At 43.3% G+C, this 60,948-nt stretch overlaps 1 protein-coding gene and 1 pseudogene across 1 annotated transcript; one reads left to right on the forward strand and one right to left on the reverse strand.

Annotated features, from left to right (window-relative positions):
* The first annotated feature begins 9,307 nt into the window (after positions 1 to 9,307).
* Positions 9,308 to 34,893, forward strand: LOC128400283 (UDP-glucuronosyltransferase 2A2-like; annotated as a pseudogene).
* A 12,640-nt stretch (positions 34,894 to 47,533) lies between these two features.
* Positions 47,534 to 60,180, reverse strand: LOC128400800 (UDP-glucuronosyltransferase 2A2-like). The gene is made up of 6 exons (XM_053363352.1): positions 59,282 to 60,180; positions 57,068 to 57,216; positions 55,714 to 55,845; positions 55,025 to 55,112; positions 53,494 to 53,713; positions 47,534 to 48,015 (listed from the first exon to the last, which is right to left on the reverse strand). Exons 1-6 carry the CDS (start codon positions 60,015 to 60,017, stop codon positions 47,727 to 47,729), a joined length of 1,614 nt encoding a protein of 537 aa, XP_053219327.1. The 5' UTR covers positions 60,018 to 60,180; the 3' UTR covers positions 47,534 to 47,726.
* Between the last annotated feature and the right edge of the window lie 768 nt (positions 60,181 to 60,948).

Here is a 60,948-nt window from a genome sequence, read left to right on the forward strand (position 1 = left end):
TTGAGGAGAAAGCGTTAAAGTCATGCAGAATGAGCTACACTACTATGAGCAATTTAGGGCTGTAGACTGAATTAAATTGATTGGTTGATGTGGAGTCAAATGCACAATCCTGAGGTTTTCAGTTAGTGGGAAAATATGATCCCCTAGACAGCATCTTAAAAAGTAGAGACATCACCTTGCCAACAAAGGTCCGTATAGTAAAAGCTATGGTTTTCCCAGTAGTGATGTATGGAAGTGAGAGCTGGACCATAAAGAAGGCTGATCGCCGAAGAATTGATGCTTTTGAATTATGGTGCTGGAGGAGACTCTTGAGAGTCCCATGGACTGCAAGAAGATCCAACCTATCCATTCTGAAGGAAATCAGCCCTGAGTGCTCACTGGAAGGACAGATTGTGAAGCTGAGGCTCCAATACTTTGGCCACCTAATGAGAAGAGAAGACTCCCTGGAAAAGACCCTGATGTTGGGAAAGATGGAGGGCACAAGGAGAAGGGGACGACAGAGGACGAGATGGTTGGACGGTGTTCTCGAAGCTACCAGCATGAGTTTGACCAAACTGCAGGAGGCAGTGGAAGACAGGAGTGCCTGGCGTGCTCTGGTCCAGGGGGTCACGAAGAGTCGGACACGACTAAACGACTAAACAACAACAACAACTGGAGTAGGAGTAGAAACTGGCACTTAGAATAGTAGCTCACCTATTTTCCTTCCCTTGAGTGAATTAGACAAGGCAGCACTTGTCCACACTTATCTACAGAAAGAATAATACCTAATAAATTGTTTTTCTTTTCTTCTCTTTGCTTTTCTTCTCTTTTCTATTGGCTGGTAGGTTGCCAAGCAAGGGGAAGGGTATATTTTTTACTTTACTGAGGAGCACAAACACATAACACCACCTAGTGAATAGTCAAAATTATCTTCCACATCTGGAACAGTAGCAAAAATGTAGGCTTGTATGAGATGGTAAAACCAAGACACTTGTAGGGTGTGTGTTCCTTCTGTCCGTCCGTCCTTCCATCTCTTTCTCTGTTAATTATTATTTTCTCTTCCCTTTTTCATGTTCTTTCTTTCCGTTACAAAAAAAATCTTTTCTCCTTTTTTGCAGTTTGGGGGGGGCAGCTCTGTCACTGCTAAAATGCATCTTGTATCTTTATACATGGTTTTTAGTGTGTTGGCAGAAACTCTAGAAACAACTTGTGTATTTGGCGCCCTAATGTTTATTAGAGACATTTTATGCTTACAATCTTTTTATATATACAGCGGTACCTCTGGTTGCGAACGGGATCCGTTCTGGAGGCCCATTTGCAACATGAAAAGCCTGCAACCTGAAGCGCCGTATCTGCGCAGGTGCACAACATGCTTTGGTGTTTGTGCGCATGCGCAAAGTGCAATTTAGCACTACTGTGCATGCGCGAGCAGCAAAACTTGGAAGTAACCCTTTCCAGTACTTCTGGGTCGCGGTGGGAAGCAACCTGAAAAAATGTAACATGAAGCAAATGTAACATGAGCTATGACTGTAACCCTTTAAAAGACTTGTATCATACCTCTATTGTTCTATCCTTCCATTTATTTAGTTAAATTTCCTTGAAAATTCAGTATCAGTCACCTTGATGCCAAGCCAAAAACTCATTGGTGACTGCTTGGCAACTAGAACAGAACAGTTACCGTATTTTTCGCTCTATAAGATGCACCAGACCACAAGATGCACCTAGCTTTTGGAGGAGGAAAACAAGAAGAAAGAAAATTCTGAACCTCAGAAGCCAGAACAGCAAGAGGGGTCGCTGCGCAGTGAAAGCAGTGATCCCTCTTCCTGTTCTGGCTTCTGGGATAGCTGCGCAGCCTGCATTCACTCCATAAGACACACACACATTTCCCCTTACTTTTTAGAAGGAAAAAAGTGAGTCTTATAGAGCAAAAAATACGGCAAATTTTTGTGTGCATGTGTGCTTGTGTGAGAGCGATTTTCTTTACAGGAGCTAGGTGAGGTCTGAGATATTTGGACTCGAACTGGATCTTTTTTTAAAAAAAATAATAATTTTTATTAACCGACCAATCAAATCAAATCAAATCACATCACATAAATCCCGAATTACAAAGCCAAATTTTAAATTTAAATTAAACTCGAACTGGATCTTTGGACTCGAGCAATTTGGATTCTGGTTGTTTATCCTGGTGCCCCTGCATTTCCCCATACAAAGGTGAGATCCAAGTTGCATGTTGCAAATCTGATCAATTCGGCATGCACAACAAAGCTGTTGACTAAAGTGCACTGCCTGGTTCTGGCCCCCAAACCAGGCCATAGCAGGACAAAGTGCTTGCTGCTTGCTCAGCAAAGAAGTGATGGAATATCGTCAAATACATGCAACAATACTGGGAAACTGAAAAGTTAATAATTGAAAGAGGGGTCAGTACCCACCCTTATAGAACCGCACTTAGTGAACTACTGCAGTCCAGCCCATTGCATTTTATACTAAGATAGTCCAGCTCTGTTATCTGGGTCTGAGCCTCAGGACACCTTTGTCCTTTTCCTGCGGCAGCAGGGAGTGAGCATCTCAGCATATCCAGGTAAGTCAGGAGACCCTGAATAGATTTTGTCTGGGAAGGCAAAGTGAAGTGTTGGCCAATATAAGGGGAATCATGTGGCCCAAGGTATATGAAGCAGCCACCGTGATGAAGCCATAGCAGATTCACCTAGCTAGGTAAAGTGTAAAGGGACCCCTGACCATTAGGTCCAGTCGTGGCCGATTCTGGGGTTGCGGCGCTCATCTCGCTTTATTGGCCGAGGGAGCCGGCGTACAGCTTCCGGGTCATGTGGCCAGCATGACTAAGCCGCTTCTGGCGAACCAGAGCAGCGCACGGAAACGCCGTTTACCTTCCCACCAGAGCGGTACCTATTTATCTACTTGCACTTTGACATGCTTCCAAACTGTTAGGTTGTCAGGAGCAGGGACCAAGCAATGGGAGCTCACCCCGTTGCGGGGATTCGAACTGCCAACCTTCTGATCAGCAAGTCCTAGGCTCTGTGGTTTAACCCACAGCGCCACCCGCGCTAATTGCCCCTAATTAAATATAGCGAACCCACCGCACAGCAAGTCAATAAAGTGAATTTCTACCATTTACCACAGGCTATCTTGTGGGGGGTCTTGTGTGAGGGAAACTTCGATTCAGGGGGTCTCCGGCAGGAGTCGATCAAACAAGGAAAATTTTATTTGCAAAAAGAGGTTGGTGAAACAAAGTTGGGTCAGGAAATGCGTTCTTTCTGGTAGAAGTCAACTTATTACTTAAACTAGATGATGATGATGATGATGATGATGATGATGATGATGATGATGATGATGTATTATTTATACCCCCGCCCATCTGGCTGGGTTTCCTCAGCCACTCTGGGCGGCTCTCAACAGACTATAAAAAATACAATATAAAGCTGTTGCAGGATTGAACAGTTGCTAAAAATCTGTTGTTACACTTCCGGTAGATGTTCAGGTTTCTAGAATAGGCGGTAAAATGACTATAATTCAATTTCTGCTACTTCACTCTCATTCCTTTACTTAGTTATGACAGTTAAATACTTTTAACACAGCACAGCTTCCTTCACAGTTAATACTTTGGTTCATGAGTGAGGGGCATTTTTTTGTCAGTTAGCAATCAGACTCCTGAGGTATTCCAACAAACTAGTTGGAATACCTCAGGCGTGGGGTTGTTAACAGACCCAGGGGGTCTCCTCACTCCTTGTTACTGGTTTGGGAGTCTTCTTTATCTAGACAAAAGAAAAAAAAAATTTCCTTCCAGTAGCACCTTAAAGACCAACTAAGTTAGTTCTTGGTATGAGCTTTCGTGTGCATGCACACTTCTTCAGATACACTGAAACAGAAGTTGCCAGATCCTTCTATAGGTGGGGAGGGGTATTACTCAGAAGGGTGGTGGGAATGGGTGATTGGCAGATAGCTGTGATGAGCCTGTTGACGACTCTTAACGACTGCAATAGGTCTTACAGGAAAAAGCAAGGGGTGAGAAGGTGAAAAATGGCTTTGTCATGTATAATGAGATAAGAATCCAATGTCTTTGTTCAGACCAGGTCTCTCCATGGTTTTAAGTTTGGTAATGAGTTGCAATTCAGCAGCTTCTCTTTCCAGTCTATTTCTGAAATTCCTTTGTAGTAAAACAGCTACTTTGAGATCTTGTATAGAATGTCCTGGGAGATTGAAGTGTTCTCCTACTTTATCTCCTTCTTTATCTAGAACAGGCATAGCAAACTCTGGCCCTCCAGATGTTTGGGACTACAATTCCCATCATCCCTATCTAAGAGGACCAGTGATCAGGGATGATGGGAATTGTAGTCCCAAACATCTGCAGGGCCGGAGTTTGCCTGTGCCTGATCTAGGATACCTCTCTCTCCTGACCGGAATGAGTTCCAAGTAAGCTGTATCCTCATAGCTTCTCCCTCTCCTGGCACAGACTCAGCCCTCCAGTTTGTGGGGTGTGAAACACAGAGCAGTCAAATACAACATTCCTAGAGTGGACATGTTTAGACATGAAGAGGGATGTTTGTCCAGCCAGTAGATAAACTTCCTGTTTCCTCCTGGGCTGGGGCAAATTTTCTCTACATGTGACCAGAGGTGGGCGTGACCTCACCTGTGCAGGTAACAAAAGCACAGGACTGGCCACCACATCTCTCTCTGACTCCATTCCGCAAAGAAGCAACAGCTCCTTAGCCTGAGATGCTCTCTTGTCTTCCAGCCAAAGGAGGACAAAGGAACTATCTCCTTATGGGATAGATTCCAGGTGTATATATTTTGTAACTTAAGTCTGCCTTCTGGGATCCATCTGTGAACAGAATGTGTGAGTAAACTATTGTATACTTTTTATACAAGACTGTGTCATGTCTATTCTTTTTAAGAGGGAATAAGGGGAATTACCAGGAAACTTATTTTAGAGGCTTAAGCAGGCTTGGCAAAACGTTAAGAAAGGGGAATGTTACTCTGCTAAATTATAGAACTTGTTAACACAAGTTGGGAAGGATATAATTAAACAATATATCCTCTCCTGCCTCCCTGAACATTCCCACACAGTTATCTCTGGTCTGTATACCTTCCCCAGACCCTCAACCCAGTCTCCCTATCTAAGCTGTGAGGCTCCTTCCTCCAGCTAAAGTTATTCTCCTCAGAGCAGATGTTCAACTCAAATCAGAACTGATTCTCCCTCAGACGAACCCTATCCTAATTCCTATCTACCATCTCAAATCAAGCCCTGTCTCTCAAACTATCTCACTCCAGCTCTTTCCCTTCACTACCCCATCTAACTTTCTCCCTCAGAAACAGCTCCTTTTATTCTCCCGCCCAAAGTGCTGGCTCCACCCCCCTCTGACTAGCTGCCTTGGTAGCCAATCAGAGAGAGGCTGCAGCCCTCTGGTGGAATTCTGAGGGACTGCATCACCAGATTCTGGTCTGACTCTGCTGTCCCTCACAGAAGCCTAAGCTGGCCTGCGCCTGGCCAGTTCCTTTGTGATTACAACACCTTCCATGGGGCCAAAATTTGGGAACTATTAGGGGCTGGGGGCTGGATGTTGAAGCTTTACATTTCTGGTTTCCTCTTACCACTTTATTCTTATTCCTTTCAATGCTCTATTTTACCACAAAATAAACTAATGAAAGAGAACCAGTAATTACAACTGCCCAGCCCTGCAAAGGAACTGGCCCCTAAGGCAGCTAAGGCTGCAGTCCTGGGACACTTGCTTTGGAGTTAGCCACTATCAGAAAGTGCTGTGAAGTTATGATTATATTACATAACATGCCTAAAGCTTTTAAGTTTGCCCTTCTGTTGCATCCAGCTTCCCAATATTCTTTCCTCCCTCCCTGAATGGTCATGGTACACTGTGTACCCACAACCCTGGGACCGTTTCAGACTGAAAACAGAATAATAATAATAATTTATTATTTGTACCTTGCCCATCTGGCTGGGTTTCCCCAGCCACTCTGGGCGGCTTCCACAAAGACAAAAAATACACTAAGATGTCACACATTAAAAACTTCCCTGAACAGGGCTGCCTTAAGATGTCTTCTGAATGTCAGGTAGTTGTTTATCTCTTTGACATCTGATGGGAGGGCGTTCCACAGGGCGGGCACCACTACCAAGAAGGCCCTCTGCCTGGTTCCCTGTAGCTTTGCTTCTTGCAATGAGGGAACCCCCAGAAGGCCCTCGGCGCTGGATCTCAGCGTCCGGGCAGAACGATGGGGGTGGAGACGCTCCTTCAGGTATACTGGGCCGAGGCCATTTAGGGAAGATAGCATGTGCGTGTACTCACTGCAGATGGAAATCTAGCTTGTTAGAGAAGGTGCTTGCACCTAGACCTCTGCCCTGATATGCTAGTATTTTGTTCACAAGGAGAGCATTGGCATTCAATCTCCCACCTGCATCCTACAGTCGCAGAGTCCCAGGAAGATTGCTTCACGTGATGTCTGCATTTTTGAATGCCATGAATGAAATTAGGGGCAGGATTCTCCAAGGTGGGCAAGAATACGGTTAAATTGTACCTGTGAAAGTAACGGAGTAGTCCAATATTTCCCAACCATGCCAGGGCAGCTACACCACTGGAACAGCTGCGATATCCTATACCCCCTTGGCCTGGAGGGTGTAACCCAGAAGATGTATATATCCTATATCCTATAGCTGTATAAAACGATATGCTAATAAGTTGTTGTTTTGGGGTGGAAGGTACATTTGCATTAATTCCAGTTGTGTAAAAATATCATTTAGTTGAAATAGCGATGGAGGAATGTTGTGCCATTTGTTTTTTTCATTCCAGAAATCTCCAACGACAGACTTGACTCAACACATTTGGTTAAAAACTCTTCTGGGAAAGGAAAGTTAATATTGTGAGGTTTCCGCACAAAATGAAATACTGATTAATAATTCAGTTGAGGAGTGACAGAAGAAATCGGTTGTCTCAGAAAAGAACATCATGACCCCCACATCAGCAGGAGTGGCATTAATTCATTTGTTAACACTTCAGCTTGTCTTAGTGGGAAACATTTTCTGTGGGAATGTGCTTATCTGGCCAGAGGATGGCAGCCACTGGCTATATATCAAGGTCGTTATTCAGGAACTGCTGCATAGAGGTCACAACGTCAGCATCCTAACTCCGTCAGCAACCTTTTTAATAAAACCCAGTGATGATATAGCGGCTGCCAGGTTTGAGGTGTACCAAGTGCCCTATGGAAAGAGTGCCATGGACTCCTCTATGCAGGAGCTCGTAATGTTGGGGTTGAACAACAAACCAGCCATCCTGACTTTCCACAGCTTCTACCAAGCAGCAAGGAAATGCATAAGAAACATAAATGAAATTCATAGGCAGAGGTGTGAAGCGGTGCTGGGCAATCCAGAACTCATGGCCCGCCTGAAAAAAAGACAGGAGTGCCTGGCGTGCTCTGGTCCATGGGGTCACAAGGAGTCGGACACGACTAAATGACTAAACAACAACAACAACGAGTAGGAGTAGAAGCTGGCACTTAGAATAGTAGCTCACCTATTTTCCTTCCCTTGAGTGAATTAGACAAGGCAGCACTTGTCCACACTTATCTACAGAAAGCATAATACCTAATAAATTGTTTTTCTTTTCTTCTCTTTGCTTTTCTTCTCTTTTCTATTGGCTGGTAGGTTGCCAAGCAAGGGGAAGGGTATATTTTTTACTTTACTGAGGAGCACAAACACATAACACCACCTAGTGAATAGTCAAAATTATCTTCCACATCTGGAACAGTAGCAAAAATGTAGGCTTGTATGAGATGGTAAAACCAAGACACTTGTAGGGTGTGTGTTCCTTCTGTCCGTCCGTCCTTCCATCTCTTTCTCTGTTAATTATTATTTTCTCTTCCCTTTTTCATGTTCTTTCTTTCCGTTACAAAAAAAATCTTTTCTCCTTTTTTGCAGTTTGGGGGGGGCAGCTCTGTCACTGCTAAAATGCATCTTGTATCTTTATACATGGTTTTTAGTGTGTTGGCAGAAACTCTAGAAACAACTTGTGTATTTGGCGCCCTAATGTTTATTAGAGACATTTTATGCTTACAATCTTTTTATATATACAGCGGTACCTCTGGTTGCGAACGGGATCCGTTCTGGAGGCCCGTTTGCAACATGAAAAGCCTGCAACCTGAAGCGCCGTATCTGCGCAGGTGCACAACATGCTTTGGTGTTTGTGCGCATGCGCAAAGTGCAATTTAGCACTACTGTGCATGCGCGAGCAGCAAAACTTGGAAGTAACCCTTTCCAGTACTTCTGGGTCGCGGTGGGAAGCAACCTGAAAAAATGTAACATGAAGCAAATGTAACATGAGCTATGACTGTAACCCTTTAAAAGACTTGTATCATACCTCTATTGTTCTATCCTTCCATTTATTTAGTTAAATTTCCTTGAAAATTCAGTATCAGTCACCTTGATGCCAAGCCAAAAACTCATTGGTGACTGCTTGGCAACTAGAACAGAACAGTTACCGTATTTTTTCGCTCTATAAGATGCACCAGACCACAAGATGCACCTAGCTTTTGGAGGAGGAAAACAAGAAGAAAGAAAATTCTGAACCTCAGAAGCCAGAACAGCAAGAGGGGTCGCTGCGCAGTGAAAGCAGTGATCCCTCTTCCTGTTCTGGCTTCTGGGATAGCTGCGCAGCCTGCATTCACTCCATAAGACACACACACATTTCCCCTTACTTTTTAGAAGGAAAAAAGTGAGTCTTATAGAGCAAAAAATACGGCAAATTTTTGTGTGCATGTGTGCTTGTGTGAGAGTGATTTTCTTACAGGAGCTAGGTGAGGTCTGAGATCTTTGGACTCGAACTGGATCTTTTTTAAAAAAAAAATAATAATTTTTATTAACCGACCAATCAAATCAAATCAAATCACATCACATAAATCCCGAATTACAAAGCCAAATTTTAAATTTAAATTAAACTCGAACTGGATCTTTGGACTCGAGCAATTTGGATTCTGGTTGTTTATCCTGGTGCCCCTGCATTTCCCCATACAAAGGTGAGATCCAAGTTGCATGTTGCAAATCTGATCAATTCGGCATGCACAACAAAGCTGTTGACTAAAGTGCACTGCCTGGTTCTGGCCCCCAAACCAGGCCATAGCAGGACAAAGTGCTTGCTGCTTGCTCAGCAAAGAAGTGATGGAATATCGTCAAATACATGCAACAATACTGGGAAACTGAAAAGTTAATAATTGAAAGAGGGGTCAGTACCCACCCTTATAGAACCGCACTTAGTGAACTACTGCAGTCCAGCCCATTGCATTTTATACTAAGATATACTAAGATAAGCTCTGTTATCTGGGTCTGAGCCTCAGGACACCTTTGTCCTTTTCCTGCGGCAGCAGGGAGTGAGCATCTCAGCATATCCAGGTAAGTCAGGAGACCCTGAATAGATTTTGTCTGGGAAGGCAAAGTGAAGTGTTGGCCAATATAAGGGGAATCATGTGGCCCAAGGTATATGAAGCAGCCACCGTGATGAAGCCATAGCAGATTCACCTAGCTAGGTAAAGTGTAAAGGGACCCCTGACCATTAGGTCCAGTCGTGGCCGATTCTGGGGTTGCGGCGCTCATCTCGCTTTATTGGCCGAGGGAGCCGGCGTACAGCTTCCGGGTCATGTGGCCAGCATGACTAAGCCGCTTCTGGCGAACCAGAGCAGCGCACGGAAACGCCGTTTACCTTCCCACCAGAGCGGTACCTATTTATCTACTTGCACTTTGACATGCTTCCAAACTGTTAGGTTGTCAGGAGCAGGGACCAAGCAATGGGAGCTCACCCCGTTGCGGGGATTCGAACTGCCAACCTTCTGATCAGCAAGTCCTAGGCTCTGTGGTTTAACCCACAGCGCCACCCGCGCTAATTGCCCCTAATTAAATATAGCGAACCCACCGCACAGCAAGTCAATAAAGTGAATTTCTACCATTTACCACAGGCTATCTTGTGGGGGGTCTTGTGTGAGGGAAACTTCGATTCAGGGGGTCTCCGGCAGGAGTCGATCAAACAAGGAAAATTTTATTTGCAAAAAGAGGTTGGTGAAACAAAGTTGGGTCAGGAAATGCGTTCTTTCTGGTAGAAGTCAACTTATTACTTAAACTAGATGATGATGATGATGATGATGATGATGATGATGATGATGATGATGTATTATTTATACCCCCGCCCATCTGGCTGGGTTTCCTCAGCCACTCTGGGCGGCTCTCAACAGACTATAAAAAATACAATATAAAGCTGTTGCAGGATTGAACAGTTGCTAAAAATCTGTTGTTACACTTCCGGTAGATGTTCAGGTTTCTAGAATAGGCGGTAAAATGACTATAATTCAATTTCTGCTACTTCACTCTCATTCCTTTACTTAGTTATGACAGTTAAATACTTTTAACACAGCACAGCTTCCTTCACAGTTAATACTTTGGTTCATGAGTGAGGGGCATTTTTTTGTCAGTTAGCAATCAGACTCCTGAGGTATTCCAACAAACTAGTTGGAATACCTCAGGCGTGGGGTTGTTAACAGACCCAGGGGGTCTCCTCACTCCTTGTTACTGGTTTGGGAGTCTTCTTTATCTAGACAAAAGAAAAAAAAAATTTCCTTCCAGTAGCACCTTAAAGACCAACTAAGTTAGTTCTTGGTATGAGCTTTCGTGTGCATGCACACTTCTTCAGATACACTGAAACAGAAGTTGCCAGATCCTTCTATAGGTGGGGAGGGGTATTACTCAGAAGGGTGGTGGGAATGGGTGATTGGCAGATAGCTGTGATGAGCCTGTTGACGACTCTTAACGACTGCAATAGGTCTTACAGGAAAAAGCAAGGGGTGAGAAGGTGAAAAATGGCTTTGTCATGTATAATGAGATAAGAATCCAATGTCTTTGTTCAGACCAGGTCTCTCCATGGTTTTAAGTTTGGTAATGAGTTGCAATTCAGCAGCTTCTCTTTCCAGTCTATTTCTGAAATTCCTTTGTAGTAAAACAGCTACTTTGAGATCTTGTATAGAATGTCCTGGGAGATTGAAGTGTTCTCCTACTTTATCTCCTTCTTTATCTAGAACAGGCATAGCAAACTCTGGCCCTCCAGATGTTTGGGACTACAATTCCCATCATCCCTATCTAAGAGGACCAGTGATCAGGGATGATGGGAATTGTAGTCCCAAACATCTGCAGGGCCGGAGTTTGCCTGTGCCTGATCTAGGATACCTCTCTCTCCTGACCGGAATGAGTTCCAAGTAAGCTGTATCCTCATAGCTTCTCCCTCTCCTGGCACAGACTCAGCCCTCCAGTTTGTGGGGTGTGAAACACAGAGCAGTCAAATACAACATTCCTAGAGTGGACATGTTTAGACATGAAGAGGGATGTTTGTCCAGCCAGTAGATAAACTTCCTGTTTCCTCCTGGGCTGGGGCAAATTTTCTCTACATGTGACCAGAGGTGGGCGTGACCTCACCTGTGCAGGTAACAAAAGCACAGGACTGGCCACCACATCTCTCTCTGACTCCATTCCGCAAAGAAGCAACAGCTCCTTAGCCTGAGATGCTCTCTTGTCTTCCAGCCAAAGGAGGACAAAGGAACTATCTCCTTATGGGATAGATTCCAGGTGTATATATTTTGTAACTTAAGTCTGCCTTCTGGGATCCATCTGTGAACAGAATGTGTGAGTAAACTATTGTATACTTTTTATACAAGACTGTGTCATGTCTATTCTTTTTAAGAGGGAATAAGGGGAATTACCAGGAAACTTATTTTAGAGGCTTAAGCAGGCTTGGCAAAACGTTAAGAAAGGGGAATGTTACTCTGCTAAATTATAGAACTTGTTAACACAAGTTGGGAAGGATATAATTAAACAATATATCCTCTCCTGCCTCCCTGAACATTCCCACACAGTTATCTCTGGTCTGTATACCTTCCCCAGACCCTCAACCCAGTCTCCCTATCTAAGCTGTGAGGCTCCTTCCTCCAGCTAAAGTTATTCTCCTCAGAGCAGATGTTCAACTCAAATCAGAACTGATTCTCCCTCAGACGAACCCTATCCTAATTCCTATCTACCATCTCAAATCAAGCCCTGTCTCTCAAACTATCTCACTCCAGCTCTTTCCCTTCACTACCCCATCTAACTTTCTCCCTCAGAAACAGCTCCTTTTATTCTCCCGCCCAAAGTGCTGGCTCCACCCCCCTCTGACTAGCTGCCTTGGTAGCCAATCAGAGAGAGGCTGCAGCCCTCTGGTGGAATTCTGAGGGACTGCATCACCAGATTCTGGTCTGACTCTGCTGTCCCTCACAGAAGCCTAAGCTGGCCTGCGCCTGGCCAGTTCCTTTGTGATTACAACACCTTCCATGGGGCCAAAATTTGGGAACTATTAGGGGCTGGGGGCTGGATGTTGAAGCTTTACATTTCTGGTTTCCTCTTACCACTTTATTCTTATTCCTTTTAATGCTCTATTTTACCACAAAATAAACTAATGAAAGAGAACCAGTAATTACAACTGCCCAGCCCTGCAAAGGAACTGGCCCCTAAGGCAGCTAAGGCTGCAGTCCTGGGACACTTGCTTTGGAGTTAGCCACTATCAGAAAGTGCTGTGAAGTTATGATTATATTACATAACATGCCTAAAGCTTTTAAGTTTGCCCTTCTGTTGCATCCAGCTTCCCAATATTCTTTCCTCCCTCCCTGAATGGTCATGGTACACTGTGTACCCACAACCCTGGGACCGTTTCAGACTGAAAACAGAATAATAATAATAATTTATTATTTGTACCTTGCCCATCTGGCTGGGTTTCCCCAGCCACTCTGGGCGGCTTCCACAAAGACAAAAAATACACTAAGATGTCACACATTAAAAACTTCCCTGAACAGGGCTGCCTTAAGATGTCTTCTGAATGTCAGGTAGTTGTTTATCTCTTTGACATCTGATGGGAGGGCGTTCCACAGGGCGGGCACCACTACCAAGAAGGCCCTCTGCCTGGTTCCCTGTAGCTTTGCTTCTTGCAATGAGGGAACCCCCAGAAGGCCCTCGGCGCTGGATCTCAGCGTCCGGGCAGAACGATGGGGGTGGAGACGCTCCTTCAGGTATACTGGGCCGAGGCCATTTAGGGAAGATAGCATGTGCGTGTACTCACTGCAGATGGAAATCTAGCTTGTTAGAGAAGGTGCTTGCACCTAGACCTCTGCCCTGATATGCTAGTATTTTGTTCACAAGGAGAGCATTGGCATTCAATCTCCCACCTGCATCCTACAGTCGCAGAGTCCCAGGAAGATTGCTTCACGTGATGTCTGCATTTTTGAATGCCATGAATGAAATTAGGGGCAGGATTCTCCAAGGTGGGCAAGAATACGGTTAAATTGTACCTGTGAAAGTAACGGAGTAGTCCAATATTTCCCAACCATGCCAGGGCAGCTACACCACTGGAACAGCTGCGATATCCTATACCCCCTTGGCCTGGAGGGTGTAACCCAGAAGATGTATATATCCTATATCCTATAGCTGTATAAAACGATATGCTAATAAGTTGTTGTTTTGGGGTGGAAGGTACATTTGCATTAATTCCAGTTGTGTAAAAATATCATTTAGTTGAAATAGCGATGGAGGAATGTTGTGCCATTTGTTTTTTTCATTCCAGAAATCTCCAACGACAGACTTGACTCAACACATTTGGTTAAAAACTCTTCTGGGAAAGGAAAGTTAATATTGTGAGGTTTCCGCACAAAATGAAATACTGATTAATAATTCAGTTGAGGAGTGACAGAAGAAATCGGTTGTCTCAGAAAAGAACATCATGACCCCCACATCAGCAGGAGTGGCATTAATTCATTTGTTAACACTTCAGCTTGTCTTAGTGGGAAACATTTTCTGTGGGAATGTGCTTATCTGGCCAGAGGATGGCAGCCACTGGCTATATATCAAGGTCGTTATTCAGGAACTGCTGCATAGAGGTCACAACGTCAGCATCCTAACTCCGTCAGCAACCTTTTTAATAAAACCCAGTGATGATATAGCGGCTGCCAGGTTTGAGGTGTACCAAGTGCCCTATGGAAAGAGTGCCATGGACTCCTCTATGCAGGAGCTCGTAATGTTGGGGTTGAACAACAAACCAGCCATCCTGACTTTCCACAGCTTCTACCAAGCAGCAAGGAAATGCATAAGAAACATAAATGAAATTCATAGGCAGAGGTGTGAAGCGGTGCTGGGCAATCCAGAACTCATGGCCCGCCTGAAAAAAAGACAGGAGTGCCTGGCGTGCTCTGGTCCATGGGGTCACAAGGAGTCGGACACGACTAAATGACTAAACAACAACAACAACGAGTAGGAGTAGAAGCTGGCACTTAGAATAGTAGCTCACCTATTTTCCTTCCCTTGAGTGAATTAGACAAGGCAGCACTTGTCCACACTTATCTACAGAAAGCATAATACCTAATAAATTGTTTTTCTTTTCTTCTCTTTGCTTTTCTTCTCTTTTCTATTGGCTGGTAGGTTGCCAAGCAAGGGGAAGGGTATATTTTTTACTTTACTGAGGAGCACAAACACATAACACCACCTAGTGAATAGTCAAAATTATCTTCCACATCTGGAACAGTAGCAAAAATGTAGGCTTGTATGAGATGGTAAAACCAAGACACTTGTAGGGTGTGTGTTCCTTCTGTCCGTCCGTCCTTCCATCTCTTTCTCTGTTAATTATTATTTTCTCTTCCCTTTTTCATGTTCTTTCTTTCCGTTACAAAAAAAATCTTTTCTCCTTTTTTGCAGTTTGGGGGGGGCAGCTCTGTCACTGCTAAAATGCATCTTGTATCTTTATACATGGTTTTTAGTGTGTTGGCAGAAACTCTAGAAACAACTTGTGTATTTGGCGCCCTAATGTTTATTAGAGACATTTTATGCTTACAATCTTTTTATATATACAGCGGTACCTCTGGTTGCGAACGGGATCCGTTCTGGAGGCCCGTTTGCAACATGAAAAGCCTGCAACCTGAAGCGCCGTATCTGCGCAGGTGCACAACATGCTTTGGTGTTTGTGCGCATGCGCAAAGTGCAATTTAGCACTACTGTGCATGCGCGAGCAGCAAAACTTGGAAGTAACCCTTTCCAGTACTTCTGGGTCGCGGTGGGAAGCAACCTGAAAAAATGTAACATGAAGCAAATGTAACATGAGCTATGACTGTAACCCTTTAAAAGACTTGTATCATACCTCTATTGTTCTATCCTTCCATTTATTTAGTTAAATTTCCTTGAAAATTCAGTATCAGTCACCTTGATGCCAAGCCAAAAACTCATTGGTGACTGCTTGGCAACTAGAACAGAACAGTTACCGTATTTTTTCGCTCTATAAGATGCACCAGACCACAAGATGCACCTAGCTTTTGGAGGAGGAAAACAAGAAGAAAGAAAATTCTGAACCTCAGAAGCCAGAACAGCAAGAGGGGTCGCTGCGCAGTGAAAGCAGTGATCCCTCTTCCTGTTCTGGCTTCTGGGATAGCTGCGCAGCCTGCATTCACTCCATAAGACACACACACATTTCCCCTTACTTTTTAGAAGGAAAAAAGTGAGTCTTATAGAGCAAAAAATACGGCAAATTTTTGTGTGCATGTGTGCTTGTGTGAGAGTGATTTTCTTACAGGAGCTAGGTGAGGTCTGAGATCTTTGGACTCGAACTGGATCTTTTTTTAAAAAAAAATAATAATTTTTATTAACCGACCAATCAAATCAAATCAAATCACATCACATAAATCCCGAATTACAAAGCCGAATTTTAAATTTAAATTAAACTCGAACTGGATCTTTGGACTCGAGCAATTTGGATTCTGGTTGTTTATCCTGGTGCCCCTGCATTTCCCCATACAAAGGTGAGATCCAAGTTGCATGTTGCAAATCTGATCAATTCGGCATGCACAACAAAGCTGTTGACTAAAGTGCACTGCCTGGTTCTGGCCCCCAAACCAGGCCATAGCAGGACAAAGTGCTTGCTGCTTGCTCAGCAAAGAAGTGATGGAATATCGTCAAATACATGCAACAATACTGGGAAACTGAAAAGTTAATAATTGAAAGAGGGGTCAGTACCCACCCTTATAGAACCGCACTTAGTGAACTACTGCAGTCCAGCCCATTGCATTTTATACTAAGATATACTAAGATAAGCTCTGTTATCTGGGTCTGAGCCTCAGGACACCTTTGTCCTTTTCCTGCGGCAGCAGGGAGTGAGCATCTCAGCATATCCAGGTAAGTCAGGAGACCCTGAATAGATTTTGTCTGGGAAGGCAAAGTGAAGTGTTGGCCAATATAAGGGGAATCATGTGGCCCAAGGTATATGAAGCAGCCACCGTGATGAAGCCATAGCAGATTCACCTAGCTAGGTAAAGTGTAAAGGGACCCCTGACCATTAGGTCCAGTCGTGGCCGATTCTGGGGTTGCGGCGCTCATCTCGCTTTATTGGCCGAGGGAGCCGGCGTACAGCTTCCGGGTCATGTGGCCAGCATGACTAAGCCGCTTCTGGCGAACCAGAGCAGCGCACGGAAACGCCGTTTACCTTCCCACCAGAGCGGTACCTATTTATCTACTTGCACTTTGACATGCTTCCAAACTGTTAGGTTGTCAGGAGCAGGGACCAAGCAATGGGAGCTCACCCCGTTGCGGGGATTCGAACTGCCAACCTTCTGATCAGCAAGTCCTAGGCTCTGTGGTTTAACCCACAGCGCCACCCGCGCTAATTGCCCCTAATTAAATATAGCGAACCCACCACACAGCAGGTCAATAAAGTGAATTTCTACCATTCTACCAAAATAGACTTGTTTATAGTCGGCAGGACATGTTATCTATTCGGCTACAGAGTGAGTGCTGCACAAATTGTGAGTGTCTCCGCGTCTGCAAGGAGGATTTTCTGACTTCAAAGAACTGGGGAGTAAAGAGACACAGGAGAGACCGTAAACAGAAGAGAGGCTGCAGAGGAGGAAGGCGATTAAGGCAATTAAGGCTAAAGACACAACATTATAACTTACCGCTTCCCAGCATTTTCTATGCTAACGTGAGATCTTTGGGGAATAAGCTGGAGGAGTGGAAATTGTGGATAGCAACGGAGAAAACTGTGAGTGAATGCTGTCTTCTGCTGCTTACAGAAACTTGGCTGACACCATTTACTCCTGACTCAGCCATAGAACTAACGGGCTATACAGTGTTCCGCCATGATAGAACAGAGGACTCTGGTAAAAGAAGGGGGGGAGGTTTGTGTGCATACGTGAATAACAGCTGGTGCACAAACCACGCTGTGATAGCTAGCCACTGCTCTCCAACTGTGGAATTTATGACGCTTAAATGCAGACCTATATATATCCCCCGAGAATTTACAGCAGTACTGATAACTATAGTATACATTGCACCTGATGCGAACACCAAAGAGGCAATGGGTCTTCTGCATGATGCCATTAGCAGACAACAAGGCAAGTATCCCGAGGCTGCATTTCTTGTATGCGGGGATTTCAACCAGGCAGATCTGAAAGTGGTTCTACCTAAATTCTATCAACACATAAAGTGTGCAACCAGGGGAGAAAAGACTCTGGACAGGCTGTATACAAATGTTAAACAGGCCTATAAGGCCGAACCATTGGCACATCTAGGCCAATCTGATCATGTGTCCCTGCTCCTGACTCCTGAATATATTCCATTGAGGAAACGGACTCCAGCTATAAAGAGGGATATTACAATATGGCCAGCTGAAGCATCCCAACAACTACAAGACTGTTTTCATGACACCGATTGGGAGGTATTCGCCCAACAGGATATAGAGACTCATACTGAGCAAGTGTTGGACTATATCAGGTTCTGCACTGACAATGTAACACAGAGGCGCCGGATAAAGATCTACCCAAACAGGAAGCCCTGGATGACAAGGGAGGTCCAGGGGTTGCTAAAGGCAAGAAATACTGCTTTCAGAAGTGGAAATAAGTCGCTGTACAGCTTAGCTAGAGCGGATCTAAAGAGAGGTATCCGTGTAGCAAAGGAGGCGTATAGACAGCGGCTGGAGAATCATCTACAAAGTAACAACACCAGGCAGGTGTGGCAAGGTGTACAAGAATTAACAGGGTATAAATCCAAGGATTCCCTGGCAGACGAGGGAGGGGCATCCCTCGCAGAGGATTTGAATGCCTTTTTTGCCCGTTTTGAAGTAACATCTGCAGCAACACCTGCTGAGGCTTTACCACCACCACCACCACCCCCTGGGAAGGCTTTGCCATCATCACTACCATCACCATCATCAGTACAAAGGAATGGAGCAGTCTCTGTGGAAAAAGAAGAGATGAGGAAGGTGTTGAAGGGAATCAACCCAAGGAAGGCCACAGGGCCAGATGGGGTAGCTGGAAGGGTATTGAGAGACTGTGCAGATCAACTAGCAGGAGTTTTCACTGGGATTTTAAATCGATCCCTAGCCCAGGCTATTGTTCCATCCTGCCTAAAGTCCTCTATTATCGTTCCAATAGCAAAAAAACCTAACCCGGAAGAACTGAATGACTTTCGTCCAGTAGCACTCACACCTATAATCATGAAGTGCTTTGAAAAGCTAGTACGAAATCATGTCATTGCCTGCCTACCAGAGGGACTGGACACATTCCAATTTGCTTATAAAACGAAAAGATCGACAGAGGACGCTGTGGCGATTGCCCTCCATGCCGTCCTTGCACATTTGGAGCAGCGGGGGGGTTATGCCAGACTGCTTTTTTTAGATTTCAGCTCGGCATTTAATACCATTCTACCACAGCGTCTGATGTCTAAACTGGAAGATCTGGGGCTTCCGTTATCACTTTGTGGGTGGATATTGGACTTTTTGTCAGACCGCTCCCAGGGGGTTCGGTTGGGCCCTTATACCTCTAAAATGCTTAAGACTAACATAGGAACACCACAGGGATGCGTACTCAGTCCGCTCCTTTATATTCTCTACACGTACGATTGTGTCGCTGCTCACCCTAGTAATAGGGTTGTCAAATTTGCAGATGACACAACCGTGATTGGGCTCATCCCTGAAAGGGAGGGTGAAACGCACTATAGAGATGAGGTGGAGCGGCTGACAGAGTGGTGCAGAGCTAACAACTTGCTCATAAATACAAGGAAGACAAAGGAGCTTGTGGTGGACTTCAGGAGACAGAAGAGCAATATCCAGCCACTTTTGATTGATGGGGTCTGTGTGGAGAGGGTAACAACATTCAGATTTTTGGGCATTGAATTACAAGAGGATCTGTCCTGGAGTGTCAACACAAGGGGGCTTGTGAAGAAGGCGCAGCAGAGACTGTACTTTTTGAGAATTCTAAGGAAAAACCATCTCCCGCAGAAACTGCTGCTTGCCTTCTATCACTGTGCCATTGAGAGCGTGCTCACTTATGGCTTATGTGTGTGGTACGGAAGCTGTACTACCCAGGACAGGATGGGGTTGTGCAGAGTTGTTAAGGCAGCAGAGAGCATTGTTGGCTGCCCACTCTCCACCTTAGAGCAGATTTATGCCACAAGGTGCCATAGGAAGGCACTGGACATAGTAAAAGATCCATCGCATCCTGGTCACTGTCTCTTCGAGCTCCTGCCGTCGGGACGGAGATACAGGACGATGAAGACAAGAACGAGCCGTCTTAAGAACAGCTTCTTCTCCAGAGCGATCTCAGCCCTGAATGGGAAGCCTGGACTTTGAAAGTCATCTAATCTTCCTTGCTGTACTATACTGTATTGTTTTAATTAGTGTTTTTATGGAGCAGTCGAGTAATTTCGTTGTCCCTGAGAGGGGGCAATGACAATAAAGATATTATTATTATTATTATTATTTACCACAGGCTATCTTGTGGGGGGTCTTGTGTGAGGGAAACTTCGATTCAGGGGGTCTCCGGCAGGAGTCGATCAAACAAGGAAAATTTTATTTGCAAAAAGAGGTTGGTGAAACAAAGTTGGGTCAGGAAATGTGTTCTTTCTGGTAGAAGTCAACTTATTACTTAAACTAGATGATGATGATGATGATGATGATGATGATGATGATGATGATGTATTATTTATACCCCCGCCCATCTGGCTGGGTTTCCTCAGCCACTCTGGGCGGCTCTCAACAGACTATAAAAAATAGAATATAAAGCTGTTGCAGGATTGAACAGTTGCTAAAAATCTGTTGTTACACTTCCGGTAGATGTTCAGGTTTCTAGAATAGGCGGTAAAATGACTATAATTCAATTTCTGCTACTTCACTCTCATTCCTTTACTTAGTTATGGCAGTTAAATACTTTTAACACAGCACAGCTTCCTTCACAGTTAATACTTTGGTTCATGAGTGAGGGGCATTTTTTGTCAGTTAGCAATCACACTCCTGAGGTATTCCAACAAACTAGTTGGAATACCTCAGGCGTGGGGTTGTTAACAGACCCAGGGGGTCTCCTCACTCCTTGTTACTGGTTTGGGAGTCTTCTTTATCTAGACAAAAGAAAAAAAAATTCCTTCCAGTAGCACCTTAAAGACCAACTAAGTTAGTTCTTGGTATGAGCTTTCGTGTGCATGCACACTTCTTCAGATACACTGAAACAGAAGTTGCCAGATCCTTCTATATAGTGAGAAGGTGGGGAGGGGTATTACTCAGAAGGGTGGTGGGAATGGGTGATTGGCAGATAGCTGTGATGAGCCTGTTGACGACTCTTAACGACTGCAATAGGTCTTACAGGAAAAAGCAAGGGGTGAGAAGGTGAAAAATGGCTTTGTCATGTATAATGAGATAAGAATCCAATGTCTTTGTTCAGACCAGGTCTCTCCATGGTTTTAAGTTTGGTAATGAGTTGCAATTCAGCAGCTTCTCTTTCCAGTCTATTTCTGAAATTCCTTTGTAGTAAAACAGCTACTTTGAGATCTTGTATAGAATGTCCTGGGAGATTGAAGTGTTCTCCTACTTTATCTCCTTCTTTATCTAGAACAGGCATAGCAAACTCTGGCCCTCCAGATGTTTGGGACTACAATTCCCATCATCCCTATCTAAGAGGACCAGTGATCAGGGATGATGGGAATTGTAGTCCCAAACATCTGCAGGGCCGGAGTTTGCCTGTGCCTGATCTAGGATACCTCTCTCTCCTGACCGGAATGAGTTCCAAGTAAGCTGTATCCTCATAGCTTCTCCCTCTCCTGGCACAGACTCAGCCCTCCAGTTTGTGGGGTGTGAAACACAGAGCAGTCAAATACAACATTCCTAGAGTGGACATGTTTAGACATGAAGAGGGATGTTTGTCCAGCCAGTAGATAAACTTCCTGTTTCCTCCTGGGCTGGGGCAAATTTTCTCTACATGTGACCAGAGGTGGGCGTGACCTCACCTGTGCAGGTAACAAAAGCACAGGACTGGCCACCACATCTCTCTCTGACTCCATTCCGCAAAGAAGCAACAGCTCCTTAGCCTGAGATGCTCTCTTGTCTTCCAGCCAAAGGAGGACAAAGGAACTATCTCCTTATGGGATAGATTCCAGGTGTATATATTTTGTAACTTAAGTCTGCCTTCTGGGATCCATCTGTGAACAGAATGTGTGAGTAAACTATTGTATACTTTTTATACAAGACTGTGTCATGTCTATTCTTTTTAAGAGGGAATAAGGGGAATTACCAGGAAACTTATTTTAGAGGCTTAAGCAGGCTTGGCAAAACGTTAAGAAAGGGGAATGTTACTCTGCTAAATTATAGAACTTGTTAACACAAGTTGGGAAGGATATAATTAAACAATATATCCTCTCCTGCCTCCCTGAACATTCCCACACAGTTATCTCTGGTCTGTATACCTTCCCCAGACCCTCAACCCAGTCTCCCTATCTAAGCTGTGAGGCTCCTTCCTCCAGCTAAAGTTATTCTCCTCAGAGCAGATGTTCAACTCAAATCAGAACTGATTCTCCCTCAGACGAACCCTATCCTAATTCCTATCTACCATCTCAAATCAAGCCCTGTCTCTCAAACTATCTCACTCCAGCTCTTTCCCTTCACTACCCCATCTAACTTTCTCCCTCAGAAACAGCTCCTTTTATTCTCCCGCCCAAAGTGCTGGCTCCACCCCCCTCTGACTAGCTGCCTTGGTAGCCAATCAGAGAGAGGCTGCAGCCCTCTGGTGGAATTCTGAGGGACTGCATCACCAGATTCTGGTCTGACTCTGCTGTCCCTCACAGAAGCCTAAGCTGGCCTGTGCCTGGCCAGTTCCTTTGTGATTACAACACCTTCCATGGGGCCAAAATTTGGGAACTATTAGGGGCTGGGGGCTGGATGTTGAAGCTTTACATTTCTGGTTTCCTCTTTCCACTTTATTCTTATTCCTTTTAATGCTCTATTTTACCACAAAATAAACTAATGAAAGAGAACCAGTAATTACAACTGCCCAGCCCTGCAAAGGAACTGGCCCCTAAGGCAGCTAAGGCTGCAGTCCTGGGACACTTGCTTTGGAGTTAGCCACTATCAGAAAGTGCTGTGAAGTTATGATTATATTACATAACATGCCTAAAGCTTTTAAGTTTGCCCTTCTGTTGCATCCAGCTTCCCAATATTCTTTCCTCCCTCCCTGAATGGTCATGGTACACTGTGTACCCACAACCCTGGGACCGTTTCAGACTGAAAACAGAATAATAATAATAATTTATTATTTGTACCTTGCCCATCTGGCTGGGTTTCCCCAGCCACTCTGGGCGGCTTCCACAAAGACAAAAAATACACTAAGATGTCACACATTAAAAACTTCCCTGAACAGGGCTGCCTTAAGATGTCTTCTGAATGTCAGGTAGTTGTTTATCTCTTTGACATCTGATGGGAGGGCGTTCCACAGGGCGGGCACCACTACCGAGAAGGCCCTCTGCCTGGTTCCCTGTAGCTTTGCTTTTCGCAATGAGGGAACCCCCAGAAGGCCCTTGGCGCTGGATCTCAGCGTCCGGGCAGAACGATGGGGGTGGAGACGCTCCTTCAGGTATACTGGGCCGAGGCCATTTAGGGAAGATAGCATGTGCGTGTACTCACTGCAGATGGAAATCTAGCTTGTTAGAGAAGGTGCTTCCACCTAGACCTCTGCCCTGATATGCTAGTATTTTGTTCACAAGGAGAGCATTGGCATTCAATCTCCCACCTGCATCCTACAGTCACAGAGTCCCAGGAAGATTGCTTCACGTGATGTCTGCATTTTTGAATGCCATGAATGAAATTAGGGGCAGGATTCTCCAAGGTGGGCAAGAATACGGTTAAATTGTACCTGTGAAAGTAACGGAGTAGTCCAATATTTCCCAACCATGCCAGGGCAGCTACACCACTGGAACAGCTGCGATATCCTATACCCCCTTGGCCTGGAGGGTGTAACCCAGAAGATGTATATATCCTATATCCTATAGCTGTATAAAACGATATGCTAATAAGTTGTTGTTTTGGGGTGGAAGGTACATTTGCATTAATTCCAGTTGTGTAAAAATATCATTTAGTTGAAATAGCGATGGAGGGATGTTGTGCCATTTGTTTTTTTCATTCCAGAAATCTCCAACGACAGACTTGACTCAACACATTTGGTTAAAAACTCTTCTGGGAAAGGAAAGTTAATATTGTGAGGTTTCCGCACAAAATGAAATACTGATTAATAATTCAGTTGAGGAGTGACAGAAGAAATCGGTTGTCTCAGAAAAGAACATCATGACCCCCACATCAGCAGGAGTGGCATTAATTCATTTGTTAACACTTCAGTTTGTCTTAGTGGGAAACATTTTCTGTGGGAATGTGCTTATCTGGCCAGAGGATGGCAGCCACTAGCTATATATCAAGGTCGTTATTCAGGAACTGCTGCATAGAGGTCACAACGTCAGCATCCTAACTCCGTCAGCAACCTTTTTAATAAAACCCAGTGATGATATAGCGGCTGCCAGGTTTGAGGTGTACCAAGTGCCCTATGGAAAGAGTGCCATGGACTCCTCTATGCAGGAGCTCGTAATGTTGGGGTTGAACAACAAACCAGCCATCCTAACTTTCCACAGCTTCTACGAAGCAGCAAGGAAATGCATAAGAAACATAAATGAAATTCATAGGCAGAGGTGTGAAGCGGTGCTGGGCAATCCAGAACTCATGGCCCGCCTGAAAAAGAGCAACTATGATGTTCTGTTTGCGGACCTGATCTCACCCTGTGGCGACCTCATTGCTCTGAAGTTGAACATCCCATTTCTGTTCACCATAAGGGTCACGCCAGCCTCAACGCTAGAGAGACACTGTGGCAAAATGCCTGCTCCTCCTTCGTATGTTCCAGCTATCATGTCTGGGCTCACAGACAGAATGTCATTTGGAGAAAGGGTGAAGAATATAATATCTTACCTCGTGCAAGATTATATTTACCAGAGCTGGTGGGGAGAGTGGGACTCTTATTACAGTCAGGTTTTAGGTAAGTCTGTTTTTGTTTCTTCTTCCCAAAGGTAGAGTAGATGCTCTAAAGATGGCAAGGATTCCAACTTCAGTCCTTGGCATGGCCAGTTAGAAGGGGCCTCCAACTAGCAGGATTGGAAAGGCCTCATCCTGGGCCTGTGTAGAGCCACGGTCAACTGGGAAAAGACTCTACTAAGCTGGAGAGCCTACTATCTGTAATGGAGGGAGGTGTGGATCTCACCTGCTTTGCTCCTTTATCGCTTCACCCAGTTGCTCTGCCTGCTGTATTCAACTTGAAGTAGAATAATTTCTAAAATGAATTTGGAATTGAAGCATGGGCATTCTTTTGGAATTTTCTGCTCTTTCCCACCAATGTTCAAGCATGGAGAAAGCAAATTTGATATTGTAGCTATTGTTCCACCAGCATTCTTTTGTGCTGCTTTATTTACTGATGTGTCTTTCTGGGGTTTGGGAAGAAACTTTCTTTGGTTTGCAATATTATGTGAACCTTCCTAAATTGCATTTAATAATAATAAATATAATAATTTTTTATTTATACCCAGCCCTTCCCAGTTTGGAGGCTAACAGCAAATTGATTAAAATGTGATTTTAAAACAACATAAAATGCAACATAAAATGCAGCATCAGTATCAATAAATTTTGAAAATTCAGGGGGGGTCATGTTTTTTTGGGGGGGAACCCAGTCAGTAGACATCAAAATGATCACCAGGGCTAACTGACCAAGTTGGTCCTACTGGGGCCAGCAAGGAAACCAGGGAAGAATTTAAATGTGGGGTCCCAGAAAGGGATTCTTCATAGAAGAGGAAAGGAGAAAGGGAATAGAGGATCAGGCTAATTCAAACTGAAGACCAGGTGGAAGAGCTCTGTCTTACAGGCCCTGCGGAAGGAGATCAAGTCCTGCAGGGCCCTGGTCTCGTGGGACAGAGCATTCCACCAGGTTGGAGCCATCACTGAAAAAGCCCTTATTATTTCCTTAAATAATTATTTCCTTAAGTTATTTCCTTAAATAACACACACACGGAGACACAAGCTTGCAGCTTCCTGAATTTTGCGATGCCGTTCAACCAACCAAATAATTTGTACAAAATATGTGTATGTGCATCGCACACTTGCGGATCAGTAACGTAGAAAGAGAAAGAGACGCAAGGAAGATGGAGGAATCGAAAGCTTCTGCAAATGGAACACTCAGGATGAAACGGTGAAATCTGCTATGATTAAATGGGCACAAGATGTTGGACACAACATCATGATGGCTGACTGGGAACAGTTATGGACCACAGGTATGAAGTTTACGGCATGTAATGCCTTAAGAGAGAATTTAATGAAAATGACTTACAGGTGGTACGTGACACCAGTCAAGCTTGCAAAAATTTATAAATTACCTGACAATAAATGTTGGAAATGTAACGAGACTGAAGGTACATTCTTTCACCTTTGGTGGATGTGCCCGAGGATTAAGACATTCTGGGAGATGATTTATAACGAAATGAAAAAGGTATTTAAATATACCTTCCTGAAGAAACCAGAGGCCTTTCTCCTGGGCATGGTCGGCCAATTGGTGCCAAAGAAGGATAGAACTTTCTTTATGTATGCTACAACAGCAGCAAGAATACTCATCGCAAAGTATTGGAAGACACAAGATTTACCCACCCGGGAAGAATGGCAGATGAAGTTGATGGACTACATGGAACTGGCGGGAATGACTGGCAGAATCCGAGACCAGGGAGAAGAGTCGGTGGAAGAAGATTAGAAAAAATTTAAAGACTATTTACAGAAACACTGTAAAATTTATGAATGTTAGAAGGATGTTGGAATGAAGTTATATGGCTTTAGCAGAAATGTTATAAAGAATTAAGTAAAAATAGATTGTTAATGGGCCAAAGGGGAAAAAATAAGGTTAGATTGGGTTAAGATAAATTATAGGATAAAAACTGAGAAAGATGGAAAGGATTTGATGAAACAGCTAACTGAACTGGAATACAAAAAAGGGAGGTGTGAGGAGGTCGTTTAAACAAGTAATGAAAGACAAGATATGGAAATGTTGGATGTGTTTTTAATTGTTTCTGTTTTTGTTTTGTTAAGATAAGTAGTGTTTTTGCTTTTCTTGTATGGTATTGTTTTGCTTTGTTTAACTCTTTTTCTTCTTTTTGTAATCTTTAAACTCTTAATAAATATTACTTTAAAAAACACACGAAAGCTTCTGCAAATGGTGTTTGCCCTCGTGTTGTATACACAACTCAGTAACAAGAGGCGGAACAAGGAAGGTGTTTCTTTTGCTTTGGTTCCAGTGCCTTAGCAACAACTCTTTGGACCTAGAAGGTCCTGAGATCTATACATCCTGTCAGAAGCTTTCACTCCACCATCCCTGGGATCTTAATAGCCCTTTTCAGGCATTTGACTTAATGTGTGTGTGCTGAAGGTGGGGAGGAAGGAGCGTGAATACATGGTCTCCTCCCCCAGTTGCTCCCTGCCCACTTTTGTACTCCAGATATTTTGGGCTACAACTTCCATTAGCTCCATCCAGCAACTGGAAGCATCAGGTTGGGGAAGGCTGGTCTTACTAGTTCTGATTCATATTTAGCTGCCAATGCTGACTTCAGAGCTAAGGGTTCTTTCGAAAAGTATCAAACATGGATTTTCCTCTGAAAGAATATCCATCAAGAAGCCACTGCCCATCTTAGTTCTTAATGAATAAGTGTACATGTATTTTTTCAAGCACAGCTTTGTCCCCAACTATTGTTCAAATCTTTAGGTGTTCATTTGAAATGTAATGTGCAAACTAGCTTTCAATATTTCTAGAAACGAGTTTGCCAAATCCTTTGTATTTGTGAAGTAACTCGGTTTCTCTTCCTCATTCATCAGGGAGACCCACAACTCGTTGTGAAGTGATAGGGAAAGCAGATATCTGGTTGATCCGCACCTACTGGGACTTTGAATTCCCGCTGCCTTTCCTACCAAATTTTGAATTTGTGGGGGGTCTGCACTGTCAGCCAGCCAAGCCTTTGCCAGAGGTAATTCTCTCGCTTGACCTTCACTTGTGCATGATAACCATGCCTGGATCTTGTTCAAAGCACCTCCAGGGAAGGGGAGAGGGTGTGTGGTGGCATGATAAAGAAGTGGCAAGGTCAACTTAGATTAGAGAGGTGCCCACTTGGGCCCCACACTGTGGGTGCCCAACATTGGTGCACACGGCACCATGCCGTAATGATGTCATAATGTTGTGGGATGTAAGAATCAGGTGCAGTCAAACACAACATGGCTAGAGTAGACATGAAGGTTGTCTCAGTCCTCCAGCCGGAACTTCCTGCTTTCCAGGACTGAGACAAAACTTCCTATGTATAACTTGAGATGGGCGTAGCCTCTACTGTAGTAGAAAGAACCAGAACCACAGGCTGGCGACCATCTTGTCTGTCTTGTCTCTATCCATGCCATCTTAACAAGAGCACTACAAAGATGCACCCTTGGCTCCAGGCCCATAAGGAGATAGTCACCACATTTAAACTATGTTCTAACCTTTTAAGTCTGCCTTCTAGGTATCTTTGTGTGAACAGATGGTTACTTGTGAGTAAACATTTTATACTTTACAGAAGACTGTGTAGCATCTTATTTTAGGAGGGATTAAAGGGGAAAATACCAGGAAATATTTACAGTGACTCTAACAAGTCTGAGCAAGCTTTCTGCTGTGCTTGTGTTTAAAAGGGGGGAATGTTAACTCTGCTGATTTTGTTGAACTTGTAAAGACAAGTTGGGGTAGGATATCTTAGACAATATATCCTCCCCCGCATCCCTAAACATTCCCAGAAATGTGACGTGAGGCAATGACATCACGGCATGGAGCACCATCGTGATGACACAGTGCATGCGCTACGGAGGCCACCGGGCGTTGAGCACTGCGGCTGCCTCCATGCACCACCATGTACTGCAGCTACTGACACAGCGCACCACCCATTGCGGCTGCACACCGCCTTACTTCTGGTGCTCAGGCCCCAGCTGAGTCACCACTGCAGCAGCCTTACTATGGGGTGGGTTTGGGGCAACATTCAGAGTGTCAGAAAGGGAGAAGAGCACATCTGACGTGTGGAACACACAGTCTACTCATTGTAGCAGCTGTTCATTCCAACGAAGCTTGTGAAGACACATGGATTGTGTCCCATGTTTATGTAGAGAGGGGTGTGGAGTGCTTTCTGGATGGGCTACAAGCTTAAAGGTAAAGGCACAGTAGAAAAAGTGAGGAATCAGTGTCTCCAAGTGATGTGACCTGTGGTTCTGCTTGTTGTCTGCCCTGCACCCCACCTCTCCAGTCCTAAAGGCCAGTAGTAATAATAATAATAATAATAATAATAATAATAATAATAATAATAATTTATTTATACCCCGCCCATCTGGCTGAGTTTCCCCAGCCACTCTGGGCGGCTCCCAATCAGTGTTAAAAACAGTACAGCGTTACATATTAAAAACTTCCCTGAACAGGGCTGCCTTAAGATGTCTTCTGAATGTCAGGTAATTATTTATCTCTTTGACATCTGATGGGAGGGCGTTCCACACGGCGGACGCCACTACCGAGAAGGCCCTCTGTCTGGTTCCCTGTAGCCTCACTTCTCGCAATGAGGGAACCGCCAGAAGGCCCTCGGCGCTGGATCTCAGTGTCCGGGCTGAACGATGGGGGTGGAGACGCTCCTTCAGGTATACAGGACCGAGGCCGTTCAGGGCTTTAAAGGTTAGCACCAACACTTTGAATCGTGCTCGGAAACGTACTGGGAGCCAATGCAGATCTCTCAGAACCGGTGTTGTGTGGTCCCGGCGGCCACTCCCAGTCACCAGTCTAGCTGCCGCATTCTGGATTAATTGCAGTTTCCGGGTCACCTTCAAAGGTAGCCCCACGTAGAGCGCGTTGCAGTAGTCCAAGCGTGAGATAACTAGAGCATGCACCACTCTGGCGAGACAGTTCGCGGGCAAGTAGGGTCTTAGCCTGCGTACCAGGTGGAGCTAGTTGCCATTTGAAGCTCCTTCTGAGGAGCCTGAAACATACAGTAGTTTGAAAACTGGACTTTAAAGACCACCTTCCCTGTTACAAGCCAGCACACCTTTAAACATTGCTACAGAGCCTAGGACTTGCTGGTCGGAAGGTCGGCGGTTCAAATCCCCACGACGAGGTGAGCTCCCATTGCTTGGTCCCTGCTCCTGCCAACCTAGCAGTTCAAAAGCACGTCAAAGTGCAAGTAGATAAATAGGTACCGCTCCGGCGGGAAGGTAAACAGCGTTTCCGTGCGCTGCTCTGGTTCACCAGAAGTGGCTTAGTCATGCTGGCCACATGACCCGGAAGCTGTACGCCGGCTCCCTTGGCCAATAAAGCGAGATGAGCGCCGCAACCCCAGAGTTGGTCACGACTGGACCTCATGGTCAGGGGTCCCTTTACCTTTACGATACGATACGATATCTTTATTGTCATTGTCCCTTGCGGAACAATGAAATTGAAAACTACATAAAACTACATTAAAACTACAGAAAACTACCAGAAAACTACAGAAAACTACATAAAAGCTACATAAAACTGCTACAAAACTACACAAAACATTCAAAACCCCCTAAAAACTCTAAAACCCCATTTTAAAAAACACTATACTACAGAGACCCCTTATGCTGCGTTTAGAACCAGAATTGCATTAGCGTAGAAACTGTTTTTCAAGTCCTGGCCTTTATAACCCTATACCTTCTTCCAGAAGGCAGAAGCTGAAAGAGATCATTTACTCGTGCATTAGGTTTAAAAGCATGGAGAAATGTTGTTTGTTTGTTTATAAAGATGGCTTTTATCTCTCAACAGGAAATGGAAGAATTTGTCCAGAGTTCAGGGGAGCATGGCATTGTGGTGTTTTCTCTGGGCTCTCTTGTTGCAAGCTTAACAGATGAAAGGAATAACATGCTTGCATCAGCACTCAGCCAACTTCCACAGAAGGTCAGTGTTCATGTCATTTGGTTAAAAATGCAGTTGTATACAGTACTGGATTTGTGAAAATGCTGCCCTCATTTCCTTATCCCTGCCATGATAAGGGAACACTTTCCACATTTGTTTCCCTTAAAATCTACCCGTACTTAAACATCATCACTTATTTTTATTTTTATTTTTTAAAAAATTATTTAATTATTTATTGAGTACAAATTAGAAAAAAATACAAATATACCAAAAAAAAAAAGAAAATACATGTAACCAAGAGAAAGTTAGAAAAGATTTTACCTCTTCTCATATTTACAATTATTTACACCTCTACAAAACAATATTCACAATAAAGAAAAGAAATGAAAGGTAAAATATAAAAGAAAAGAACAAGAAGAAGATAAAGAAAAGGAAGAAATAAGATCAAAAATGAGAGTTTTAAAAGTAGATAAGTATTCACCATACTTTTTATTTTTGTAGATTATGAGAATTCTGAACAGCAGTGTTTTGGGTTGTTTTCAGATGACCTATTTGCTGAGCGTTCATCCTGTTTTATTTGCACAAGGTTTGCAGGGGGACTACAGTATGTTTGTAGGAAAGTTATAGGATGTTGCATCAAGAAATGGTTACCCCACACTTTCCAGGGCATTTTCCTGCCACTTTCCTTACCACAAAAAGTCCAATTTTGGGGAAGCAGGTTTGTTGTTCAAGAGTGCCAAATCCACTTTAGCTGTGAAGCTCGAATTTAATTTTGCACCTTGTATATCTTCGTAAGTATAAATGCCCTATTAGTTGCCTACTATCTTAATGTTGCCCATCACCCCAATCTCTGAGCGGTGTGAGCAGTGTTAGAAACTGAGATTTGAAAGCTAGGAGCTAAATGGCACCTTAAACCTAAGTTATGGGCGCAACAACGGAATATCCTGGCGTGCTTTTTTTAATAACAAGAATACAAAGCTGAAAATGAATGAATTGCAGCTAAAATATCAGAGTTTCCAAGCGCCCAACTTATTTAAAGGACTATGTTGTTGGACATGTATCACTGTTGGTCTAAGTATGTGAAATGTAACCGATATGCTTTTGTGCCTAATTGAACCATTACGTGTAGTGCTGTATATAAAGAAACCATTACGATTGTAACTAATGCCTTATCTCGGTGGGGAGGGGTGTTATGTACTGAAGTTCTCACCAGCAGGGGGAGACTGTAGATAGTTATGCAAATGAAGGATCGAAAGTGACGTTCAGTGATTGGATAGTTTTAGAAAGTTGTTACAGTAACGAGGTTCTGGAGCTCTATATAAGCAGGCTGACTGAGCTCTTCAGTTCAGTCCTGTTCCAGTTTACAAATAAAGAGCTGCTTTGGAAGAATAGAGTGTCGTCTGATATGTTCACCCACAACTTAACAAATGTTATGTTCATTTTTCACATGGTCTAGTCCTTCCGCTGCCCACCCCCCTAATATTATTAAGTGTGTCTCTTCTCCAGTCTTCAGAGAGTAACTGAAAGTGGGGAGGCAGAAGAAAAAAAATCCTCCTTTCCTTCCACTCTGCAGTTTTCATCTGAAATCTCAGGCACAGTACTGTGTCCAGAGTCCAGAAACTGATCACGCTAATGAAATTCCCTGTTGCAAAATGCGCCTAGAACAATGGGATTTTTGAACACTGGGTGTGAGGTTCTAGGGGTTTACCCAGGGTCTGTGTTTCCTTTTGGAAATGAGGCACACTGGAGACTGTGGTGTCTTCAGGATATATGGTTTATTTATTGTGATGGGATGATGAGCTGCTTGTGCGTGAAATTCCTAGTCCCTCAGAGTTTGGCTAAGTCCACAAACCTCTGTCTGTGACGGAGCTCCTTAAGCATGGCTCCGTCAGTCGCTTGTAGTATCAGACAGTGGGCGTTTACGGAACTTCTTCCAGCATAAAAGTTCCTTAATGGAAACGCGTCTTCTGGACTCTCGGCGTGACAGTTTCCGGCGAGGAGTGGGTGTCCCTATGGGAGGTCCTGAAACCTCCCCACTGTTTTCGCTTGAAGTATCTCTGAGCCATCCCTCCGACTCACTTTCCCTTGGAGCTCCTCCTCTCCCCCTGCTGGTACCTTCCCCAGCTGATAAGTCTCTCTCAGCCTCTGTGAGCCCTTTCACCTCCTGTTTCTCCGATGGCAGTTCCCTGACATTTATGCATATATACAACCAAAGCCTGTGATGGAGGGGTTCACAGCATGAACACCCCTAGTGGGTCTTCTTTCTCCCATAGCTGCAGCTTTGGATTCAAGCAGACATCCAACATCTCTCTCCCTCTCCCTCCCTCCCTCCCTCCCTCCCTCCCTCTCTCTCTCTCTCTCTCTCCCTGCAGCTTGCTGCTTTCCTTCCTGGTCACATCACACAAATGGCCTTGATTAAATTCAAACACTTGCTGGATCAAGGGATTTACAGATGTCTAGCGCCCACAAACTCATAATATTAATATATGTTATAGGCTCAGATGTACTCCAGAAATATGGTGCACGATCATTTTACTGTCACTAAAGAAGATGGTTAAGCAGTTAGTGTTGATGAGCCATATTAGAAAACAGATGGGCCAACAGTTATTGGAGAAGCTTTCAGAAACAACATGGTCCTGTTTAAAAGCCAAGCAAAATGAGTAGACGGCCTGTGAGCCAGTCTAGTTTTCTTTGCAATCTGAGCTACAGATAACAGTTTTTCCTTTTCCCCCCCTGATCCAGATTATTTGGCGCCACAAAGGGAAAAGGCCAGAAACCTTAGGAGCTAACACCAGGCTTTATGAATGGATACCACAAAATGATCTTCTGGGTAAGAGAGACCTCATGTTTCATTGCAGCTTTGGCTTCATTGCAGAGTTCTGCCAATTCCTAGGAAATATCTCTCCTCCATCCTCGCTTTCCTCACTCACGTCATGACAGCCCTAGATATTAGCAATGAACATCTTCCCCTTCGTTTATTCCATTCCTAATCAGTAGCTTCACCCTGCCCCTTGTATTCTGTTCTGCCTGTTTTATTGCTGAGCTTGGATCATTTTCAAAATTAATCACAGAAATGACAATGTGTGTGTTGGGCAGGGAAGAAGGGAAGATGCAAACTGGAAAATGGTGAGCGCACACATGCTGCAGCCCAGGGGTTGGCAACCTAAGACCCATGGGGTCGTTTAACCGGCCCATGAGCCACCCCTGAACCAAGCCACCCACTCGGTGAGTCCCCGCACGCTGCGCTAAACCGGCGCAGCGCAGCACAGGGACTCACTTTCGCGGCGCTGGAAGCTGCATCTGTGCAGATGTAGATGCCAGAAATCGTGTCTGTGCAGATGCAGGTGCCAGAAATCATGGGCAGGCGAGTGATCTGGCCCACGAAGGGATCTCCGCTGGAGTGAACTGGCCCATGTAAGGTAAACCTTGCTGACCCCCGCTGTAGCCTGAAAAAGGACATTTACAAAACACAGAAAAGAACTGTGGTTTGCTTATGCATTGACAACACACCATCGATCCAAAGATCCAGGGAAACGTTTGAATGGGGAGAATCTCAACGTTTCCTTTCTAAATGGTCAAGGATGCACATTATAGGCTTCTGCACATTCCTCTCTCACCTACGGCTTTCTGGTTTGACCTGACTCCTTGTCTGGTGCAAGCTGTTGGAAGAAACTCTTTGGTTGTGCTTCTCCTGACCAATAGTAGAAGCAGACCATTATCCAGAATGGATGCTGGTTGACCTCCCCCCGACCGCACAATATAAGATATAAACTGTCTCTGCTGTTTGCTTCTAGTCCTTCTCCAGGCCTCCTGCCATCACCAATTTGTAGAGTTCTAGATCAAACTATTATTCTTCATACCACAGCTGTTTCCCATACTTCCCCACTCTTCCCCAGTTTCTGCTAGAGTAGGCCAGCTTCTCTTGGGTGCAATTTTTTGGAATCCTTGGGGGGAGGGCAAAGAGCCAGGGGAAACAGCTGGAGTACACCCCAAGAAAAGCCAAGGCCCCAGACAGTGCTAAATTTTTGGTACTTTGTGTTTTCAACTATTGAGGACACCAAGGACTGCAAACTCTCTCTGTTTCACAAAGCTGTTGTTGTGTGCTTGGCCAGAGTCAGCGTTGAGTTCTAGAAACATTACTATGTATAGTGAACGGCAGTCTCCAGAGATTGCCTGACAGCTGGACTATGCTGGGCACTGTTGCTAAGAATCAATGATAATAACCTACTTGTCACATCCCATAGTCAACAGAGTCTCATCTTCTCCTTCCAGGACATCCCAAGACCAAAGCCTTCATAACACATGGAGGGATCAATGGGATTTATGAAGCAATTTACCATGGCGTTCCCACAGTGGGGATTCCCATATTTGCTGACCAGCCTGACAATATTGAGCACATGAAGGCAAAGGGGATGGCTGTAGGGCTGGACATCAAGACAATGGATGCAGAAGATTTAGTGGATGCCGTGAAGGCTGTCATTCTCAACGCCACGTGAGTCAATCGCAAACTCTCCTCTGAAGAAGACATCTGAAGGCAGCCCTGTTTAGGGAAGTTTTTAATGTTTGAAGTTTTATTCTGTTTTTAGTGTTTTGTTGGGAGCCACTCAAAGAGGCTGGGGAAATCCAGCCAGATGGGCGGGGTATTTCTTGCCCATTAACCTTATATCATGTGTCCTTGTGTTTTCTTTTTCTTTCTTTTTTTTTTTTTTAGCTATTTGAAAGATATTTATTGAAGTTTTACAAAAACATAAGTTTACAAAATGAAAAAAGGGCACCTTTAGCGCCCCCCCAATCTGCAAAGGAGCCTGGCTACGGGCTCCAGAGCGAAACGGGGTGTCTGGCGCGGTGCTGAGAGTCAATTGCTTCTTCCGTGGAGTGAAGCCGCACAGCTGTTGCCAGAGAGCGCTGACCTTTTTCCTGTGACAATTCGGCTATCAAACAACTACCCGTGAGTAGGTCAAGTTTAAAGACCGGGGGAATAAGGGGGGGAAAGTATTAATTTGGCACCGAAGCGGGAAGGTGTAAACAGGAAGTCCGCCTTCCGTTTCTTGTAAACAGATCAAAGCAAAGACTGTCTAAGCCAAGACCTTGAAAATCGCTTTAAAAAGACTTAAATCCTAACATCAATATAAGAGAACTCCCTCCCTGAGTTGCAGGAGAGGGGAGGGGAAAGGGGGAAGTATTTTTTGCCTGCAAAAAAGAGAGAAAAGGGAACAAAGACCACCACTTAATGCCTGGGAATGGACTGCCAAGGGACAATAGAACTGCCGTACTGTGAATCGCGCTGTTTATGGACAATGCAACTTTTTGACAGCTAACTCTGTAAGAGAGATACTTTGATTCTGAAGGGTTTCTCCGGACTTGAAACTGTTGCTTACCTCGTTAAAGGGGGGGATTTGGGAAAGTTGGAAAAGTTACTTTATTGTAACAAGTTTTGACTGTTACTCTGTCCCCCTAGAGGAACTTTGAAATTGCTACAACTGGCCAGGGAATTTTCCACTCTAAACTGGCCAGGGGAATTTTCCACTACAAAACAAGCTCTAACCGTGGGACTGACCTTGATCCATAGATAAAGTGTTATGGCAAACTTGCCTCAGGAAAAAACAACAAGATCGGGTAAAATTAGACTGCAGCAGCGAAGAGCATCAGCATCTGGCCCTTCTGCTCCACTAGGGGAAGATTCTGCTCAGGTTGGGCTAAAAGGAATGGCATCTGAAGAGGGTTTAGCTTCAGCATTAGGAAAAAATTTTGAATCTTTGGAAAAATTAAGTAAACAAGTTGCTGAAGCAACAACTAAAATTGATCAAAACACTTTAAGCATCAATAATTTGGGGCAGAAGGTGAACTCAAATACAGAATCTATTGAGAAACTGCTGCAGGAATCTACTTCGAATCGAAAGACAGCTGAAGAAGCAAAGGAAAAAGCATTGGCTGTAGAGGAAAAGATACCACCGATATGTAGGCAACTCGAGGATCACAGGTCATTGCTGTCTATGATTGAATTGAAAGAAAAACAGACAAATTTAAGGATCAGGGCTGTACCTGAACTTGAGAAAGATAGTTTGAGTGATTTTCTTACGCAGGAATTTGCAGACTTTTGGAACTTAGACTCAGATAAGCAAGATTTCAAGATAGTAAGCGCTTTTAGACTTGGAAGAGGGGGGAGAAAGAACAGGGTGAGAGACTGTTTGATTACCCTCCGAACAAAAGAGGAAAGAGATAAAATATTGAGTCTGCACTTCCAGAAGACTTTGGAAATACATGAATCAAGAGTGGAGATATTTAAGGACATCCCGAAATACCTTTTGGATCTTAGGGCTAATTACGGAGATCTGGTGGCCCTATTGAGAGGAAATAGAACCGTTTTTAGGTGGGAATTCCCCCAAGGCCTATCCTTTACCTTCAAAGGGAGAAAGTTTAAAATAAGATCAGTGGAAGATAAAGAAATTTTTTTGAGAGTGCACGGAGAAGACCTGCAAAAAGAAGCTGAAGAGCCAAGAGCATTAAAACCAGGAATACAAGACATAGTACCACTACCTTTGGGACTGGACAAACTAGAGAAAGTGATACCACCGACAGAACAAGAACAACTGCTGGGTGCAGTTGGACGAAAAGCAAAATAAATACACCATGTCTCTGCAACTATTAAGTTGGAATATTCATGGCTTTAACTTCCCGGAGAAAAGGAAAAAAGTCTTTCATTTATTGAAAAAGGAACAATTGGACTTGATTTGCTTACAGGAAACACATGTGATAAGGCTACATAGGAAAGTATTGATTAATAAAAGATTGGGTCAAGAGTTTATTTCATCGGACAAGGTCAAAAAGAGAGGAGTAGTAATTTATGCAAAAGAGAGCCTATCACCGAAATTTATCTTTAAAGATGACCAAGGAAGATTTGTGGCAATTGAAATCCAAACAAAAGGAGAGAAATTTTTGATAGTAGGAGTATATGCACCAAACGAGGGGAAATCTGAATTTTTTAAGAAGTTGCATGAGACATTGTTGGACTATATGGATTACAACATTATTATGATGGGAGATATGAATGGAGTGGTATCTACAAACATGGATAAGTCACAGAGACAGGTAGTTACTAAAGATGGCAGACTACCAAAAACTTTTTGTGAGATGACTGACAATATGGACTTGATTGACATTTGGAGAACAAAGAATCCCTTGGGTAGAGAGGGAACTTTCTTCTCTGAAGCCAAAATGACATGGACAAGAATTGACCAAATCTGGATAACTAGAGGACTGGCTCCCAAGATTCGAAAAGCGGAAATTTGCCCTAAAACTTGCTCCGACCATAATGCTGTGAGAATGGACATGAAACTAACACCAACTGGTTCCTTTAGATGGAGGATGAATGACACCTTGTTTAGAGATGCAGAGGTTACTAAGAAGGCCCAAAAAACCTTGAGAGACTACTTTGAGATAAATATGAACACTACTATGGAAAAAAGAGTAATCTGGGACGCAAGCAAAGCGGTTATGAGGGGGTTTCTAATTCAACAGAATGCAATAAAGAAGAGAACTCAAAATGAGAAAAAAGATAAAATTTTGGAGAAAATAAAAGAGGGAGAGAGGAAATTGAGAGCGAAACCAAAGTCACAAGAGATTCTGAGAGAAATAAAGTTATATCAAGTTCAATATATGAAAATGATGAACCAGGAAATAGAATGGAAAATCAAACAGATGAGACAAAGGACATTTGAATCGGCTAACAAATGTGGGAAACTGCTAGCTTGGCAAATGAAAAAAAGACAAAAACTCAACACTATTACCAACTTGGAAGTGGAAGGAAAGAATATACAGAATCCAGTGGAAATTAGAAAATGTTTCCAGAGGTATTTTAAACAGTTATATACACAAGGGCCACAGAAAGAAACTGACATAAATCAATTTCTAAAAACAAATGGACTACAAAAAATCTCTCAAGAAAATAAGTTAATGTTGAACTATAAAATAACAGAACAGGAGGTGGAAGGTGCCATCCAGAATATGCAGTTGGGCAAATCTCCAGGGCCGGATGGCTTAACCTCAAAATATTATAGATCTTTGAAAGATTGGATAATTCAACCACTAAAGGAGGTTTGCAATGAAATTTTGGAGGGGGAAAAAGCGCCAGAGTTGTGGAAGGAAGCCTATATTACACTTATACCGAAAACTGAGTCTGAAATGACACAACTTAAGAACTACCGCCCCATATCCCTGCTTAATGTGGATTACAAAATTTTTGCAGATATCTTGGCTAAAAGGCTAAAAAAAGTATTAGTGGAGGAGATACATAAAGACCAAGCTGGCTTTCTCCCGGGTAGACACTTGTCTGACAACACGAGGAATATAATTAACATCTTGGAGAAGTTGCAAGTGAACATTAACACTAAAGCAGTCCTAATCTTTGTAGATGCGGAGAAAGCCTTCGATAATATTTCTTGGAGTTTCATGAAGAAAAATCTTCATGGAATGGGGGTTGGTCAAGGGTTTGAAAATGGTATAGGTGCAATTTACTCAGAACAAAAGGCTAAACTAATAGTTAATAATGTGGTGACAGAGGAATTTAAGATAGAGAAAGGGACACGACAAGGCTGCCCAATTTCCCCATTGCTTTTTATTTCGGTCCTGGAGGTTTTGCTAAATATGATCAGAAGGGACCGTTTGATTAAAGGTATACAGGTCGGATCCAAACAGTACAAATTGAAAGCTTTTGCAGATGACTTAGTACTGACGTTACAGGAGCCAGAATCTAGTACTAAAAGAGTATTAGAACTGATTCAAGAATTTGGTCATGTGGCAGGATTTAAGTTGAACAAGTTAAAAACTAAAGTTCTTGAGAAAAACTTAACACTGATCGAGAAAGAGAGGTTTCAGAAGGAGACAGGTTTAACATTGGTTAAGAAAGTAAAATACCTGGGGGTTAATATGACCGCTAAGAACTTAAACTTATTTAAAGACAATTATGAGAAATGTTGGTCAGAAGTGAAAAAGGATCTAGAAATATGGTCAAATTTGAAGCTTTCCTTGTTAGGTCGAATTGCTGTTATAAAGATGAATGTATTGCCAAGAGTGTTATTTTTGTTTCAATCATTGCAAATTTTGGACAAAATGGGCTGTTTAAAGAAGTGGCAGAGAGACATTTCTAGATTTGTTTGGCAGGGCAAGAAGCCCAGAATAAAATTTAAAATACTAACTGATGTAAAGGAAAGAGGTGGATTTGCCCTGCCAGACCTTAAACTCTATTATGAATCAGCAGCATTCTGCTGGTTGAAAGAATGGCTGCTTCTTGAGAACACAGACATTTTGGATTTAGAAGGTTTTAATAACGTTTTTGGGTGGCATGCATATTTGTGGTATGACAAGGTTAAAGCACATAAAGCATTTAAAAACCATATTGTCAGGAAAGCATTGTTTAATGTCTGGATAAGATATAAGGACCTACTTGAAAATAAAACCCCAAGGTGGTTGTCACCGATGGAAGCGAAGGCTCAGAAAAAGCTCAATATGGAGGCCAAATGGCCGAAATATTGGGAAATTCTGGAACAAGAAGGAGACAAATTGAAATTGCAGAGTTTTGAGAAATTAAAAGATAAAGTGCGAGACTGGCTTCACTATTATCAAATAAGGGAGGCTTACAATTTGGACAAAAAAAATGGCTTCCAGGTGGAAAAATCAAAATTGGAAACAGAACTGTTAGATCCCAAAACTAAGATACTTTCAAGAATGTACAACTTGCTGTTGAAATGGAATACTCAGGATGAAACGGTTAAATCTGCTATGATTAAATGGGCACAAGATGTTGGACATAACATTATGTTTGCTGACTGGGAACAGTTGTGGACCACAGGTATGAAATTTACGGCATGTAATGCCTTAAGAGAGAATATTATGAAAATGATATACAGGTGGTACATGACACCAGTCAAGCTTGCAAAAATCTATCATTTGCCCGATAATAAATGTTGGAAATGTAAAGAAAATGAAGGTACATTCTTTCACCTTTGGTGGACGTGCCCAAGGATTAAGGCTTTCTGGGAGATGATATATAATGAAATGAAAAAGGTATTTAAATATACCTTCCTGAAGAAACCAGAGGCCTTTCTCCTGGGCATGGTCGGCCAATTGGTGTCAAAGAAGGATAGAACTTTCTTTATGTACGCTACAACAGCAGCAAGAATACTCATCGCAAAGTATTGGAAGACACAAGATTTACCCACCCTGGAAGAATGGCAGATGAAAGTGATAGACTATATGGAACTGGCGGAAATGACGGGCAGAATCCGAGACCAGGGAGAAGAGTCGGTGGAAGAAGATTGGAAGAAATTTAAAGACTATTTGCAGAAACATTGTAAAATTAATGAATGTTAAAATGATGTTGGACTGAAATCAAGCGGCCTTAGCAACAAGGTTAACAAGAATATGTAAAAATGGATTGATAACGGATGAAAATATAAAGTTATAATATGTTGAGATATAGAATTAAGATAAAAAGAAAGAGGGTAAGGATTTGCTGAATTAACCATGTGAACGGGAATACAAAAAAGGGAGGTGTGAGGAGGTCGGGGAAATAAGTAAACGAAATTTAAGATATGAAAAGATTGATTTGTTTTTAACTATTTTCTATTTATTTATTTATTTGTATTTTGTATCTTTTTTTCTATGTATTTTTGTACTTTTTGTATTTTTCCTTTTTTCTTTTTTATTCTGTAACTTTTTTCTTTTTGTAAAACCTTAATAAAATCTTTTTTTAAAAAAAATAAACATGTTAAATTGTATAACATTATGGAGAGAAGATAATTTGAAAATAAAGACAGATGTTAATCGATTAAGTTAATTTTATTTAAAAGTAGTATTGGAAAACTGCTACAATGACCTATATGGAAACTCAGCTAGGGGGATTTGAGGAAGTCATTTAACAATGATAAAAAAATTGGGATTTTAACAGTGAGGATAAATGTTTGTTTGTTCGTTCTTTATATTGTAATCTTTTTTATTTGTTTGTTACAATTTTTTTTATTTTGCTTGTTATAAATTTGGGAAATTAATAAAAAAAATTGGAAAAAAGAATAGATATATTATTTCTTCCCCCACCTCCTCCCTCCATTTATTAACTTAGTGTGGGTCAGATTTAGATGAAGAGAGGCCCTAAGCTATTCCACTTGTGAGGCCCTCCCAAACCCCCACCCTCACGACTAGAAGAAAATGGAAGAGTGTTATAGACAAAACTGAGTGAAGCCAAGGATGATGACGGGTATTTAAAATTCTGAAATTCACCGAAGAAACCAGAGGCCTTTCTTCTGGGCATTGTCGGCCAATTGGTGCCAAAGAAGGACAGAACTTTTTTTATGTACGCTACAACAGCAGCAAGAGTACTTATTGCAAAGTATTGGAAGACACAAGATCCACCCACTTTGGAAGAATGGCAGGTGAAGGTGATGGACTATATGGGATTGGCAGAAATGACTGGCAGAATCCAAGACCAGGGAGAAGAGTCGGTGGAAGAAGATTGGAAGAAATTTAAAGATTATCTACAGAAATATTGTAAAATTAATGAATGTTAGAATGATGTTGGATAGAAATTAAGTGGTTTCCAGCGGTAATGCTTTAAGAGAATATGAAAAAAGGATTATAAATAGGTAATAATATGATGGTAAGGATTTGCTGAACCAACAATTTGTGGTGGAATACAAAAAAGGGAGGTATGAGGAGGTCCGGGAAACAAGTTAAAGGAAAATAAGCAATGGAAAATTTATGTGTTTTTAATTATTTTTATTTTGTATTTTTGTTATTTATCTGTTTTCTCTTCTTTTTCACTTTATTGTAATACTTTAAAAAATCTTAATAAATATCTTATTAAAAAAAATAATTCTGAAATTCACCATTTCTCTTCTAAAGGACAACAGAAAAACTTCATCCAAATTTGTTTGTCATTTTCAGTGTACAGAATGCTCAGTGCGGACAACCTCTCTTGAGACATCGTGACCCTTAATTCATTTTTAATTCTTTGGAGTCTCGACAAACTCCTCTCTCCTGAGCAGTTAGTGACCATAAAGCTAAGAAATAAGCCGCAAAATTGCTTCCACATTAGGAAAGGCCATCTGAATTTTTTCCTCTATATAATTGGATAAAGGTTTGTATGAGGCAGAGAGTGCTCTGCTCTAAGCCTACGGCTTTGTCTCACGTACAGGTGAAAGTCCAAAAGTTCATCAATAAGTTTCAGGTGTTGTAAACAAAATCTGCCCTTTTTCCCTTATGGGGTATCGAAGAGCCCGTATAGAGTCCTTCGTGGGTTCCCTACTGGTAGGAGAAAACAACAGAGGCCAACCAGAGAATATTGAGAAGCAAAGCAGCTGACTTGTATCTTTTGATTTCTCTCGCTCTGCCGTGAGAATAAAATATTTGTTTTTGGAACTTGATGGTATGTGTGTGGACTGTTAATACACTTGCACAGTGTACATTGAATTACCAAGTGGCAGCAACAAACAAGACAATTGTTTGACCCTCAGACAAATCCGGCTTCCTTTTTTTTTTGAGTTTTATTTATTTATCAACATTCTTATGTTACATTGGTAAATATTATCATATTATTACATCATATCACAAGGCTTATTATAATATAATTTTCAACATGTATACAAAGTTTATATACCTAAAGAAAAGAAACAAGGACAAAAAACTATTCCAAAATTATATATGTACCATCACTTTGGACTTCCTGTCTATCCCGTTGCAGATTCCTTTTTTCCAAATGAATGTACTCTTATTATTGTATATTTCTTTACATATTATCTAATACATTCCTATATCAATATGTACCCTTGGTCTTATTTCTCAACTCAGTCTCTCTCCAATGTCAATCAAGTGCTGGCGTAGATAGCGAATCTTATTTTTGAACGTATATCTGATGTCTATCCCACTTTTCCATAAATTTTTGTTTTGAATTGCCTCTCAGGGTATTTGTCAACTGCGCCGTTTCAGCAAATTCTTGTAGCTTGTTATGCCAGTCCGTTATTGTCGGGACTTCTTCTTCCTTCCACCCCTTTGCCACCAAAGTCCGAGTTGTGGCCGTTGCATATAAGAATACCTCCCTAAAGGCATTCGGGATGTCCCTGCCAACAATACTTAACAGAAATCCAGCTTCCTAACATGTGTGCATACAAACACTGATCCCAACAGCGAACATTACAGAATAAATATGGGCAATCTCTCGTTTGGGGCTTTGCCATTTTGTGGTTTGCTTCAGGTGCCGAAAGGTCTTGGGCTGGCCCTGGGTGCAACAACTACCAGACCAGTCAAATTTGATTTCAGAGGAAAGATACCATGAGGGATGTGTATCGGCTTGGTGTGTGTGTGTGTGTGTGTTGCTGTGTGAATGTCCCATGTTTGCCCACTACCGAGTGCCTTAGCTCATGCAGCACAACAAACTATTTTCCCTTTTATGTGTCCAACATCCACCCAATCTTATCCAAAAGATAGAATAATGCCAGTGTGCCTTTTAAGGCTAGTGTCAGGACCGGATTTAGGTTTGATGAGGCCCTAAGCTCCTGAAGGTAATGGGGCCCTTTATATGTCCAGCTGTCCTTTGTCAACAACAAATTGTCACTGTTTTTTGTGTTGAATATATGCTATATGGTGATTTATGGACGTAATAGGTATCTAAAGCCATTTGCACGTAACAAAATATGTATTTTATCAAAGTAATCGTTGAACTGAAATACAATTAAGAAGAAGTATATTAATAGTGCAATTTGGGGGGGGGGCAAGAGAGTGGGGCCCTAAGCTGTAGCTTGTTTAGCTTATACGTAAAACTAGCACTGGCTAGTGTCTGCACTGGGGACTGGGAATGGAGCAGTAAATGAATGAGATGGATCTTGCTGCTTTACTGCGTGCCTGAATCTCTGTGTTTCTGCAAGCAAGGACGATAGACCTGTCAAGTTCTCCTGAGACAAAGAATTCCAAAGCATTGGGGCCACCACTGAAAATGCCCTGCCCTGATTCCTTATTGGCTTGTACCAAACACGGAATGCAGAGCAGTATTTTGACACCGTATCTCATGGGGATAGTCACAAAAGGAGCATTAAAGGAATGTCAAATACTGTCTTATATGGAAGAAGACAGCTCAGTATTGCCTGTGTGGACTGCTGGCCTGGCTTTGAGACCAGGTTCTCTCGCAGGTCTACCAGATTTAACCTGGGAGATTGCTCTACCATAGAGATGCAATCTTCAGTTCGCTATCTGTGTATTGTATTTGCTGCAGTAGTGGAAGGGAGGAGTATTTATGCCCATGTTGAGATGGTGCGATTTAACTTTATTTGGTCTTTTTCAAATAGCAACACCATATGATAGTTTGTTAATGAGCTTTATCCTTTTATTTAATTTATAAAAATTGATCTGTATTCTGAGCAGTGCAGCCAAGCCATTTACAGTATAAAAGCTGCGGCCATTGATTCTTTTTCTTCATCACTATTACATTGCTTTTACATTACTACCTTATTATGCTGCATTTTCTGGATCTTTATTTTTATAGAATAATCTCAATGTGGGGGGAGTAACCCTAAAGCGAACCATTATGGATACCCAGTGCTTTTTTTCTAATATGTTTAGGGACGCGGGTGGCGCTGTGGGTTAAACTACAGAGCCTAGGACTTGCTGATCAGAAGGTTGGCGGTTCAAATCTACGACGGGGTGAGCTCCCGTTGCTCGGTCCCTGCTCCTGCCAACCTAGCAGTTTGAAAGCACGTCAAAGTAGATAAATAGGTACCGCTCCAGCGGGAAGGTAAACGGCATTTCCGTGCGCTGCTCTGGTTTGCCAGAAGCGGCTTAGCCATGCTGGCCACATGACTGTATGCCGGCTCCCTCGGCCAATAAAGCGAGATGAGCATCACAACCCCAGAGTCGGCCACAACTGGACCTAATGGTTAGGGGTCCCTTCACCTTTACCTATATATATGTTTAGGGGTACTCTCATTTTGACTCAAGAAAATCACCATTTTATAGTTCAAATTGGGTTAGCGCCATCGCCTAATGGCGGATTCCCTCCGAGCTCCGGAGGGAATCGGCTTAGTAGGGGTTGGGTCCTGCCGTGGCAGCGACGCGGGGACCCTCAGAAACCACAGGCGCTGAAGCCTGTGGACCTGGTGACTCGGCGGGCACCATTTGCGCCCCCCCTGACCCGCGAAGGAGCCTTTTTAAAGGCTTCGGAACGGGGGACGGAGAGCGGTGCGGTGCTGAGAGTCGACTGCTTCCCCTACTGAGTGAAGCCGCATGCCATGGACGGAGAGTGCTGACTTCTTTCTCTGAACATTTGGACTAAAAGTAACAACCCGTGAGTAATACGGAAATTGGACTTAAAAAGGGAAAATTTTTCTTGGGAATTAGGCACGACCGGCGAAGGCGCAAAGAGGAAGTCCGTCTACCCGCCTTGTAAACATCTTAAAGCAAGGATTTTATAACTAAGGTTGAGAGAACACCTTTCTCTTTTGTGGATAAAAGCAATTAACTCCACGTTTTGGCAATATAAGTGATTTTGCTGGAGGATAAGAGCTAATATTGAGAGCGGAATTGTCACCCCTCCCCCAGGACCCGGGAGCGATCGGTGAGAGAGCCTGCTGAAGAGATATAGAAGACTTTGACAGCTGTCAAACTAGCTGTCAAAGTTGGAAAAAAATGAGAACTTTGGTTCTGTTGTCTTTGCTGGTTATATTTGTTACAATTTGGTAATAAATTGTTAAAAATAAAGAAGAAAAGGCTAATTTGACTTTTGGGTTGGAACTGGAAGATACTAAGAAACCAGAACTCCTCTAGAGGGGGTTCAGGGACATTACAAGAATGCCTGTAAGTGGAAAAATATTGGCTGAACTGGAGAGGACTTTTTTTCTCTTGGGAAAGTTACAAGAACAAAGTGATGTTTTGGCTACAAATGTTACAATACTGAATGAAACAGTAAATAAAACTACTGAGCCTGGAAGGGACTTGACTCAAGTCTTTGCAGCTGAACAAAAAGTTTTTGTAGCTGAACTAAAAATCTCTGCAGCTGAACAAGAAAAGAAATCTGAGAAATTTGAGAATGTGAGGAAAGAGATATATGATGATTTGAAGGAAAAGGAAGGAGGAGCTATAATGCCACAGATGATTAAGGAGAGCCAGAGGCCGGTTAAGATGGATACAAAGGAAAATAAGAACAGGATGATGAAAATTTGGTTTGAATTGAAGAATGGAGAATGGAGAGATCTCCTCATGTGGAGATCTGAAGACCTATGGATTACAAACCTGGCTAAAGTGGAAACTGGAGCTTTTGGGACATTTGGACTTAAGAGAAGCAAGAAACAAGATTTCGGCTCCACTTTTAAATATGGAGGCCTGGCTGGAAGAAACATGGACCTTATTGGGACAGAGCTTCTTCGAGATTTGGTGTCCAATACAAAGGACTATCAAAAAAACCGGCAGAGAGGAATTGAGAGAGAATTAAGAGCCTCAGACGTGAGGTCACCAGGCTGACAGCAGATAGACTGATGGACATTTGTTGGGGTTCGAAACCGGGAAAGGGGGGAGTGGGGCTTTGGGAATCCAAAGGGTGTACAATTATACGCTGTTTCCTTTTATTCTGTTTTGCTACTAATATAAAAATGGGGAATTCGTGGAAGGGAATTGGGGTCGACCTTAGAAAAAGATTTTTAAGAATAAGTACGAATGTATAAAGACTGAGGTTTATAAGTTAAAATTGGTTAACTAAAATGAATTAAATATAATAAGGTAAAATTTGGGGACAAGAACTTGCTGAGCTAAAAATTGGAACTGGAATACAAGAAGGGGAGGTGTGGGGAAGTCAAGGAAATATGTTATTGAAAGTAAGGAATGCAAATTTTATGTGTTTTTAATTGTTGTTTTTTTGTTTTTTCTCTTTTTTTTGAAAACTTCAATAAATATCTATTAAAAAAAAAAAACAAATTGGGTGGAAATAAATACAGTAAATGGACAAAAGTACAAAGAACATGCATTACACCAGGAAAGAAAGTGAAGTCGCTATTAGAGGTGGTAACAACGAAACTGACCAATCACCGTGCTAGATTCCAACTCCTACTTCACACATTAAACGCTCGCTTCTGTCTAAGACTCAGGAAACACCGTGGCAGGAAAAAGCACTGTGAATACCTACAACTCTCCTCTCTCCACTGCTGAATAGAGGGTTGTTAAGGCTGGCTTCAGCTGAGCATTGCAATAATAATAATAATAATAATAATAATAATAATAATAATAATAATAATTTATTTATTCCCTGCCCATCTGGCTGGGTTTCCCCAGCCACTCTGGGCAGCTCCCAGCAGAATATTAAAAACATGATAAAACACCAAACATTAAAACCTTCTCTAAACAGCTCAAAATGCTTAGCACTTTTGGAAGCAGATTCCATAAAGGGGCACACAACAATGGCAGAATCCCAAGAGAAACTATTCTGTTTTCGTCTTCATAATGATCCGAGCACGTTTCTGACAATACAATAAACAGTATAAACAGCATTTGACAGCAATGAATGTGAAGACTGCCATGCAACCAATCAAGAAGGCAATGGTATCCAGGGAGTGATATTGGTACCAGGTCAAGTGATGGGCAGCTACTCTCAAGTGCTTGGCACCTTTGTGGCGCATGACAAACTCAATCCAAAAGACAGCCCGGTCCAGCGGCTTTAACAGTTGGTCATGGTGGATCTGTGATAGCCTTAACGCGTTTTCCTTATATCTGGAGGAAAGGGAGGTGGGGAAGAGAAATAAAAACAAATTGAGATAGGCAGAGGCATAGGAAGGTCAGGTGGTACCCAGTGCGGAAAATTTATTGTCACACCCCCCCCACGTTGATTTATATACCGTATTTTTCGCTCTATAAGATGCACCAGACCACAAGACGCACCTAGTTTTTGGAGGAGGAAAACAAGAAAAAAAATATTCTGAATCTCAGAAGCCAGAGCAGTAAGAGGGATCGCTGCTCAGCGAAAGCAGCGATCCCTCTTGCTGCTCTGGCTTCTGGGATAGCTGCGCAGCCTGCATTCGCTCCATAAGACGCACACACATTTCCCCTTACTTTTTAGGAGGGAAAAAGTGAGTCTTATAGAGCAAAAAATACGGTATTTTTTGGCCTGCAAAAATGGTTTTATGTTATTTCATATTTTCCTACAAAGGAATAATAATTATTATTAATAATAATAATAAACTTTTATTTATATCCCGCCCTCCCTGACCAAAGTCGGGCTCAGGGCAGCTAACATCAGATACATAACACTGGTATAAAATCAAACAATAATTAAATTACTTCCTAAAAACAAGTCAAAATCAAATTAAAGTCTAATTAGATGGCTTTCCGCAGGGTTAGGGTTGGGAACAGGAAGGCTCCACTGAATTGAAATTTCAGCCTTCAAGACATAGGAAAACGGCCAAGTAAAAAGCTATTTTCGTGGAGGAGGGTCAAGATATTAACTGATATGCATGAAATTTCATATATAGCTCTATAATCCCTAGTGTACTAAGATAAGACCTTTGGAGCAGGCATTTTCAAAAAAAGTTTTTTATGAACCGCCCTAGTAAGGCAGTAATTGTTCCTTGATAATTTGTCACTCCCCTCCATGATGGCCCCCCGCCCCGCCCCACCCCCTTCCTACGCCCCTGGAGATAGGACCAGAACTCAATTTTTGACTTCAGTTTAGCAAGCACTGTAGCATTAAAGTCCTTGATGATTACCCCCAAAATTCAAAATCAACACCTTTATTATGTCATCATGATCAATTGGTTAGCCTTTTGTTGCAACACACCCACATGGGCACACCTCTGAAAACTGTTAAGCAGCATTAAAACTTGCCTACTGTTTTCCATTCAAGTTCCAAAAGTCCTTGAGACTCTGCAAAGCCAATTCCTACGTCGGCTCCTAATGCTCCCCCTGTGCGTAAGCAACGCAGCCATGCGACTAGAATTGAAGATCGCATCCTTAGAAACTTGTCTGTGGAAGCAAGTCTTCAATTACTGGTTATCATTGTGGCATAGATTACCAAACCATTACCTTGTCCAATGCTTATGGTGAGATGAATTCTCTAGCCTTTGGACTAGTAGAATTCATGCCAAACTCCTGAGTTATGGAATCTCTCCCTCAGACTCCCTAAAACTAGACCAAATCACTGCTCAAAGATTGATCCGCCAAAGACTGGATGACATCGACTTACAGCGAAATTATACGCTGGGGGGAGGTGTTTGCTCACCCCAGAACATTGGTATCACTTTAACTTACTGCGTTCCATCATACCTCTCCTCCCTTTCGACTGTTGCCCATAGACTGGCCTTCACCAAAGCGAGGTTTAACATTTTTCCCTCCAATGTCCTGAGACATAGATTCTCAAAGGGCCAAGCCCCCGCCGTGTGCGAATGTGATAAGGTGACGCCGGAGTCGCTCCAGCACATTATGTTCATTTGCCCCTTGTTCAATGTGCCACGGGCAAATTTGTTGGGATCAATCATTCAGAAACTAGAGGGTACCCCACCAAAATTCCACCTTGCCCAAATCTTGCAGGACAAGGATACCCACACAACCCTGAAGGTGGCTAGATTCCTGGTCGCTGTCCTTTCCCAAAAGCGACGACAAGGAGCACTACAAGCTAATTAAGGCGTAGTATGCCTTTCCATCTTATAGTATTTTATTGTTATAGTGGTGTTTTAGCGACTGTTCCCCCCCCCCCCACGGCACAAGCTGTCACTTATGTGTTGTTTTTACCTGTATGGGCCTATGGCCATAATAAATGAAATGAATGATCCAAAAGTGACTTATTGCTAATGTTGCAGCTGCTTAACTGAAGGCAATATCCTGCCCATATTAATATTTTGGAAATATTGCAACAAAGCCTGTTAGTAAGCAGTAGCAATGGGTCCTGCTGGACCTGGCAGGGCTGCTAAGGAGTCATAGGGGTGTGGACAATGAGGTCCCAGGGGCCTAACCAGTTGTGGTTTTCTCCCCATCCTTCTGCCTTGCAAAGATATTGTGGACACCTAAGTATTTGTACAACTGCAATGCTTAGGTAAAGGTAAAAGGACCCCTGACCATTAGGTCCAGTCGTGACCGACTCTGGGGTTGCGGCGCTCATCTCGCTTTACTGGCCGAGGGAGCCGGCGTACAGCTTCCGGGTCATGTGGCCAGCATGACTAAGCCGCTTCTGGTGAACCAGAGCAGCGCACGGAAATGCCGTTTACCTTCCCACCGGAGCAGTAACTATTTATCTAATTGCACGTTGGCGTGCTTTCGAACTGCTAGGTTGGCAGGAGCCAAAGATGTTGGCTATTTGCAGTTTAGTAGCACTGCAGAGAGCTTGCTGGGGAGACCATGCATGACAAGGAACTCAAAAATAACTTTAACAAGGTTTTAATAACAAAAACAAAACTCCTTTTACACTAAAGAGAACAACAAACATGACCCAACCACCAACCCATCCCCCAGAGTAATGAGAGAGCTGGGTGCTGCTCCTTATATACTATGTCCAAATGCTGACACAGCTTAATTAACACAACCTAGCAGCACCTGCTATGTTTCACAGCTGTAAGACTGGGTCTCGTTATTTGCCCTGGCCCTGGCCCTGGCAACGGGAGCTCACCCTGTTGCAGGGATTCGAACCGCCGACCTTCTGATCGGCAAGTCCTAGGCTCTGTGGTTTAACCCACAGCGCCACCTGCGTCCCTCTACAATGCTTAGCACCTAACTAAACTGAAAATGTGTCTTACTTTGGTTCAGAAGGTGTCCCTGCTATCCAGTTGCTTCACTGCTGGGAGAAAACTTATGGGGCCACCACCTCTTAGCACCCTCTCTCTATCCTTCTACTTTGCAGTGAAACGGGGCATTTAAACACTGCAGCTGTATAAATACTTAGCACCTAACTATGGGCTCATCCACACTTCTGCTTGTGTTGTGCCCAGAAAGCATGCGTCCCAGCGGTTTTCCCCTTGCCCCGTTCCATTTCAAGGGAAAACTTGTTCTTTGACTATAGATCAGAACAAATGGCAATTCAGGGCCAAAAAGGACTTGCTCTTTCCTCCAATTGAGCACTAAAGAGCAGCTTTCTCTTGGGCGGGGGGAAGACAAGAGGAAGTGTGGATAAACCCTGAGTGCCATAGCTTGGTTCAGAGTTGCTATCGCAATGTCTAGTGTGGATTCATGCCAAAGGAACTGCATATTACTCAACCCATCTAAATAGCCGAAGGCAATGACAAATCTGCAGCAATAGAACAAACAGAGCGATACAGATCATACATCTATAATATGAGCTAACACCCAAGAAGTGAGAGAAAGGTTACCAGAGACATCAACAAACTCAAAGCCAGGCTAATTTCAAATCAAACAGTTTTTATAGTGGTTTTATCCAGCTCCTTTTTCCTGATTCTTCTTTTACAGCCAGTGCAGCCCCACTCAATTCCATGGGGATTGCTCCCCCATACATATGCACTGCATGGCAGCCTGCATAGATTAGTCTTAAAGGAGCCACACAGGGCTGTTAATAAGTCGCCTCACTGCCCATAAATTTCCAGACCTGTGTGAAAATATTATTCCCCTCTTTCCAGAAAGTGGAGTAAAGTGGAGGTATATTAACTGGGCTAGGAGCTGGGAGATCAGAGTCAAAACCATCAGCGAGCCGTCAAGTTCCTTGTGTGACCATGGGCCAATTACTGTCTCTCTCAGCCTCAACTTCCTCACAGGGTTGTTGTGAGAATAACATGGAGGGAAGAAGACCAATGAATGCCACCTTGAGCTCCTTAGGGGAAAGATGGAATGGATATAAACTCAATAATTGATAAATAAAGAATGATAATAATTAAAAGTATATTTTCAGCCTGCCTGTCCCTGATTTTGCTGAACAATATAACACAACACGATGGCCAATAACAATGGCACTAAACACTATTTATAGACTAATACAAATGATCAGAAACACAGCCAAAGTCTCTAAATCTTCTTCACCAGTGATGGTAGAATAATTCAAAAGTTTGATATATACATAATCTGTCACCAAATATCACCGGAACAGAGTTTCCGGATAACCAATCTCTTTAGTTCAATGCTTCATCAGCTAAACTTGATCAATTCTTCATCAGCCAGACTTGTAAGAATTAATATGAGAAGGATGCAGTTCAATTTCTTAACAAGCCAATCTTACATGTAAGCAAATACAAAAGCTGTAGAAAATACGCTCTGGGTCAGTGCTCATATGATATTGTAGTCACTGCTGTTATATTGTACAGCTTGTCCATATTGCAACACAGGGGTCTGTTTACGGATTACTGTCCCTGATTTTGAACTGGGGGAGGACTGTGTCGCCAGGTTTGAGTCATGAAAAACAAACACCTACAAATCAAAGGAGGTGCAAATCTGTGACAGAACCACAATATTTAGGCATATGAGCACATGACTTTACATGCATATATTCAGCAAATCCAATGTGTGGGTGCATACTTGCCCGGGTGAGGTGTGCAAGCAGGGTGCAATGCATGCCTTGATACTATGGACATTGATTTGAACCATCCTACTTTCTACAGTAGGGACGCGGGTGGTGCAGTGGGTTAAACCACAGAGCCTAGGACTTGCCGATCAGAAGGTCGGCGGTTCGAATCCCTGTGACCGGGTGAGCTCCCATTGCTCAGTCCCTGCTCCTGCCAACCTAACAGTTTGAAAGCACGTCAAAGTGCAAGTAGATAAATAGGTACCGCTCTGGCGGGAAGGTAAACGGTGTTTCCATGCACTGCTCTGGTTCACCAGAAGCAGCTTAGTCATGCTGGCCACATGACCTGGAAGCTGTACGCCGGCTTCCTCGGCCAATAAAGCGAGATGAGCGTCGCAACCCCAGAGTCAGTCACGACTGGACCTAATGGTCAGGGGTCCCTATACTTTTACCTTTTACTTTTTACAGTAGCATTTTGAATCTAACACAATTTTGAATTTATCCTTACAGCAACCCTGTAAAGTAGACTGCAGTGCAATTCTAGGAAATTTTGCAATTCTAGCAAAACAAGAACGGGCGCAGTGCTAAGGAGCAATACTCTTCCATAATCAGCTTTTGACATTTGGCATGGTTTCTGCCCATTTCCACAGGAAAGCTGCCATACACCCGGCCCTGAAGCAATCTCACATGCATTCTGCAGACTAATGGAGCACACTAGTCATCTCTCACTTTCAGAGGAGAGTTTGCGGTTGACTCACGTGGCGTTGAGAATGACAGCCTTCACTGCATCCACTAAATCTTCGGCTTCCATTGTCTGGATGTCCAGACCCACGGCCATCCCCTTTGCCTTCATGTGCTGAATATTGTCGGGCTGGTCAGCAAACATGGGAATCCCCACTGTGGGAACGCCATGGTAAATTGCTTCATAAATCCCATTGGTCCCTCCATGTGTTATGAAGGCTTTGGTCTTGGGGTGTCCTGGAAGGAGAAGATGAGACTCTGTTGACTATGGGATGATAAAAGTAGGTTATTAGCATTGATTCTCAGCAGCAGTGCCCAGCATAGTCCAGCTGTCAGGCAATCTCTGGAGACTGCCGTTCACTATACATAGTAATGTTTCTAGAACTCAACACTGACCCTGGCCAAGCACACAGCAACAGCTTTGTAAAACAGAGAGAGTTTGTAGTCCCTGATATCCTGAATAGTGGATAATGCAAAGGACCAAAAATTTAGCACTGTCTGGGGGCTTGGTTTTCCCTGGGGTGTACCCCATGTACTCTTCCTGTTATGGGAATGGAAGCTATAAATGGGAATCTCCACTGTAGGAATACCATGAAAAATAGGTTCATAAATTCCACTGGTTCCACCATGTGTTATAAAAGCTTTGGTACTGGGGTGTCCTGGTTAAATTATAATTGTTAAATTATAATTGATCTTCAGCTATAGCATTCCAGCTTAGTCCACATGCCATGCTATCCCTGAATGTTGCATATAGATATATCCTCAACAAGAAAGCAGGCAGCACAGAACACAGGAGCACAGTAAACTTGCTGGTTGCACTAGAAAACACTAGAGTTCTATGATACTACTGGAGTGTAGATGGGTTCCTATGAAGCAAGGCAAAGTGATAGCTGCAGGAACCTTTATTGAACTAACAGAACTGGACAACAGGGGCAGAGCAACTGCTTATATACAGTGGTACTTCGGGTTACATACGCGTCAGGTTACAGACTCCTCTAACCCAGAAATAGTACCTCGGGTTAAGAACTTTGCTCCAGGATGAGAACAGAAATTGTGCTCCGGCAGCGCAGCGGCAGCAGGAGGCCCCATTGGCTAAAGTGGTGCTTCAGGTTAAGAACAGTTTCAGGTTAAGAACGGACCTCCGGAACGAATTAAGTACTTAACCCGAGGTACCACTGTACATTTCTGAATGTCTGAGCCACTCCCAATGTGAAACCTAAACCTCTAAGCTGCGAATCATAACTCAGAGTTTCAGGGCCAATGGCAATGGCCCAAATCCTGAAACGTTCTATGGTTGGATTGTCAAGTATCAAATCAGGACACAGGGGCTCAGAATCCCTAGTCCGGACTCAAGCTCAGGCAAACACAGACCACTGGATACATGACAACTACCATTCTGTGATCAGGAATGGATCAGAACAGAACAAGGGGAGAATGCTCATTGCTGTCATGAGTGAGGAATATGGGGATGGAGGAAAGGTATTTCCAAGGGACTGGCAGAACACAGCAATGAAGCCATAACTGCAACAAGCATGAGGTCTCTCTCACCAAGAAGATCATTTTGTGGTATCCAGTCATAAATCCTGGTGTTGGCACCTAAAGTTTCTGGTCTTTTCCCTTTGTGGCGCCAAAGAACCTGGATTAGAAAATAAGAGGAAAGCTTCCATGACTCCTACATTCATAATGTACAGGTAAAATTGAAGAAAACAAATAAACTAAAAGTTATCCAGAGCAAATTCCATTGTCCATCTTCTTCTCTATGAATTATAATTAACTCTCACAACATTTACAGTGGATGCTCGGGTTGCGAACGTGATCTGTGCGGAAGGCACGTTTGCAACCCGCAACGTTTGCAACCCGCAATGCCGCGTCTGCGCACACGCGGGTTGCAATTCGGCACTTCTGCGCATGCGCAAAATGCGATTTAGCACTTCTGCGCATGTGCGACCGCCGAAACCCAGAAGTAACCCATTCCAGTACTTCGGGGTTTTGGCAGGTCCGTAACCTGAAAAAACACAACCTGAAGCATCTGTAACCCGAGGTATGACTGTAATAGACAAGGATAGCTTCAACGTCTAACACAACTCTAATGTATTTAAGTAGATTTCAAAAAAAGAAAATCTTTAATGTGTTTGCAGTAAAGGGATGCAATGTCACAGGTCAGTCAAGGGAATTGGGGCAGCATTTTCACAAGTCCACTATACAACTTTTTGTTTTCTTTACCAAACAACACTGACCTTCTGTGGAAGCTGGCTAAGTGCCGATGCAACGATGTTACTCTTTTCATCCGTTAAGTTTGCAACAAGAGAGCCCAGAGAAAACACCACAATGCCATGTTCCCCTGAACTCTGGACAAATTCTTCCATTTCCTGTCAAAAGTTCATATTTAAAAATAAATATATTGACAAGTCACATTCCTCCATGTCTTTGCCGTTTGAACCTGATGCATGAGTAGCAATGTGAATATTTTTCTCGATATTTAATGTTGTGAGGGAGTGTTTGGGAAATGACCTTTAAGTTCCAGCTTCCAAACTGTGCTTTAGGCTCCATGGAAGCCTATTAGAGTTCTAAAGGTAAAAGGTAAAAGACCCCTGGACAGTTAATGTCATGTGCTTAATGCTGGCCAGCTGGCATAGATAAGACCCCGGGCTCCCAGCCAGTTCCAAACTATTTGATTTATTTGACAAAGTTCAAACATACATCTCCAACGTTACAATTAGCGTCCTTCCCCTTGTGCGCAGTTGCTCCCTCTAATCTTACTTCCTCCTTTTCCGCACCCAGCATGCAAGTCTGCGAAAACTCCTCCCCTTACTTCCTCTGTGTACAGCATGACTTGTCCCAGGCTCATCCTCCCCCCCCCCTCTACGTCAGACTGACTATCAGACGACAAGCTGCTGATAATCTCTTTAGGCTCTCTATAACTGCTGGTTTCTGTCCTTTCATCTTTTCCCGTTTGCCTCTCCCTGACAGTTAAGTCCAGTCAAAGGCGACTCTGGGGTGCGGCACTCATCTCGCTTTCAGGCTGAGGGAGCCGGTGTTTGTGTACAGACAGCTTTCCAGGTCATGTGGCCAGCAGGACTAAACCACTTCTGGTGCAATGTAACACCGTGACAAGTGCCAGAGTGCACAGAAATGCCGGTTACCTTCCTGCCACATTGGTACCTATTTATCTACTTGCACCGTTGTGCTTTCGAACTGCTATGTTGGCAGGAGCTGGGACAGAGCAACGGGAGCTCACCCCATCGTGGGGATTCGAACCGCCGACCTTCCAATCGGCAAGCCCAAGAGACTCAGTGGTTTAGACCACAGCGCCACCCAGAGAGCAGAGTAGACAACAGACAAAGTCACTGGTCACTACAGCTGCAGACACCTCTTCTCCACTTTTTCACCTGTGCTTTTCACATCAGCCTGAAAAGCAGAAATTAAACAGGCCAAGTTCTTCCTGGCACAGTTATATCAGTGATGATAAGCTTCCATCCTGCTCATTCACTACATTTGCTACACTTCTCAAAATGTATAATTCACACAGCAAGAACAATGGGACCTTCTCTCAGGAAACCACACCTAAGTGAAATTTGGTTTCAGAATTACCTCTGGCAAAGGCTTGGCTGGCTGACACTGCAGTCCCCCTACAAACTCAAAATTTGGTAGGAGAGGCCGTGGGAATTCAAGGTCCCAGTAGGTACGGATCAACCAGATTTCCGCTTTCCCCATCACTTCACACTGAGTTGTGGGTCTTCCTGTCGAATGAGAAAGAGGAACGAGGTTACATTCAGCTTGTCTCTCCTTCACTTTTTCAACATTTCCACAAATAGTGAAAGCTGGTTCACACATTACATTTCAACTGGACACCTAAAAAAAAATGTAAGAGATGTGAACAGGAACTGGGGACAGAAAGAAATACATGTATTATGAGCACTCATTCATTAGCAAGCCTGGACTGGCTATGGCTCCTTGATGGATATTCTTTCAGGGGTAAGTCCAAATTTTCTCTTCCATAATGTGAGAAAGAACCAATTGGCCTGAAGTCAGTGTTGGTAGCTGAATGTGCACCAGAACTAGTGACAATCTATTGACAAACCAGGCCATTGGTTCAGTTCTTGTTACTGAATTCTGCATAGAACCCTGTGCAGATACTATCTGTTGCAGCTTTTGGTTCCTTCAGTTTCCTTGACTTTCTTTCCCCCTCAATATTACTGATGCATTGATAACACATCTTCCCCTCAAAACGACAACAACAGTGTGGTGGTGATCACACATACAGCTTTATGAAAATTATCTTCATGTGGTATCTTCCTGATGTGCAGGAGCTAAGGATAGGTCAATTTTGGCTGCTCTCAGTTTTTTTCTTCCACAATAAATTGTCCACATTAGTGCATTAAAATGTCATTCATTTTAAAAGTTTTCACAAAAAAGTGTCACTCCTAACAGACATATTTTTGTATGCACTTTTGCATATTATACACATCTTTGCAAGCAGTTTCCCCAAATATACGAAGCTATTCTCACAAATGTATGCATTTCCCTGCATGCTTCACATAACTTACACATTTTTGTACAATTTTTTTGGTCGATTGAACTGCATTGCAAAATTCAGGTAACTCCAGTTTCAAAGCATAGTTGTGTGTCTGTCACTCCGGGAAGTGGAATTTACATAGGTTTACAATATCAGATCAAGTTTCTCTGCCATCCATTGCAATAAAACACATCAGTAAAATATTGCACAGAAGGATCCTGATGAAATAATAGATAAAGGTAAAGGTAAAGGTACCCCTGCCCATACGGGCCAGTCTTGACAGACTCTAGGGTTGTGCGCCCATCTCACTTAAGAGGCCGGGGGCCAGCGCTGTCCGGAGACACTTCCGGGTCACGTGGCCAGCGTGACATCGCTGCTCTGGCGAGCCAGAGCCGCACACGGAAACGCCGTTTACCTTCCCGCTAGTAAGCGGTCCCTATTTATCTACTTGCACCCGAGGGTGCTTTCGAACTGCTAGATTGGCAGGCGCTGGGACCGAGCAACGGGAGCGCACCCCGCCGCGGGGATTCGAACCGCCGACCTTTCGATCGGCAAGCCCTAGGCGCTGAGGCTTTTACCCACAGCGCCACCCTCGTCCCACCGAAATAATAGATAGAACTACATAAAAGTTGCTTGCTCATCATTTGCTGAGTGGTGGAAAAGAGCGGAAAATCCCAGAATAATGTCCGTGCTTCAACTCCAAAGCTAATTTTAGATATGATTCTAGTTCAATTTGAGCTCAGGGGGAGTTGTACAAAAGGCAGAGCAACTGGGTGAAGCAATAAAAGAACAAAGCAGGTAAGATTCACTCCTCACTCCCTTACTCTCTGTAAGACAGAGCTGTTCCGCCTGGCCTTTGGCTCTGAATCAGTTTGAGTCCCTCCCCCTCTTTCTTTTTCCTTTCTCCTCCTATGAAGAGATTGCTCCCTAATTGTTTTAATGCTGTATCTTAATCTTTTTAAAATTGTATTTTAATCAACTTGTTTTTATTATTGGTTGTTAGCCGCCCTGGGCCCGGTCTTGGCTGGGGAGGGCGGGGTATAAATAAAAAAAAAATATTATTATTATTATTATTATTATTATTATTATTATTGATGATCAGGCTCTAAAGCTTAGTAGAGTCTATTTCCAGCTGACCGTGGCTCTACACAGCCTCAGGATGAGGCCTTTCCAGTCCTGCTACTTGGAGGTCCTTTCTAACTGGTCATGCCAAGGACTGAAGGTGGAATCCTTGCCATCTTTAGAGCATCTACTCTACCTTTGGGAAGAAGAAACAAAAACAGACTTACCTAAAACCTGACTGTAATAAGAGTCCCAATCTCCATACCAGGTCTGGAAAACATGGTCTTGCACGAGGTAAGATATTATATTCTTCACCCTTTCTCCAAATGACATTTTGTCCGTCAGCCCAGACAAGACAGCCGGGGCATAGGAAGGAGGGGCAGGTATCTTGCCACAGTGTCTCTCCACTGTTGAGCCTGGCGTGAACTGCAGGGTGTACAGAAACGGGATGTCCATTTTCACAGCAATCAGGTCGCCACAGGGTGTCGCAGGGTCTGCAAGGAGCACATCATAGTTGCTCTTTTTCAGGCGGGCCATGAGTTCCTGATCGGCCAGCACATTTTCACACTTGAACTTATGGAACTCATGTACTTTCCTCATCATCCTTCGCATCTCTCGGTAAAACCTGTAGAAGGTCAGAGCAGTTGGCTTGTGGTCCAGCAACAACGTGACGAATTCCTCAAAGAACGACTGGGCCTCATCCTTTCCATAGGGCACAGGGAACACCTCAAACTTGGCAGCTGATATATCATCACTGGGTTCGATTAAGATGGACGCTGACGGGGCTAGGATGCTGACATTGTGACCTCTATGCAGCAGTTCCTGGATAATGACCTTGATATTTAGCCAGTGGCTGGCATCCTCTGGCCAGATAAGCACATTCCCACAGAAAATGTTGCCTACTAAGGCAAGCTGAAGTATTAACAATTGAATTGCAACCGCTCTTGCTGAGGTGGGGGCCATGACGTGCTTTTCTGGGAAAGCTAAAGATTCGTCTTCTGTCACTTGTCAACAAAGATGTCATCCAGTGCATAAAACTCCTATTCCACACCCTACTTCAGAGAAGACTTTTTACCAGGTCTGTTGAGTCTTGATTTTTAACTGTCCAGGTGGAACACTGTTTGAAGATTTCTGGAATGAGAAGACAAATGGCACAACCCATCTCCATCACTGTTTCAACTGAATGATATTTTTACATAACCATAAAGCAATGACAAACCTAGATAGCATCTTAAAAAGCAGAGACATCACCTTGCCAACAAAGGTCCATATATACCGTATTTTTCACCCTATAGGACGCACTTTTCCCCCTCCAAAAATAAAGGGGAAATCTGTGTGCGTCCTATGGGGCGAATGCAGGCTTTCGCTGAAGCTTGGAGAGCAGGTGCGCACCGACCCCTCTCGCTCTCCAGGCTTCAGGAAGCTATCAGCAAGCCTGGGGAGCCCGCAGGAGTTCCCGCAGGGCTCCTTAGGCTGCAGATAGCAACCTGCTGCCCGGAGCGCGGGGCGCGCTGAAGCAGAGCGCCCCGTGCTTCGGGCAGATATCCGCAGCCTATTCTTATCCAGATCAGTCACACTGCTGAGCATCATAGTCACATGGGATTATTGCTGAGCTGCAATTTGACACCAGCATTTTAATGGGCACAATAAATTTGATGGCAAAGCTGTTAAACCAGTATTTTTATTGGCAGAAAGGAGAGGCATCCAGCAGGCAATTCAGAGCAAAACCAACTCTGGGCCAAATTACACAATATAGGGAAGCAGCCTGCTCCCCGGAGCGCGGGGCGCGCTGAAGCCGCGGCTGGGGGGGGAATAATATTTTTTTTCTTTATTTCCCCCCAAAAAAACTAGGTGCATCCTATGGGCTGGTGCGTCCTATAGGGTGAAAAATACG

Source organism: Podarcis raffonei, chromosome 13 (genome assembly GCF_027172205.1).
Source record: "Podarcis raffonei isolate rPodRaf1 chromosome 13, rPodRaf1.pri, whole genome shotgun sequence".
Lineage (NCBI taxonomy): Eukaryota > Metazoa > Chordata > Lepidosauria > Squamata > Lacertidae > Podarcis > Podarcis raffonei.

Bases quoted from the DNA above. Each gene is read 5' to 3' on its own strand.
- LOC128400800 (XM_053363352.1), bottom strand. From the start codon at position 60,017: ATGGCCCCCACCTCAGCAAGAGCGGTTGCAATTCAATTGTTAATACTT. The intron at 57,217-59,281 runs GTAAGTCTGTTT...CTCATTCGACAG, and splicing joins TTATTACAGTCAGGTTTTAG to GAAGACCCACAACTCAGTGT. The intron at 55,846-57,067 runs GTAATTCTGAAA...AACTTTTGACAG, and splicing joins CAGCCAAGCCTTTGCCAGAG to GAAATGGAAGAATTTGTCCA.